Source organism: Sitophilus oryzae, unplaced genomic scaffold, assembly GCF_002938485.1.
Source record: "Sitophilus oryzae breed Bouriz unplaced genomic scaffold, Soryzae_2.0 scaffold_942_pilon_pilon, whole genome shotgun sequence".
NCBI classification, from domain to species: Eukaryota; Metazoa; Arthropoda; class Insecta; order Coleoptera; family Curculionidae; genus Sitophilus; species Sitophilus oryzae.
In genome coordinates this window covers 94,216-166,304 of record NW_022147575.1, presented here as the reverse complement: position 1 = coordinate 166,304, position 72,089 = coordinate 94,216, and the positions used below count along the sequence as shown (strand labels likewise).

At 33.6% G+C, this 72,089-nt stretch overlaps 2 protein-coding genes across 3 annotated transcripts; both read right to left on the bottom strand.

Moving 5' to 3' along the window:
- Positions 1-1,748: 1,748 nt before the first annotated feature.
- LOC115890997 (inositol 2-dehydrogenase-like) lies at positions 1,749-9,555 on the bottom strand. The gene is made up of 7 exons (XM_030911380.1): positions 9,370-9,555; positions 5,168-5,247; positions 3,823-3,991; positions 3,513-3,692; positions 3,208-3,335; positions 2,894-3,133; positions 1,749-2,104 (listed from the first exon to the last, which is right to left on the bottom strand). The coding sequence occupies exons 1-7, from the start codon at positions 9,450-9,452 to the stop codon at positions 1,821-1,823; spliced, it is 1,164 nt and encodes a 387-aa protein (XP_030767240.1). The 5' UTR covers positions 9,453-9,555; the 3' UTR covers positions 1,749-1,820.
- Positions 9,556-44,876: 35,321 nt separating this feature from the next.
- On the bottom strand, positions 44,877-48,416 carry LOC115891022. 2 transcript variants are annotated; one of them, XM_030911413.1, is made up of 9 exons: positions 47,570-48,416; positions 47,420-47,521; positions 46,991-47,323; positions 46,722-46,903; positions 46,500-46,664; positions 46,262-46,413; positions 45,975-46,182; positions 45,356-45,900; positions 44,877-45,293 (listed from the first exon to the last, which is right to left on the bottom strand). In XM_030911413.1, exons 1-9 carry the CDS (start codon positions 47,955-47,957, stop codon positions 45,188-45,190), a joined length of 2,181 nt encoding a protein of 726 aa, XP_030767273.1. In that variant the 5' UTR covers positions 47,958-48,416; the 3' UTR covers positions 44,877-45,187. The 2 variants fall into 2 exon arrangements, with proteins under 2 accessions (XP_030767273.1, XP_030767272.1); XM_030911412.1 differs by having other exon boundaries at positions 46,500-46,903; positions 47,570-48,415.
- Between the last annotated feature and the right edge of the window lie 23,673 nt (positions 48,417-72,089).

Here is a 72,089-nt window from a genome sequence, read left to right as displayed (position 1 = left end):
ATAGACTAATGAAGGAGTCTAACGTTATTTTTATATATTTATGAGAGGTAGGAACTTTATTTGTAGTACTATAATAAATTAAAAAATATCGATATAGATAATATCGATATTTTTTTTTAAGTGGACGTCCCTAATGAGAATTACCCAGGTGGTATTGCAAGCGATAATTTCGTAAACGACGCCTTGCATTTAGATCGAACTAATTTCAGCCGCACCACTGACATTTAGGTGCGATATCTATCATTTTTATACAGCGTGGAATGAAGATATAATTAACCATTACTATCAACATTTACAGCAAAAAATAATGTGTTTGATTGAAGCCTTGTAAATAAACAAGGATTGAAGTTTTTCTTTTTTAAATGTCTTTTGCAATAATTTTAATATATATACCGGGTGCGTCTCGAAAGTGGCTTACCTCTGTAACTTTTTTATTTTTTCAGATAAAAAAACGAAATTTGGTGATATGACATAAATTAGGATTGATTGGCGTATTCAATTGTTTTTTATCACATCCTGTTTTACCGGAAATTACTACAACTTTTAATTTTTAAATGGAGCCCTCGGTATATTATTACTTTATTCGATGGCAAATGACACTCTGAATAGAATGGCATATCACGTGTTAACGTTTGACATTTTCACTTAAAGAAAAATCGTATTTTAAATTTCAATCCATAGTGCCACGGGTATGTTAAAAACACTAATTTTCAACCAAGGAGTCTTAAAAATAGATTTGATCGTCTATTGTTTTTCGTGTCTTGTCCTGGCCGGATAAAAGATGCCCAAAACGTACCTTTAATCATATCTCAATTTTTTCAAATTGAACAAGGGTGGCTCATTAACATATTTGGAAAAGGCATTTTTTTAAGAATAATTTGATACCACACATTTGTTATTTCGAGTTAAATTGTCGGATAATAATTGACAGATGGCAACTTTCATTTTTAATTTAGAAAGAGCTGCTAACAACTCAAATAATTTAGCTACAAATTGCTTAAAAAATCATCAAAATCGGTCCCCTAGAACACAATATATAAAACTCTAAAATAAATGAAAATTTTAAGGTGCCCGTTTTTCGTAGCGGTGAGTGTATAGTCTTTAACAAAACAGAATTCCATATTTGAAGAATTAAATTAATTAAACCTAATTAAAAATGTTTTTAATCTATAGATAGAAGATCTAGCAAAACGCATACACACTCGACAGACAGATGTCAGAGTGTAGGAAAAAAAGAGATTATACGCGATCCTGGTCGATTGTTATTTCATCACAATTTACGGAATTTATCCATTTGAGAACGTGTGAAAGTGCAGTTTGTGAAATAATCGATACTGAAATCGATTCAATTATTTGTAGGCGATGTGGCAAGTCTTGAGATAGGATCATCTATTTACCCTTGTGTATCTGTGTTACGATATATGATGGACTAAAAAACTGCTTAAAGATATACACTTAAGCTTGATTTTCATGCGTCCGTTTCATATCGTTGATACGATGCGACGCGACGCTCCAACCTAATTATATCGATCTGCTATTTATCGGAGTCCCGTTTTCTATTGTTATGTAAGTTTTTTACTTTTAATTTGAATTTTCCAAGTCGTTTTTTAATCTTTCTAGTTGATGTGTCAACACTGGACATCGAACAAGCCGAGATCCAGGTAATTGCTTGGTATTTGCGGCTGATTATCGATAGTTGCCGGCGGCTCTCAAAATGTTAAAAAAAATTAAGTTAATTAATTCGGTTATTATCAATTTATTTTAAACACAGTCTTTATTCTATAAATTTATTTAGACATTCAATTTTTCTAAAAAAATTCTTATTCAATGGCTTCATCTGCTGTCCATCTCAGTTGTACGATTTTCCCTGTTCTGGCGGACTCCTCCACGGCAGTGGCTATCTTGGAAACGGCCATTGTAGTTTTTTCGGTAACCAAAATCGTTGCAGTGCCATCAAGAACGTCTACAAAATGCTGTAATTCCCTTTCGTAGGCCTCCTTATACCTGGATGGAAATGAATAGTCAATGGGACCTTTGCTGACAGCTTCTAACGTGTACAGTTCGACGTTGCCCAATGCAGCTCTGTTTTCCGCCTTAAGCATTCCTGCAATCGAGGATTTTAGTTGCAAAAAATCGATAATAAATTAGTGAAAATATAATTTACAATTTGAATTTGGGAAGAAATTTTGACATTTGATATATGTTGACAGGTATATACTATGTTTCTATATGCAAAATATAAAAGACAACCAATGACTAAAGAATCCAAGGACAAATAACACCCGAGAGCAAATTGTGACGATGTCACCGAACAGTGCCGTGGCACATATTTTTCTTAATCTAGCTGTTTGAAGAGATATTTATATTTTTTGATAAATGTTTTGACTACGCCTATGGTGTATACGGTGGTATCATACTAATTAATTACGAAAAAACGCATTAAAATGTTAACAAAAGGTACAAAACTAGTATCGACGTATAGCACATATCAAGTACATATAATATCAGAAAAATAATTATCGAATTCAATAAGAAAACTAAGAAAACGCTAAAAAGGTGGAGCGGACCGTTTATTTACCTATGAAACGTAACTCCTGCTGCTTATCTTTGCTGCTTTTACACTTGAAAGCTGAACAACTAATCACCATTGTAATAAAGTTTATACAAAGTTCACTACACACAAACTATTAAAAATCGCTAAAATTGTCGCTGGTGACCAGATGATGACTCATTGTTTGCCATCAAAAGAATGGCGTCTAAGGTCACAAATTCTACTGCAGCCCGTATTTGGGCGTTACATGTCCTTATATTCTTTAGTCATTGAAGACAACCCTTGTTATTAAGTATCTATTTCCTAAACTTTACTTTGGCTAAATTGTGTGCTTTTGATTACCTTTTTCACCAAAAACTTCCAATCGTTGTTCATTACCATAGCTACATTGTCGACAAAGATCTATTATCCCGTTTGTGCCACTGGGAAACGACAAAAGAACCGAAACATTGTCGTAGTCGCCAAGGGCCTTGATTTCAGGGACGGTGGCATGCGAAAAAGACACAACCTTGTCGGGTAGTTCCCCCAGTGAATATAGGACTAGATCGACGTCATGAACGAAGGCATCGTAGAAGACACCACCTGAAATTGAGGAGGTATCACATATATCGATATATTCTGGGAATCGATTTTTTTAATTATTAACATATACCTACTTGATATCTTCAAAAATTCTAATGAGGGCATGGGTGCATCCCGGTTGCATACTTTGACAGTTAGTACCTTGCCCACTTCACCAGCTCTAACTCTCTTCCTGATATTGGCATATGATGGGTCGAAACGTCTATAACGAATAATTTTATACTGGTATATGTAAAATGCTCTTTTGCATGTTTTGCATATTAAACGTATGTTTTAAGATAGAAGACTATTTTCATAAAATATTCTTAAGAGTCCATATATAGTGTAAGTCAGCTCAAGAGATCATACACATAAAGGCTCTAATTTGGTAATATCATACCTGTTAAAAGCACTGAACAGGGGTTGGTTAACTTGGCGAGCCAGGGCAAACAACTTAACGGTAACTCCTACATCGCTTGAGATTGGTTTTTCACAAAACACAGCTTTGTTATGCTTCAAGGCTTGATCTATGATCGCTTCGTGTGTATCAGTAGGCGTTGATACAACCACAAAGCGTACTCTTAAAATATTTAGGATGGTTATAGTAAAATAATGTTTTTCTTGAGGTCCCATAGAGGCAAAAATTACCAAATATACTGGCTTTTTAACTCTATGTACCTCCTTAACTTTAATTATAACAAATCTATTACTTAGGATCGCTGTACACTAAAGAACTTTGCTTCCCACTAATCAGTCTTACACTTTTAGGATCAAGGCAATAATATTTTTCAATTTTCTCAAGTCTGTCTTCTTCATCCTCGACGATATACAACAAATCCAGTCTTCTATTGTTAAGTATGTTTCTCAAATGAATTGTGCCTAAAAATTACTCCATTACTTTTAAGAATATCAATTTGCAATTTATGATTTTCGTCTATGATCAGAACTAGGGATGGGCGATAATGGATTTTACCTATCGATATGTTTTTATATTATATCGATATATAATTATCGATATATCAGTATAGTTATCGGTTTATCGATAATTATAGATATATCGATAATCATCCTTATTCCCTCAGTATTATCCAGTACTATTTTATATTTTGAAATATTCAATTAATTTTCAGGTTTCTAAAAAGATAGATAAAAATATACCCACAAAAATAATTAATGCTTAAGGAAAATCGATACGAATTCCGATATATCGATAACTATCGATAGTTTAATATATCACATAATAATAGATGATCTTAAAATTATCGATATATCGACCTATCGACCTATCGATAAATTGATACTTATCGATATATTGTTACCTATCATATCGATATATCGATAATTTTAAAGTCACCTATTATTATTCGATATATTCATAACTATTTATCGATATATCGGAAGAAAATCCCATCTCTAATCAGAACTGGTCTTTTTAAAGCCAACACTATCTTATTAAGGCCCTTCTTAACAAAGATATCGGCGGTTGTCAAAATGTAAGAATTTTTTTTGATTTTCAAAGTTAAACAACTCGGTGTTTCATTTTATTTTAAAAATTTAATTAACTTTTAAAATGGTAGACACCATGTATTAACACAAAAAAACTAGTGTTGATTATAAGGAACTGTATTGGAGAAAACGCAAATTTAAGAGGCTTTAAAAAGTAAGTACGATTTTAAAATAGAACCTTGGTATTTTGTAATGGATTCTTTGAAATTTTCCATTTAGAGCTTCAGACGGCGGGACCGCTTAGTGCTATTAAAAATTGAGGCAAATTGTTTTCAAAACAAAGTCAGAGAGGTCGACAGATTCATTCAAAAAGAATTAAAAAAACTTTCCTTTCCTGATTATTATTAAAGTTACTTGTAAATAAAAAAAAAACTATGTATAAATAAAACTAAGAGTAAAAACTGGAACTATAAGTCTATCGTAACTATGGCGAAGTGAACATGAAGTGACCATATATCACGGTGAGGTGAAATGCTTCACTATTATATGTTTTTTTTTGTTTTTAGCCTAAGGGTTGGTTATAAAAAAAATAAAAATAATAATACATACCTGCACGTCCAACGCCAAAAATAGCTACACCGTATTTGGTGTTTTGTTTGGGTGATTCTAATTTCAAGTCGTCCAAATGTCTTAAAATAAGGATTAAAAAAAGAATATAAAAAAGCCTTACAAATATATTATAGTCTAAGATCCAACTGCAGGATTATTACACTCTATTCGTTTTTTTTTAAATGGAACACCCTGTTATTACTTCTTTATTAGATAGAGAATTAAAAAATTATAATTTTTTTTATTTAAAGCATTTTAGAATTTTTAACGGTTCCATTTAAAAAAAGCAAGAAAAATTATTTTATATTTTAGAAAATTTGGCTTAGAATTTTGAATATCCTGTTTAGTGTAAGATTACGATATTTACATCAAAGTAAGTACGGACCAACTATATCTAGTAAATAGCTAGTATAGTTTTGATTCAATACATTTCTTGTATTTTTAATATTTTTTTTAAAACGCTGGAAACAATATTTGTTTTATTTATTTATTAATATTTCCGTAACTATCAAAACATATTTAATAATATATTAGGATTATGTAAAGTGATCAGAAAGGAAGCAAAAAATGCAACAATATAAAGGGTGATCCGATCCACTCCTACTTTTTAGGCCACCCTGTAGAAGTTAAAATATTTGCCTGAAATACATCCCGGTACATACTTTAGGTTTGCACTTATCCAAAATTCCCAATTTTTTTAATGTAGGAGCTACAGATGCCCGACGCATTATTGCCGGACTCGCTTTAAGTAGTAGGAAAAATGTTGAACCGTGGCAACCCTGTTGCAGACTTTTTGATTGGCAATGGCACCCTGTTAAAATTGTATTTCCCTATTGATGAATATACATAAAAATTTGATTTTGATTAAAAATATAATCAGCATAATATTCTTGCAGCCGGATCCTGTACTATTTTAATAGCTGTATACAGGGTGAGCTTAAATGAATGTAAATATTTTTAGTGTTAGTATATTTCGACCCTAGAAACACGATTTTTTTTTCGAGAAATTTTTTTTTGAAAATTTGGAATTTTTTGAATTCTTTTTAGTTTTTAGTTAAAAAACATAATTTGTTGATAATATGACAGCATAGGTAGTAGATTAAATTTACAAGAAAGAAAATCCAGAAAAGATTTAGTGCTTCTCAAAATTTTAGCAAAAAAAAATTTTTTTGGATATTTTCAAAGTAAAATAACTCGGTTATTTTAGATTTTTTTTTTGGAAAAACGGCAAAGTGAAAATATGTTCTAATATACAGGGTGGTCCGAATTGTATTCCGGAAGCTTCGGCAGCATATTCTGCAGATAAAAATAGGTAAAAAAGTTCGTATAAATGTAGGTCCTGAAATGTTAGTTTCGGAGATACAGGGTGTAGAAATTTTATTTTTATTTCGATTTTTCCAAATAATTTCTGAAGTAACATCAATATTTAGAATGAAAATTGGTGTCTGGAAGCTTTTTGACATGAGACATTGATTTTGATGTCAATATGACTCCTACTGGTAGAGGGCGCCACCTACATATGTTTTAACTGTGATTCTCTAGTCTCTGTGATTTTTTACGTAAAAAATATCTCTTTGTAAAAATCGCTACGAGCAACCGTTCTTAAGATATTTAGAATGGAAATAGTCAATACATGCCATTATTGACGAAAAATAAGCACGTTGAGTAGATAGTAGCTATTTCACTGAAATAATAAATTTGGGAAATTTTTATTTTTATAAATTAATCATATTTTTTTCTGCAAAAAAATGATGATAAAACAGTTTTTGCAAAATTAAAACACTAAATCACCACAATACATCAAAACACTTTTACTTTTACACTGGACGCGCGTTTCGCTAACCATGTTAGCATCATCAGCAGATGATTATAAACTGTTAGTTATTAGTTTATAATCATCTGCTGATGACTTTGAATAAGAAGACTAAGGAAGTAGCATATCAAAAATCTTAGGTACACCGCGATGGGCCTCAAATATGGTCGACTTAGATTCCGGTTTATCAGTGTCGTTCTAATTTTATTTAAAAAATGTAAAACTATGATGTAGGGTAGACATGGGGTAGACTCAATAATTTGTTGTTTTATTTTACGTTGTGAATAAATGTTGGTAGTTATTAAAATTGTTATAAAAATATATAATTCTAATAAAAATAGATAAGTTATAATAAATATTTATTACCACAAACATCCGATACGCTACTGAAGCAGGTAAGTCAAATTAACGTATCTAAATTCTTTGACATCTAATCTTTGACAAGTAATAAATAAAAGCTAAAATGCAAGAAAAATATATAATTTAGTTAATTTAAGTGAATTTCATAAATGATCGGTTTGCTACACGTATGTATATTATAGAGTCACTTACTAGCGAAAAGTTGTTCCATTATTTCACTCAATTTTTGCCGAGATCTACCGCACGCTACACAACCAACTATTTTAGTCTTTTTCGATAAATCGCGATAGTGTCAGTGTTAATTTAAGTGCTGCCACAATTTCCATCTAGATTTACTACCTTTATACAACTATCAGTAGTAGAATAAATAATAAATAACATAAAATAAGCTCCGTAAAGACTGACAAATCCACAAAATTTTAAATCAAATTCAAATGTGTCAAATGAATCGTCAAACAGAACTGTCAAGGATCCCCACCCTAGAGAGCTTTTATGGTGCTTTTTCCGCCCACCATGCATGAATACATGGATAGCATTATGCTCCTTCCTTAGTCTTCTTATTCAAAGGCTGATGATGCTAATATGGTTAGCGAAACGCGCGTCCAGTGTAAAAGTAAAAGTGTTTTGGTGTATTGTGGTGATTTAGTGTTTTTATTTTGCTGTGTAACACCAAAGGTTCCAACCCTCAACTGTAAAACAGTTTTTGTTAAACTTTTGGTAAAAAAACATTTCAAATTTATGATCTCAGTCTAATAACTATTTAGTCAACATGTTTAATTTATGTGATTGAAGACTATAGAATATTTTTTTTTAATATTTACTTATACAGGGTGGTCCGAACTGTATTCCGGAAACTTCGACAGCAAAAAAGTTCGTATAAATGTATGTTCTAAAATGCTTAGTTTTGGAGATACAGAGTGTAGAAGTTTCATTTTTATTTCGATTTTTTCCAAATAATTTCTGAAGTAACGTCAATATTTAGATGAAAATTGGTATCTGGGAGTTTTTTGACATTGTCAATATGACTCCTACTGGTAGAGGGCGCCACCTACACGTTTTTTAACTGTTTTGAAGCGTAATAACTTTTTGTCCGTACCTGTATAAAACTATCGAGGGAAAAAATATACATCTCTGTGATTTTTTACGTAAAAAATATCTCTTTGTAAAAATCGCTACGAGCAACCGTTCTCAAGATATTTAGAATGGAAATATTCAATACATGCCATTATTGACGAAAAATAAACACGTTGAGTAGATAGTTATTTCACTGAAATGATAAATTTGTGAATTTTTTTTTTAATTAATCTATTTTTTCTGCAAAAAAATGATGATAAAACAGTTTTTGTTGAACTTTTGGTACAAAAACATTTCAAATTTATGATCTCAGTCTAATAACTATTTAGTCAACATGTTTAACCAAGAGACCTTTTTTACGTAAAAAGCGTTGTAAATGTATATTTTTTTACTCACTAGTTTTATACAGGTACGGACGAAAAGTTATTACTCTTCAAACCAGTTAAAAATAAGTAAGTGGCGCCCTCTACTAGTAGGAGTCATACTGACATCAAAATCAAATTTGTCATGTCAAAAAACTCCCAGACACCAATTTTAATCCAAATATTGACGTTACTGCAGAAATTATTTGGAAAAAATCGAAATAAAAATGAAACTTCTACACCCTGTATCTCCAAAACTAAACATTTTTGGACATACATCTATACGAACATTTTTATTTATTTTTATCTGCAGAATATGCTGCCAAAGTTTCCGGAATACAGTTCCTGTATAAAAAGTGGAAAGTAACTCGTTTTAAACTTATTTAAGATTTAGTATAAAAACATTTATTTTTCTTGACTATCTAGTTACATGTGATACTAAATGTCAACTAATATCAGAAAATCTATACTGCGTCACATAATTTTGGACGAAACATCGTATGCAAGTTATAGTAAAGCAAAAATAAGTGTTTAATTTATTTATTGTTTATTTATGCCATAATTTTAATAATTATTAAACGGAGTGCTCTTACCTATAATAAACTTCGTCTTCTGTTGGTTGTAATGGTGAGGCAGTAACATATGGTGAAGGTAGTTGGTATTTGTTGGTTGCCATTGTATTATTTTGAAACTGACCATGATTTTAGACAAGCAAACTTTTATAAAGTTTTAAAGCCGTTTTTTTGCAAATGTTATCCTTATTTGTAATGATAACCTTTGCTCACTAAAAATTACGATTAAGACTAAGAATTACGACCTAGTCAATCTAGCCTACTAGATAGTCTGGGTCATTTTTTATCGAAATATTAAGGAGTGGTTTCATATGTCGCAAGTGTAAAGATGAGTAATGACTACGCTTGGAAACTGGCTTTAACTACTGAGTCCATTTTACTAGTCCGAAAATGTAGCAAAATAAGTGTTCGGCATTTAACGTTTTATGTAAAACTGGCTAGGTATTTTTATACAAATGAAGAAGGAAATTAAAGATAAAGGATTTTACTATATCCGTATTGTAGCACATTTTTAGACAACTTTTTTATTTTTAAGATTTTGATGGTCAAACATCAACAAAATATTTCTTGTGTTTGGACTAAATTTTCTCGAAAATAAAGAATAATAATACGCCAAAATTATAATGAAATAATAAGCGATAGCCTCTAAAAGAAAAATAAAAGGGGCTTTCTTAATACAATCTAATAAAAATAAATGTATTGCTCATGCATCTGTAGATGTTATTAATGTATGGCAATCGCTTCTTTGATTTTAAAGAACATAACATAAATAAATATAACATACGTAAAAATTAAAAATAATCATACAGAAAGTTTGGGGCTTTTTGGTTTTACCTTATTAAGTAATTGTTATCAGGTAGTAATTGAAGAGTAATTGTTAAATGCTAATAAATCTTGCGTTGCCGAACATATTGTTGATAAAGAACATTGTATAGATCTTAATAACTTAAAATTACTTAAACAAGTCTCAAATTACAAGCAATTAGATGCATATGAAAGCACCAGAATTAATAAATGTAAAGATAGTATGAACAGAGACAACGGTCCAATTCCTTCAAGGTCTTTGTTCGTACTACTCTAGTGGCCGAAATCTAACTGTTACGCTCGGTGGGTTCTGACTCGGTTGGCTAGATCTTGCCACGCCCACTCGGTGCCCACTGAGCGAGTATATAAACGCTCCAATTGTAGATTGTATTTTAGTTTATAATCATCTGCTGATGATGCTAACATGGTTAGCGAAACGCGCGTCCAGTGTAAAAGTAAAAGTGTTTTGGTGTATTGTGGTGATTTAGTAAGAAATTTCTTGCTACGGAGCTTACAGAATCCCACTGTTAGTTTCTTTTTTTAGAAAGATAATTAAATAAATTTTATATATTTAAGATAGTGGTTAATAAAACCTTTTGGATATTATTTTTTTAATAGCTTTTTAGTCTATGTTTCAAACGTTCAAACTTTCGATAGTTTGGTAATCATTTAGGATAGTATTTTTGGACATATTTTATAATAAAATAATGTTCGTCTAACCTGATTTTATACAAAGTTGTAAAAATATATCATAATTTAATATAACGAGATATGTATATTATTTTAAGAAAAAAAACTCAAAATTTAAGTGAGGATGCAGTCAATAATCACCAGTATCACCACATAGGCTAATAAAACTACTTTTTCAAATTTGTCAAGCTTTCGAGAATTTTATTCCCCTCATCAGGAGAGTTTGAATGAGTCAATTAGCAAAAAAAAATCCTCTGCACAAAAAGGCATTAAAAACTAGCATCGTATGACATTGGAATACAAGGACATTTCCTTTATAAAATATTAAAATACATATCCAAACGACATTACTTTTAAATTTATTAAACTAATTTCTGCATTGTTATTTCGAGCTCGATCAAACAGTGACTGAATTCAGAGGATGTTTTTCTCAGTCAAACTGTCCTGATGATGGGATTAAAATTTTCGAAAGCTTGACAAATTTGAAAAAGTAGTTTTATTAGCCTATGTGGTGATTATTGATTGCATCCTCACTTAAATTTTGAGTTTTTTTCTTAACTTAGTCAGTCACGACTAACCTGCTATTTTTTATATTATTTTATATTGTTTGAAGTTTAACATCATAGGCTACTATTTAAAATTAAGGAAACGGGCTACTTTAGCTAGAGGAACATTATCAAAGTTTGCAGAATTATATTTTTAATTCTGTAAACTTTGACATTTTTATCAACAAAAAAAAACAAATAAAAAATCGTTAATGGTAACGTGATAAAAAAATGGGAATCCGTTTGAAGAAAAAAATTGTTATGAAACTTTTTGATGAATTAATTTAAAGACAGTTATTATAGCCAATTACATATGAATATTTCAAAATTTTGTTTTTGAAATAAATAGCAATATTATAAGATCTCATTTGAAGATATACAGGGTTTGTACCAGCAGCGGCGTAGCGTGGCGTCAATACAAGGGGATGTAATAAGTTACTGCAAATGTCTTTAATTTTGAAGTTACAAAAATAAAATATACAAAAAATGTAACAGGTTAAAAAAATAATCAAACCAATTTATAAAAAAAGCAACTAAATTTAGGTAAACTGTGGTGCGGGGAAGAATACGACATCCAGTTTGCTCTATAGATCTAGGATGCGTTTAGGTAGTCGCTGTTTTTTCGAGTGCCCGGATTTCGAGTGCAAGCATTTTATTAAATAAATTAACCGGTAAACAGTTTAAGAACTTTTGTCGTTGAAGAATCAATATTTAGCAGGCGGAGGGTCACAGGGGTCTTTTGGTAGATTATTCGTTATAGTGTATTTTTAAGACCTGTTTTCATTTTCAGCCGATTCTACCAGGTGTTTCTCAAAGGGGCTCACTTTTTTATTTTTTCAGATAATTCAACGAAATTTGGTTTGTTAGTATATGACATAAATCGGGATTGATTGACGTATTCAATTACCTTCGGTCGCTTCCTGTTTCACCGGAAATGACTACAACTTTGTATTTTTAGATTGTATCTTAAGTACTTTTTTATTTTATTTGATAGAAAATGACATTCTGAATAGAATGACATACCATACGTCAATTTTAGACAATTCCAATTAAATAAAAATAGCATTTTAAATTTCAATCTAGAGTGCCAAGACTGAGTTAAAACTATTAATTTGTAATCAAAGCACTTTGGAAACATATATTTGATCGTGTAATTCTTTTTCGTATCCTTTCATGGCCGCTTAAAAGATGCCCAAATCGTATTTTTAATGATAACTCAAATTTTTCAAATGGTACGAGGCTGGCCCAGCATATTTGAAAAAAGCATTTTTTACCAATAATTTGGTACCACATACTTGGTATTTGGAGTAAAATTGTCGTTACGTTTATTTATGGCCATTTTTAAATTGAAAATGTCAAAAGTTGGCATATAATATATCATTCTATTTAGAATATAATTTTCTATCATATACGGTAAAAAAATACCGAGGGTACCATTTAAATCAAAAGTTGTTTTCATTTCCGGTGAAATAGGTAGTGACCGAAAATAAATGAAAACGTCCATCAATCCTGATTTATGTCCTACATACCAACTCTCGTTTTTTATCTAAAAAATTAAAAAAGTTATGGAAGTGAACCACTTTTCAGAAACACCCGGTATATTTATTTCTAAAAATGTAATGGTAAAATTTCATTTCCGGTGTCAAACTTCCTATTAAGTAGTAATTTTTAATTTCAGAATCCCATAATAATTCCGGTTTTTGATAAAAATAATCATAAAGGTCTTTATTAACAAAAATGAAATTATATGGACGAAGTCTAGCTACATAGCTATTCGCACTCAACCCACAATAAAATTATAAAATCTTTTCTTTGTGTAAACAAATTAGTTGTAAATGTTTTTCACGATCCCAGTCAATAACTGCATCTCCCATTGTCGAATACTTGGTGGAAAATAAAAATCACAGATAGACGCCCGAAATTAAATGAGACCCTTCCAAGTGTCCGGTACAATGTCCGCCGAAATGCACGCCGTTCGCTCCTTTTGATTTACCGACACCCGTCGGAAAAAGAAGGCGCGCGCTCTAGCCTGCTCTAGCATAGGCAGACGCACGCTCTGGCGTACAAGCTAACCGTTCGGCGCTCCGCGCTCCTTAATAAGCCTAGGCTATACTCTGTTTTTTTTTCTCAGGTAAGATTTCGACAGACGATGACAGAAGAAAAGCAGATGACGTCCCATACCAATCTATTTATTTTACTAAAAAAAGTTTCTAATAATTTTTAAGTTATCTATGGATGGGTTTAAATATAAATCCGTCATGCGTCGTGTCTTGTTGTTTTTAACCAGTTTTATTGGTTTATTTAAAAAATGACAGATCGTATTTCAATGTTATTGGTTTGACGGAACGATGAACGACAAACGGACGCCGATGCGTATGAACTCGCCTTTAGATTTTTGTCATTTTTGACGCTTGTCAAAGTCTTGCCAAATTATAGGTTATAATTTTGTGTCAACTTTTGTTAAATACCCTGCGTTTTTGAAGATGATGCATTTTGATTCGTATTATTACGTGTGTTTTGTGTCTTTTGAAATTAACTGTAGACCCAGAGCACAGTTTATGGTTAATACTCGCTGCCCAGGCAGAAAGTCTTATACACCAATGAAGTTGCCATCGATAAAGTTTGTATACCATTTCGTCGTAGATAAGTGCATCTCGTATATGGTAGAAGGATCAAAAAATAATGGATCACTGCAGAAAAATAATGTCAAAAGGTACTGGTTTAAAAAAATTAAGATTAAAGTTAATTAATCAACCTTTAAGGTATAAAATTTGGTAGGTGTTATTATTAATAAAATAGTTTCTTTTATTTACCTATGTTGTTTTATTTATTCCTGTGGAATATTACAAATTTGTATTTGTACATAAGTTATATTGATAAATATAATCATAAATGCGGGTAGTTTCATAAAGCTTGAAAGTAAATAATAGTTCTTTTTATATTTTTTGGTATGTAGTGTCTTGTTCTTGTTTGTTTTGTATTAACACATACCGTTTTTATTAAATAAAATAACTCGATTACATTTTTCAGTTTTATACAGTTTTTTCACAATATTTTGAAGTAATCACTTGTCATCTTGTCAATCAAATTTTAAATATATCCTGCTATGCGTTCCAGTTGTACCAACTTATTTCTTTGTAAAATAAAATAAACTACTTTGAAATTAAAATGACAGACACATCTATCACTGTCAAGGATCTTCTCGTTGGACAGACTATAGCTATACTTGTTGGCTTTATTATTTATAAATCTACATATCTCACAATTTTCACTTAGTATCTGTTTAATTATATATGTTCGCGAACATTTTGGTCGAGTAGCTTGGACGCGGCTTTAGATAAATATACAAGGCCAACAAAAAAGTTTTATTGAGTGCCTTACAATCGCATATCCAGTGATCACTTTTATTTATTTTTTAGATCTTAGTTTTAATATTCAAAATATGGTTTGGAGGTCCTTCTTCCATAGTTTTTAATTTTTCTAAATACACCATAGAACTGAAGTATAATCGCAATATTATTTCTATTTTATAGCCGCACTCAGAATCGGTTATCGCGACGATATTTTTTATTTCATACCGCGAACGAGATGTGTTTAAATTTAAAAACCCGCATCACCCACCGACTAAATCAGCGAACGGGAGACGTAATCGCGACCGGAAAGTTCGCTGACTCTGGCTCGCGTTCGGCCTAGTTCAAGATGTAACGAGGACAGTCGCATCATCGCGCTGTCGAGATATTTTTATTTTAAGCGTTTCTTCTTGCGGTGCCGTGTTTATCTTCAGGCGTTGGCGATCTGCATGACTATTTCGTGGAAGAGTTCTCTATCTTCTGCTGCATGAAACCAGTTCCGTATATTTCTGAGCCATGACAGTTTCTTTCGACCTACCCATCTTCTACCTTTGGACCTGTGCAAACGAGGAATATAATATTTGGTGCCACACATTATGTGTCCGAAGTAGCTAACCTTTCTGGCCTTGATGGTGGTTAACAGTTCCCGATCTTTGTTCAGCTGTCCAAGAACTTCCTCGTTGCTTGTATGTTCGGTCCAAGAAATCTTAAGGATTCTCTGTTAGCACCACATTTCAAAGGCTTCTATTTTGTTTATATTCTCGACTTTTAGCGTCTATGTCTCGCATCCGTAAAGAAGAGTGGACCATATGTAACAACGTAGTGTTCGTAATGACAGGTTTCTATTAGTGAGCGTGGTATTCCATTTTTGAATGTTCTACGTGCCATTTCAGTTCTTGCTTTTACTTCTTCCTCATATGTATTTTTACTATTTAGCCAGCTTCCAAAATATCTAAAATGTGGTACTTGTTCAATATTGTGTCCGGTGATTTTTATCGGGATTGGATTAATTTGTATTTTACCCACAAACATCCATTTCGTCTTCTTGATATTTATATTAATACCCCATTTGCAACTAGCTTCATGTACCCTATCTAGCAACGTTTGCAAGTCTTCCATGCTTTCTGCGACAATGGCGGTGTCGTCTGCGTACCTTTACGTTTTTTCTCGCCTCCAATTTTAACGCCTTCTATTCTGCTGGATAAAGCCTCGTTAAAAATGTTCTCCGAATACAAGTTGAATAATAACGGTGACAAAACACACTCCTGTCTTACTCCTCGTTTTATTGAGATGTCATTTGTAGTTCCTTCATCGACCCTAACAGCAGCAGTTTGATCGTAGTATAAGTTTACTAAAAGGCGCATGTCAGAGTTGTTTACGTTATACAATTTCAGATGCCGACAGAGCTCTGTATGTCTGACTCGATCAAATGCTTTTTCAAAGTCGATGAAGCACACATAGATGTTCTTGCGAAATTCGCAGCACTTTTGCTATAATAGCCTCATGCAAAACAGGGCTTCACGTGTGCCTAGTCCGCTACGAAATCCAAACTGTTCTTTTCCGAAGTTCTGTTCACATTTAGCATATATTCGGTTGAGAATTATTTTTAAAAGTATTTTTAACATGTGGCTCATCAGACTAATAAGCCTGAAGTCATCACATTTACTCGCTTTGGTATTCTTGGGTAAAGCAATAAATATCGATCTCTGCCAGTCGCCAGGTAATTTTCCACTTTGGTAAACCTGGTTAAAGAATGCTTCAAGACAGATACATATACTGTCGTTATCGAGAAGTTTTATTAGTTCCGCGGGTATTTTGTCTGGTTTGGGAGTCTTGTTTGTTTTTGCCTGTTGTATGGCTTTTTCCACTTCCGATTTGAGTATACTTGGACCACACTCTGCTTCATAATCTGCCAATAGTATATCTGAAGTTTCCCGAGTCTCGTCATCAAATAGTTGTTGTATTTGTAGTTGCCACTCATCACATTATTTGTCATTAATACTTGTCCACTAGCATTGTGCAGTACTGATACCAATTTTCTCTTCTGTATACCGCAGGGATTTCTTTCAGCTTTTTATGTAAGTTAAAATCATCGTGTAGGCTTTGTTTAGTTAGTTTGTATGTTTCTTTTGCTTCTTTAATCCTTTTGCGAAATACCCGATGCGTTCGTAAGTACTGGACATGATCGTTGTTCTTATATTTTCTTCGTTCTTCCATAATGTTTAATATTTCTTGCGTCATCCACTTCTTTCGTGATTCAGATATTTATTTCCACCCCGAATATTGCTTTTAATTCGAATATTGATAGGTTAAAGCGTCTAGAACGGGTTTTCAATCGCCCTTTTCCATTATCCACTACATCCGCATCACCAAGGCCAATCGATGTAGCTGACTATGGCTGGGAGCGCGTAGGCGATCTCCCGTCTCGCTCCCACCCGCGCTACCCTCCCTTAACCTACCCCAAAATCCCGGGCAGCAGCCGCCGAGGGTGAATGCACACAAAAGCGCGCCGGGGCCACCCCCCTTTGAGGGGGGAGGTATTAGAACGAGGGGGGTGACTCACTCATTCAGCATCTTTGCCAAAACAGTTTTGAGTGTGGAGTTTTTGTTTTGTTCGGCCGTGTTACAGAAGGGAGGCTGCTGCAACACAAAGAGATGTGCTTGGCTGGGGCGTATAAGGGAGGGTGAATTATCGATAGGTTATGAATAATAAGTGATATTTGAGATCTTATCGGTTTATTGTACGAATTTAATGTATATTTTTCCAGTCCTGTTACATATTTTGTAATATTGCTGGAACAGAAAAATGCTTGCTTCATTTAGAAATATGTAATAATTATTTTTATTCAAATATGGGATAATTGTTTTGAGTCGTGTATTACAAATATTCTAAAAGCATGCGTGACGTGAGCAAGTTCCAAGCCTAATTCCAACCACCAGTCTACAGTCTAGTACTATATTAGAGGCCATCTATATTTACTTGTTTTTTTGATAGATATTTTATTTTTCTTGACATTATGGCGAATGAATTTTATTTTCGGAACAATAAATAAATATTTTATTAGAAATAACAGGTAAACAGGGAAATGCTGAATTACCACTTATTATTAAAAAAAGGTTTATTAAAATGAAAATTATATATAAGGCGTCAAGTTGCAAAACCCTTCTTATTCCAAAAACGTTGTTTCTAGATAATATGCAAAAACTGTTTTAGCAAATCTTTGAAGCGTTATTTTACTAATGTCCCTTAAGTGCTGTTAAGAAGGTGAATTTTGTTGATGTAAATAATAACTGTTTATATATTTATAATTAATTTATTTTTGTTTCCTAAAATATTTTTATTAAAAGAAAATATATAAAAGTAGGCAACGATGTAACGGTCAAGAAGTCTATTTGGTATGAACTGTATACCGGGTGCGTCTCAAAAGTGACTCACCCCTATATAACTATTTTATTTTTTCAGATAAAAAAAAACAGATTGGGTATGCTAGTATGACATAAATTACGATTGATTGTCGTAATCAGTTGTTTTTAGTCTCTTCCTGTTTCACCGGAAATGACAACAACTATTGATTTTTAAATGGTATCCTAGGTATTTTTCTACTTAATTCAATAGAATCATTTTCTCATACGGTTTATTTGAAATTGTAACATGCCGTTCATAACGGCAATTTGACGCGAAATACCAAAAGTGTGTAGTACCAAATTATTCGTAAAAAAATGCTTTTTCCAAATATGTATGCTAATGAGCCACCCTCGTTCCATTTAAAAAAATTGAGATATGATTAAAAATACGATTTGGGCATCTTTTAACTGGCTAGGACAAGACACGAAAAACACTAGATGATCAAATCTATTTTTCCAAGGCTCCATGATTAAAAATTATTATTAACGTAAATACGATTTTTTTTGAATTGACATTGTCAAAAGTTGACAGGTTGAAAAAAATACCGAGGGTGCTATTTAAAAATCAAAAGTTGTAGTCATTTCCGGTGAAACAGGAAGTGACCAAAAACAATTGAATACGTCAACCAATCCTAATTTATGTCATATACTAATATACCAAATCTCGTTTTTGTTTCTGAAAAAAATAAAAAAGTTAGAGGGTGAGCTGTGACGTACCCGGTATAAGTTATTTATTTTTTATTTAATAGATGCAACGAATCCTGTATAAAACATAATTATTATTAGTGGAAAAAGAATAAATTATTTTTCCCCAAGAATCAGGGCCTATTTTTCATATGGTCGGGCCCTAAGGCCCAAGCAAAAATTCGGGCCCTCTTTTCCAATAAAATTCAAAAATTCTCTTGTTAGTTAAGGTTAAAAAATAAAACAATTATTTTTATTTTTATTTTTTTAATAATTTTAAAAAATAAATAAACATTATTATATTCAACAAAATAAATAACGAAAAAAAAAAACAAAAATTATATCAATCTAAAGCTTATTTTATTTAATTCTATTTTCCTTATCAGAGGTAACTGTTTTTTTTTCTCTAAATTTACATAATTTACATTTGAAATTATGAACATTCTACAACCTTCAGCGGGCTCCCCAGATCGCCGGGCCCAAGGCCCGGGCCTTATGGTGAAATAGGCCCTGCCAAGAATATACAAAATTAAATGCATAAAATACAAGAAAAAAAACTAAATGAATGGCAAACAATCTCTCGAGTCTTGCGTTCTGCGATCTGTCTTGCGAATGTCTGAGCGTCGGTTACGTCGGGACGCCAGCCGACGCGGACGTCTGGTCCGGGTTTTGTCGCATATTTGCGCGCCTGTGCCCCTCTAGAACCCCACTGCGGAATTGCAAGAAGCTCTGAAACTTTCTACAGTGTCAAAAGGTTCGAACGAGATGATCAATCAGACAGCGATGTTTGCGTTGTACAGGTAGTTTTGCATTGTACAGGTAAGACGGAACAGGTTATAAAATCACGTTTATTACAGTATTGTCGCTTGTAAATATAACAAACAAATTGGCTATTTATAACAGGCTATTTGTAAACGAAGAAATCCTTTTACAGGGTCTAGTTCGAAGTTTTTTTTTCTCTTAGACTACTTTCAAAATTTTATTGGTTTCGGTGGACATCCTGTGCTACATTTCCACCATACTTAATTACCAAAACTCCTCAAGAATGTGAGGTTTATTCTTTAGTTCAGAAATTATTTGGAAAATCTAAATAAAAATTATACTTTTCTTTTTTTTTTGAAGTGAAACTTCTTTTCGCGCGGTGGGAGTAAAAATTCAAGGCCGTGACACACGGCCTTAAATGACGGCCGCGTGACGCATGCGAGACAGCCGTGACGCGCTAGCTAGCGAGAGGAAATGTGGTAGCGGCAGTGTTGCCATAGCTACTCCGTTCGGTGTAGATCTACCCCTTTGTAAAACAATTTAACCTCGTTATCTCGTAATAATCTACACCAGTGAAAAATAAGCTTGTGGCAATACTGGGTAACGATCTGTGCCAACACGGCTAAGAAAATCACTATACTACTACTTGTACCTACTTGTGCTACTTGAAACTGTACCAATTTTGATTTCATTCATATTTTCATCGATAGAATATAGAAATAATATACATGTACTGATTTCTTTCGAAAATCGACAACTATGAAACTATGATCCCTTCCCCGACACAAACGGTACATTGTGAGACAGGAAATTGTAGAGAGAAACAAGGCCTATAACATAGGATACAGCATTTTAATGAACAGTGCTTTCCATAAAATAAATAAAATGAAAAATATACAAAATAATATACATGTACTGATTTCTTTCGAAAATCGACAACTATGCACCCTTTCCGGAGACAAACGGTACATTGTGAGACAGGAAATTGTATAGAGAAACAAGCCCTATAACATAGGATACAACATTTTAATGAACAGTGCTTTCCACAAAATCAATAAAATGAAAAATATACGAAATAATATACATATACTGATTTTTATTCGAAAATGGACAACTATGAAACTATGATCCCTTCCCCGACACAAACGGTACATTGTGAGACAGGAAATTGTAGAGAGAAACAAGCTCTATAGCATAGGATAGAACATTTTAATAAACAGTGCTTTCCATAAAATCAATAAAATGAAAAATATACGAAATAATATACATGTACTGATTTCTTTCGAAAATCGACAACTATGAAACTATGATCCCTTCCCCAACACAAACGGTACATTGTGAGACAGGAAATTGTAGAGAGAAACAAAGCCTATAACATAGGATACAACATTTTAATGAACAGTGCTTTCCATAAAATCAATAAAATGAAAAATATACGAAATAATATACATGTACTGATTTCTTTCGAAAATCGACAACATACCACCATACTTAATTCCCAAAACTCCTCAAGAATGTGAGGTTTATTCTTTAGTTCAGAAATTAATTGGAAAATCTAAATAAAAATTATACTTTTCTTTTTTTTTGAAGTGAAACTTCTTTTCGCGCGGTGGGAGTAAAAATTCAAGGCCGTGACACACCGCGACCGCGTGACGCATGCGAGACAGCCGTGACGGTCAATTATTATGTGACGGCTATGAAGCGTTATTAGTAAAATAACGCTTCATAGCGAGAGGAAAATGTAGAGAAAGCAAGCAGTGTTAGCATAGGCTAGAACCGTTCGGTGAAGATCTACCCCTTTGTAAAATAAAATTAACCTCGTTATCTCGTAATAATCTACACCAGTGAAAAAATAAGCTTGTGGCAACACTGGTAACGATCTGTGCTTCCCCTACGGCTAAGAAAATCACTATACTACTAATTGTAGAGAAGCAACTTATGCTACTTGAACACTGTAATAAATTTTGATTTCATGCATATTAATTCATCGATAGAATATAGAAATAATATACATGTACTGATTTCTTTCGAAAATCGACAACTATGAAACTATAATCCCTCCCCCCGACACAAACGGTACATTGTGAAGACAGGAAATTGTAGAGAGAAACAAGGCCTATAACATAGGATGCAGCATTTTAATGAACAGTGCTTTCCATAAAATAAATAAAATGAAAAATATACGAAATAATATACATGTACTGATTTCTTTCGAAAATCGACAACTATGCACCCAAACAAGCCTTGTATAGAGAAACAAGCCCTATAACATAAGATACAACATTTTAATGAACAGTGCTTTCCACAAAATCAATAAAATGAAAAATATACGAAATAATATACATATACTGATTTTTTTCGAAAATGGACAACTATGAAACTATGATCCCTTCCCCGACACAAACGGTACATTGTGAGACAGGAAATTGTAGAGAGAAACAAGCCCTATAGCATAGGATAGAATATTTTAATAAACAGTGCTTTCCGTAAAATCAATAAAATGAAAAATATACGAAATAATATACATGTACTGGATTTCTTTCGAAAATCGACAACTGTGAAACTATGATCCCTTCCCCGACACAAACGGTACATTGTGAGACAGGAAATTGTAGAGAGAAACAAGCCCTATAGCATAGGATAGAATATTTTAATAAACAGTGCTTTCCGTAAAATCAATAAAATGAAAAATATACGAAATAATATACATGTACTGATTTCTTTCGAAAATCGACAACTATGAAACTATGATCCCTTCCCCGACACAAACGGTACATTGTGAGACAGGAAATTGTAGAGAGAAACAAGCCCTATAGCATAGGATAGAACATTTTAATAAACAGTGCTTAACATCAATAAAATGAAAAATATACATGTACTGATTTCTTTCGAAAATCGACAACTATGAAACTATGAACCCTTCCCGGACACAAACGGTACATTGTAAAACAGGACATTGTAGAGAGAAACAAGCCCTATAACACACGATACAACATTTTAATGAATAGAGCTTTCCATAAAAAAAATATACGAAATAATATACATGTACTAATTTCTTTCGAAAATCGACAACTATGAAATTATGATCCCTTCCGCGATACAAACGGTACATTGTGAGACAGGAAATTGTAGAGAGAAACAAGCCCTATAGCATAGGATAGAACATTTTAATAAACAGTGCTTTGCATAACATCAATAAAATGAAAAATATACGAAATAATATACATGTACTGATTTCTTTCGAAAATCGACAACTATGAAACTATGAACCCTTCCCGGACACAAACGGTACATTGTAAAACAGGACATTGTAGAGCGAAACAAGACCTATAACACACGATACAACATTTATATATATACGAAATAATAACAAAAAATATACGAAATAATATACATGTACTAATTTCTTTCGAAAATCGACAACTATGAAACTATGATCCCTTTCCCGACACATAAGGTACGTTGTGAGACTGTGAGACAGGAAATTGTAGAGAGAAACAAGCCCTATAACATAGGATACAACATTTTAATGAACAGTGCTTTCCATGTTTGTAGCTTCTGAATAACGGTCTATGCAAAGCAACAAATGCCTAAAGCAACTAGCTCATTTGCCAGCTCAGAATTAGAATTTAGAGTTAGTAACTTGCATTTTCATTGGATGACACTGTCATATTTATTTCAAACCAATAATCAACGAGAATATTCGTTTAATTTATTAAAATTACTCTAAATCACTATAAATAATGAATTGTTTGTAATTGAGCTGTGATTTCTGTATTATTAATCCGGTAAATGATGGAGATAAACAATTGTGATTGATTAAAATTTTATTTTAAGATGAAACTTTTGTTAACAACATTCTGAGAATTAGAATAATGAATTGAATAATGACAAGACAAGTGACATCTGTCTAAAAAAAAGCGATTTAGAGTGTCAATTTGGTTACGTAAAATTTATAGATACAATTTTGATTATGCAAAAGAAATACCGGTTGCCTAATGATTAACAATAATTTAAAAAGAAATCCCCAACATGAATAATGAACAAGATTTTTAAACAAAAACAGACCACAGACTGCACAAAACAGATTGTTGGTTAGTAGAAGTTAGTAGTAGTCAGAGATAAAGACGTAGTAGTATTTTGGTTTAATGGCCACAGCTATCCGGCCGGGTAATAGAATTATCGTTTTTTAATAAAAATTAAAAAAAAACATCATAAAATCATAAAGCTAAAACCGTAAATTTTTTGAAGTTTATAAAAAGCATTCATAAAAAATATATATCCTTCAATTTAATAGCTGTTAGTAAGAAGTTTTACTTCAAATATGCGCACTATATATTATTTTTTCAAATCTCTTCGAAATATTATTAAGGTTGGCCTACCCCAACATTTTCATTTATATGATTTAGTGTCATAGGTACCAGTTCATTAAATCTATTAAATAATCTGTTACTTTCTCAATGGTATTCCAGTGCTCTCATGTAAAATGAATTTGAACTCGCTGTTGAAAGGAAGATTGTCGACTCTGTATTCGAAGCGAGTACCTACTCCTGCCTTCGGTGAGCAGGTTCTTGCAAGGTCGACCTTCGCCTAAGAAGAAAACAATGATGGACATCAACCCCGGTACGGGGCGACGTACTAAAGAATGTACAAAGAAAGAACTAAAAAGTACTCAAGCCAATGTTACTTAATGAGTACTTACGGACTGGGGATGTGTGTCTTCTAGCATTATAAAGGCTGTATTTTAGAAGATGTATAGGCTATCTAAAAATGACCAAATCAACTACAAAGAGTTTATGAAATTTATATACAAAATTATTCGGATATCATTTAAAATATGGCGCTTTCATAATTCATTAACAATAAATGAATCTAAAACAGAATTTATAAGATTCAACATGAAACAACAAACAATAAAGACTGAAATTTAGTTATAATGGAGCAAAAAATAAACGAAATATATCTGAAAAGTATATGGGAATATTACAGTTGGGGGTTAGAACCTTTAGTGTTACACAGCAAAATAAAACACTAAATAAAATAAATCACATATATTATATACAGGGTGAGTCTTAAATAAGTGCAAATATTCAGGGGTGGTATATTTCGACCCCAGGAACATGTCTATGAGGTTTTAGATGTTGAAAATCGTGCATTTTCTTTTAAATTTCCATGTATATTTTTCAAAAACTTTTTAAAACTGCCTGTTCACCGGAAATTTTCCCACGGTATAATTTCTTCATCTCTGATATTACCAAATCTTTACTCTATGGTTACGGCAATAAAAGGGATGCAAATACAGAAAAAATCCGGTGGCTCTCAAAATTTTTTCAAAAAAAATCAATTTTTTTTAATTTTCAAACTTCAATAATTCGGTTATTTTGGACTTATCTGAAAAATAGCAAAGAGAAAATATGGTTCTTTTATCGAGATCTACCAGCCCTGAAAATATTTGCATTTATTTAAGACTCACCCTGTATATGTACAGGGTGCTACAAATTCGAGGTACGAGCATTGGTATCTCAGAAACCCTAATAGATACGAAGATGGTTAAATTGGGGCAAAGTTGCGCCTTGGTATGTTCACCAAGATGCCAGCAAAAAAGTGTTAAAAATTTCAAGGATTGCTGAGTTTTTTGGAAAAAACGGATTTTTTTGAAAATCAATTTTATTTTTTCCTGACGTTACTATTTAGAAAATCAAAAAACTAATTGCACATTTTTATAGCAAGTTTATCAGGCCTATCTGATAGTATTTTAGATTTTCAAATTAGCTGTTAATTTGTGAGAGACAGAGGCCAACTTAATTTTTTAAATACGGACCTGCATTTTTTATTTCAGATTTTGAAAGAACTCGGCTTCCTGAGTACAATGATATGCCTCACTTAATATTTTTTTTGTTTCGGAAATTTGACCACAATTTATTTAAACTAATTTCAAGTCCGGCTCTGTTTTTTCTAAATATTTAATCTATTCATTGTTACAATATTGAACAGTTTTAAAACTGAACAATGATGTGAGATAAATCATTGAATGAGGAAAATCAAATACAATAAAATAATATAAAATAAATAATATAAATATAATATAAACAATAAAATCATTTCATGGGAAGATGGATTGGGAATGGTTGAGCAGTATAATGGCCAGCAAGGTTTCTGAACCTGTGTGACTGTTAACGTCATTTGTAAAAGTGCAATCAATATACCCAGTAGCGGATACAGGGGGGGGGGCATGGGGCCCGGCCCCCCCCCTTAAATCTGTAAATTGTGTTAAATATTAGGCTTTTTTGTTAAAAATTGTGCCCTAAAAAGCATATTCTACATTACTTTTTATTTTGGGCCCCCCCCCTAAAATAAATTCCTGTATCCGCCCTGAATATACCTCAACATTTACAACAAACAGTACAAAATGCATTCGGAAGTATAAGAAGATCTGTTGAAAGGGTTATACATAAAATTGAACGAAAAATAAATGTGTGCAATAGAGAGGGTGGTATTAAATAAACCCTTTCGAACATATAGAGCATTAGAAATTTGTCTGTAGAAGTTGATATATTTATAATAACTAAGATTAATATTATGCATATTATTAGATAGTACATTGAGATTTCAAATTAACAAAAAAAATAAAAATAATATATTTAAAATTGCTGTCCTGGATATTATTTATTTAAATCTTTCAATTGGCTCGATTTTCCTTATTGTTGTGATGAATATAATCAGGTTAAATAATTTAAAAATTCAGAGTCGGGCTTGAAATTATTTTAAATAATAATTAAACAGTTTTGTTGTTGTTAAAGTATCTAAAACAAAAAAAATATAAAGTGTGGCATATCGTTGTACTCAGGAGACTGAATTCTTTCAAAACTTCAAATAAAAAATGCAGGTCCGTATTTAGAAAAATTAAGTTCGCCTATGTATCTCACAAATTATCAGATAATTTGAAAATCTAGAAATGCTGTCAGATAGCCCTGACAAAGTGGCTATGAGAATGTTCAATTAGTTTTTTGATTTTCGAAAAAGTGACGACAGGAAAAAATAAAATTGTTTTCAAAAAAATCCGTTTTTCTCAAAAAACTCAGCAATCCTTGAAATTTTTGAAACTTTTTTGATAGCATGTTGGCAAACATCCAAAGGTGCAACTTTGCCCCAATTTAGCCATGTTCGTATCTATTACGGTTTCCGAGATACCAGTGCTCGTACCTCGAATTTGGAGCACCCTGTATAGATATATAATATAGTACTATACGCTGTTTCGGGTTGTAAAAAATAAGCGAAAAAAATACCGAACTAGGCATCGTGTTGTGTTATGACAATTTTAAATATTAATAAAATTGCCGAAAAAATGTTAACGCTTAAAGGAGAGCGTAAGCAACATGGGAAGTAACATTTTTTTACGCTCTCCTTTACGCGTTTTAGAGCGTTGTTGGGTGCAATAACATTCAATAACTCAACTTTCCCGGATATTCAACTCTCCCGAAACAACATTTTATAGCTTGATAGTTTCTCACACCGACCGATTTGATCAAATACAAAAATGGATTCAAGCAATTCGACGAAACAAAGTGCTCGTTATATAATAAAAACATTAAATAGACATATAGCATACTATGAGAGGATAAAATATAATTTGCAATATTAATTGCATACTTTCTTTAATCAGCTAGTGATTTTATGAACATCTAAAATTCGCTACCGTAGCTGAATTCATTTAAAAAGTTTTTTAGCTGGAATAATAAATTATAATACAAATTAGACCTTCTGAAGATATCAAAATAGAATTTTCACAAATTATAACTTCCTAACACTTATAGTTCGTATACTCGCTATTTAAACCCGTGTATTTGTATATATGTTGTTTACAATATTCTCCGATGGTGGCAGCACCGGCGGAGAATAAATACTTGCATACATTTATAAGACACCAAGCACCCTGTATAGAAACGGAGTGAAATCAACAGTTCAGAAATAAAAAGCCGTCGAATATTTGAAGCATTTGATGCGTCTGCACAGAATCCTGACGTTCTGACGATACCGATGACGGCCGCACTCATTTTTTTGGACGCTCCTGACACAGAAAAGTCGCCGCCTCACCGAGGGCGCGTCTATTTTATTTTGGGCAGGCCTTGAACTTGCCTGCTGTCTGTTTTGAGGTCGTCTACGCGTCGCTCGTCCATTGTTTTCGAAACGAATTTAAAGAAAAGTTTGTTTTTGTGGTATTTCTCGTCGAAAACAAACTGAATAAAAATGAAATAAATATTCTGATACAACACAGGATGGGTGTCAAGTTGTAGTTGTGTTTCCCCATTTTTCTCACAGAATCTGCATTCGCCGTTGTTTCTTAGCTTCAATCTACTGAGGTGTTCATTTAGGAGACAGTGTACCTACTCCTAAAACTTTCCGAAGATAGTTCTTAATTAAATCGAGGAAAATCTTTGATTTTTCGAGTCGAAAGTCTGGAGAGATTCAATAGTATGTAGATATTTTCTAGACACGCCCAGTATAATTCCAGACTGAGATCCATTATCTCGTCGACGGGGGTAATAAATTTCGAATCGTCTGGTCTAGCGGAAGGTCAAAGGTCATGAGGCGTCGCGACGGCATTTTCGATGCCGTTTGCTCGAGCTGATGCCACTTGCTCCTTAGCAAGCCATTAGTAAAGCCAAAATAACGTCTTCTTTGTTGAAAGGCATTGCCACAAGTGGATGAAAACGTATACTCTTGCGATACGCTTCGTGGACCGAGTATAGTACCGTTGATTGAAAGAATGGGGAAGATACGCAACTTAATGGGCGAATTCCTGACAAGGCTGATTTGATTTCCCCTTATGTTTCAAGTGATGTACGGTGAAGCCGCCACTCGTTCTACGGCCAACGCATAAAACACTCATTTTCTCTAACACGGCTAGAGAAAATGAGTGTTTTATGCGTATATAGGCATATCGAAGACAGTGTGGAACTGGAAAGCGACAGTGTTGCTATATCAAAATGTGTAGTATCTGTAATATGTTTGAGGAAAATATCTTTGGATGAAAAAATCTGCGTTTATGTATTGAAAATTTACTCGTGTTAGACATAAAATAAACAACAGAAATAAAAATTCTTTTATAGGTACTGAATTTTTCGTATGATCGAAAACAGTCGTTTAGTTTTAGTTGTCTTTGAAATGACGATTATTGACATTTACCATACTATTTTACATATAAAATAACAGCTATTTTTCTTTCCAAGTCAACTCTGTAACTGTTCTTTGTTTAATCATATAATAATAAATTGTTTTATGATAGAAAATCCGTATTATTAGCGTACTGTACCCAACATTCGTAAATCTACGGATAAATCCGTAGTTCTGGCAATACTGCCTCCGGCAACCATCCACTCTGCGACTGAAAGCAGAACTACGGTACAAAGATCCGCTGCGCTGTAAATGATCAGCGCACAGTGGCACAGAGCTAAACTAAATCTCGGACATCCTGATGGTAACGCCAGCTACATCTCGGACATATTTTGTGCCACGAAAGCTCCACGACGTATTTTGAAGCGTCCACGAAGCTACGTTTCCGTGAACAGTGGGCTTAAGCTTAATTTTCATGCGTTATTCGTTAATACGATGGTCCGACACGACGCGGGGGTTTTAATGGTTATATAGCGTCTTCACGCCACTTTTCATCCGTAATTTTTTTACTCCAGCCAGTCAACGGAGAAAAATCGTACGATAACGGACGTTTTGACACTTTTTTGACAAATTTAATCTAACCATCTATGATCTAACCTTAATAAAAATATAGGTACCTAATAGTACAAGAGCTAGCACCGGAAGTCACGGGAATTTTAAGAAAGTTGTGCTTTAATATATATTTTGCTGTGCTCTCCTGACCAAAGTGCGGACCGTCTGGCTGCCGGTAGACTACTGCGGTTCACACCTGTACAGGGTATCCCATTTTCGTGTGTTTGATGGGATTTCTCGTTTATGAGTAGATACACAACAATGCGATTTTCACATCACTTTGCTAGTTTTTTATGAAACTAAATATGCTACAAATAGGTTTGTCCTAGCCTCCTTAGCTCCTGAAATACAGGGCGAATTTGTAATAAGCAGTAGTGAACACAACGTCTACCGGCAGCCAGACGCAGACGGTCCGCACTCTGTTCAGGAGAGCATAGCAAAAGATATATTGAAGAACCGGCTTTCTTAAAATTCTCTCTCGAAAACGTTGCTATATAGCTCTTAGACTATAAGTAAAACAGCGAAATCGTTATGGAAATGAAAATGATGAATGGAGGCATGAAAATGCAATAAATTTAAAAACTGCGTAATTTTCATACCAATCGAAGTCTTTAAATTCAACCAATAAAATTAATATCGTATCATCGTATCGTCGGATAACGGATGCAAGAAAATCAAGCTTTAATCATTTTATAGAACAACCTAGGTTTTAGACATAATGCCTTAATTTTACACTTTGCTGGTAACATCTACATATTTTATTAACAAATTTTTGATTTTGCGGTAATAAAGAATGCGTATAAAGCTGGAATCCGCCCGGCAAGAAAAAATAAAAAGACAGTAGGTAGGCGATGGCGAGAGGAACGGCGGAGCGTAGAGGTCATCGGCGCCGACCCTGAGCGAGTACAAGAACCCGGCTGCGGCGGCGGCGACGACGGCCACTTGGACCGCTTCCAAGTGCCGGAAATACTTGGCCTGGCGTCGGATTTCGACGGTGGGACCAGGTGCCGGCCGGACGGGCGGAGGCGGACCTGGATTCGAACCGATGCCATCGGAAGGAAATTGTTGAAAATGCGTTGGGGTAGGTTGGGAACGGGACGCAGATTTACAATGCCTCTTATGTGACACCGATTGCTCGTTTCTACCAGTTAGGAATTGCACTGCAGCAAAATGCAAAAGGACTGTTCGATCGCGTCAAATCGTCGCCGTCGTAGTCGCGGTGGATGCTTACGATATTCAAGTATACTACTGAAATGAAGATAATATATCTAAGCTAAATATGTATAATCTATTATATCTGTAGTAAAATGAGTAACCTAACTGTGAAAAATAAAGTTCCAACCCTTGAGTCAACATTTTTCATAAACGCCTATTTGTGCGGTTTTAAATTTTGATGTAAAATCCGCAAAACCGCATAGAAGAAATGTATCAACCCAACTTTTATCTTTTTTTAATTCATTTGATTTTCCATTATGCTGTCTTACATGTTAAAATCCAGACCATACAGTTTCGATGACCAGATCGGTATTTTAAAAAGTTAAAAAATACATTTTTACATTGTTTATAAAAATAAACATAGGCTTTGATGTATTTAGAGGTCATTGGGTTTGATACATTTTTAAAAAGTTCATAACAAGGCTAATAAAATAAAAATATAATATACAAGATATCCCATTTAAAAAAACATAAGTTTGGGCCATATTTCAAGAACGACAACTCGCAGCAAAAATCTACTTACACCACTAAATTCTACGAGAAAAACTCTATGGGATTCAGTTTTCGATAAGTTATAAGATATTTCTTTTTATATAAGTCTTTTTTATATTACCAGTCTGTCTTGCCGCTTACCTGTCCTCACGTATGGAGCTGAAACGCTTATTTTGACAAAAAAGAACACACATAGAATAATGGTCATGCAACGAAAAATGGAAAGGTCCATGTTGGGAGTTACACTTAGAGATAAAATACTCAATCATACCATATGAAATCGAACAGGAACAAGAGATGCGGTGATATCTGTCTTACATTTTAAAAGAAATTGGGTAGGATATGTGGCTAGGATAACAGATAACCGGTGGACAAAGAGACTTGTGGAATGGAGACCAAAACACGAGGCCTATAGAAGCAGAGGACGACCTTCTAGTCGATGGACAGATGATATTAAGAAAGTGGCTGGAAACTGGATTCAAATACCACAAAACAGAAATAAATGGCTAGAGTTAAGGGAGGCTTTTGTTCCTAACATGATGATAATTCTAAGATATTTTCAATTTTACCCTGTATTTGAGAAACTAAGGGGGCTAGAAAAAATCTATGTGTAGAATCTTTAGTTTCATAAAAAAGTAGCATAGTAATGGGAAAACAGCATGTTTGAAGCGACAACAAACACACAAAAATTGGACGCACTGTACACTTTGCTAAAGTCAATAAATAAGAACCAAGTTTCAATATTTTTGTATATTGCCTTATGGTGTTTAAACCCAAATATTCTAAAAGAATTTTTTTAAAGAAATACGTTACAAAGCAAAAAAAAAAAATTTTTGTTCTTTCTGTGGAACAAAAAGGAATAAAATTATTTTTATTATAGTTCCCGGTAATAACGCGTCTGTCGCTGCAGCCAACCCTCATATAATTTTGTTTATGCGGTCGGTAACGTATTTTTTCGGCGTCTACCTCCTCTACTGCCCTGCCTACCCCTCGGCGCACAGCAAGCACCCTCTATTAGGGATGAAGCCTACCGCCTAGTATCGATTCTTCTACTTGGGCGTTGTATGGAAATAATATTTTTGTTGTTGTTAAAGTATCACATTTTCCGATCACTATTAACACGGGCAACGGCCCAGCTACGTCGAAACACCGGTTCCCATTAGAACACCGAAGTTAAGCGACGTAAGACGATACCTACTAGTGGATGGACGGTTGACCGGTTCGAAACTCTGTATCGTGCTGTTGTCCAAAAAAAGGCAAAAAGTGTAAAATCTATTGACACACACTGCTCATTCACGCCGGTTCGAGGCCGGATGAGATCGGATATTTCGTGAGTAAGAGTCGATTTAGACACTTGCCAAGTCGGTAGGCCATTGACCATAATATGGCCGAAGACCGCGGTTCGGATTCCGCGTAAGCAAAGTAGGCTCCGTCCAGATTAACCCTGGCAGCAAAAAGGAGACGTTAACTGAAATATTTACTTTACTTTTTTACTATTATCACCCTTTCCATTGCATTGAACTAAATAAATTTTGTGCTTCTTTAACATTTTAAAAGAGCAAAAAATATGACGTTAATTAAAATTCTACCGATAACAAACTATCAAAGGATGTATAAAAGACATTATATTACCACAGAATCGCCTTTTGATTTTAAAAAAATCAAAAGAAGAAGTAGTTCTTTGATTTATTTTACGATGACTTGTAGATATATGGATTTTTTATGAAAGAGCCAATTGCGGTAAATTCATTTTTTTCACTTCCAACGACAGGTTTCTACCTAGTTTTTTTTTATAAACCAGACTCTGCGAAATAGGACAAGTAGTTTTTCAAAGGAATACTTATCAGGAAGATTCCTATTTGGATGTCTTTAAGCATAAGCCTTTGAGGCCAAGAAGCAATTTTGGTCATAAAATAAAATCACTAGTAACATATCCATTCCTTTCGCCAGCAGATACTGCTGTTATATTAAACGATTGTAGGTACATTTAAGTAAACTGTTATAAATTATAAATAAAATTGTCCATAAACTAATGTCGATTTTGAAAATAGTTACTAACTCTTACCAGAAAATTGCCATGGCGATCCATCTTGATTGCCATTTTATTTAAAAATCGTTTTTTGTTCAAAATCTGAGCTAGATAGGTATACAAAACCCTAATATAGTTCGAAAGAGCATTTGAATGGGGTGTATTTGAGCAACAGGGTGTATTTGAACTAACGAAGTTTTTATATAAAATAAATCTTTAAAATAAATCAGCAATTTTTGGTACTCCTCTATAAATTTAAGGAAGCAATAAAATTTTTCAGTAAAGTTTATTTCTCTACCTTTAAACTCAGCGTAAGAATTGAAAAGTAATGTACAGGGTGTTAATAATATATTCCATTGTAGCATGCATATTTAAGTATCCATAAATATCTTAAAAACCAAAATTTTTAAACATATTTAACCATTACAATAAATGTCTTTTTTTTGAGCCCAAGAATCCAAAAATGAAATAAAATACCGGGTGTTCCATAAGAAAAAATATTACTTTAGTATGGATCTTAGTTCTGAAACACCTTGTATATTTCAAACTAATTTTAAATTGTGCACATTGCCTCCCCCACATATACCCCTAAAATATTTTGTTTCTACATTTTTCCGTTATCGTATAATCAACCGAGGGGAATGAGGTGCGCCACCCTGTACACGTTTTAGTGAACTTTCCTGTTTTCAGCTTGTGCTTTTTACAAACTCATTACAGATACTGTTATGATTGGTTTAAATTGGTACCGAAGGCACTGCATATCGAAAAAATAGTATCGGTTAAATACTCTTTGTGTTGCCCATCCCTACCCTTTAGGGTGATAAAGTAATGCCCCAAAATGCCTCCCGCTGCCGCTTTACGGTTTAACGTCGATTTTGTGCAGCTGGCAAAATAAACATGGACGCGTTTCTAGTTCTTTGTTTATGTTCTTTCGATCGTATAAAACGGGATAATTTCATAACATTAATACGACAAAAACCCCAAATAAAAATAAAATAAAAATGACTACAAAATCCTATATGGCTATTTCGCCACTGCCAATGCAAGAAAATCTACAAAATAAAATAGTTATTTTTTGTAAACACTGCTGTTAATCCAAACGGAAACTACTTGTCAGCAGTTACAGATACCATACATATTTGCCTAACGAACAAAAAAATGCTTAACGTTTACAGCGCTTTCAGATGGAGCGGACCGTCCGCGACGGAGGGTCCGTAACCTGGAGTAAGTACCATGAGTTTATATGAACAATTTCACATGCGCGCGTATGCTCCGTCCGACGGAGTTTGTTCGACGGCTATCTTGAAAAAACACGACGGACGGTTCGTCGTGTCCGCTCCATCTGAAAGCGCTGTTAGGAAAATTTATCTCTTTCCGTCGTCGGAAGCAAAAAAAATACAAAGAATAAAGAAAAAAACTATTCAAAATATTTAAATTCAACTATTCGAGAACACTTTAGTTTTTTAAAACAGATACGTCTAGAAAAGCCGTTGACGTTCTATTAAAATTACATTATATCCAAGTTAAATTTCAAAATTAACAATTATTACTACCTGATAACTATTACTTAATAAGGTAAAACCAAAAAGCCCAAACTTTCTGTATGATTATTTTTAATTTTTACGTATGTTATGTTTATTTATGTTATATTCGTTAAAATCAAAAAAACGATTGCCATACATTACTAACATCTACAGATGCACGAGCAATACATTTATTTTTATTAGATTATATTAAAAAAAGCTCTTTTATTTTTCTTTTAGAGGCTATCGCGTCTTTCATTATAATTTTGGCGTTATTAAAATTTATTCTGTGCCCTGTGTCCCACGAATGCTGACAAATCTTAGGGCTCGAACTCACTGACGACCAGGTCGCAACGACCTGGCCGTCGCGTCGGCTGGCCGGATGTATTGCGTTTTTAGCTGCGGCCAGATGAACGACCAGTTTCAACAGAGTTGTCAAATCTAACGATTTTTTACGTTTTACCAATTAGACAATATTGTTTCAGAAATGTTAAAATATCCGAGTTAACTAAAAAGCGAAGTTGCTATTCACAACAAACAAAAAGCATTGTGTACGCGCGACCGACAAAAAGGGAGATATTTTGTTTCTTTTTTCTACTGATATGGCGCCCTTATCGACTAGAAGTAAACATATTAGGGCCATCGTAAAAAAAGATCGTCAGACACTGGCTCTAAATATAAGCAGGTAGAAAGTTTAGCTTCCAGTTATTTCAATGTTTACAATATAACGAAGAATCTACAACAGTAATTACTTCTCTGTTTATGAATGTTTACGTTACTTTCTTAATTTTTTTTTTCAAAATAATGTACCTAGTAGAGATATAGTCTAATGAACCCTGTTTGAAAAACGTTAAATTAAATATCATATTTAAAATACAGTTGTCCTCCTTGTACATGACTACAGTACAACTAAAAAAACTAATTTAATAAAAAAAACAAGTGGTTGTAGAAAAACTTTAAATACCTATTTTTTTTTTTTATTTTTTAAACATCGAAACTCAAAGGTATAATAACAGGTATCATAATAATAATAAATAATAACATAACCATAAATAGAGTAGGTATGTGATATAAAAATGTTTTGAGTTTTTACTAGAATCGACCCTTGATAAAAAAAGGGATTAGTTTACCTTTGATCCAGTCTGTATACTATTTCTTTGGATTTTCTGCACGTGTGCGAAAACTACACTAAAACACTATATCTTATAGAAAATAAAACATTGTGCCTTGAATTTGAGGGATTTCATCTGAAAAATTATTAATTTTGAAGAAAACCGGCAACAAGCGGCAGAAAATAATAATATTTCCGTGCAGTCTTCTGGTCGCAACGACCAACGGACGGCCAGGACGTTAGTGTGCGCTATATCATTTGATTCAATGGTTTTAGAGGTATAGTCTATAAAGTGAATAACTTTGAATTTTGACCGTTATTTTTTACCAACATGGCAAATATAAAAGCCCTCTATCCAAAAAGTTACTGATATTCTTTAAAATGAGTGCCTGAACGAATCAGATAGGTTACTCTTTTTACTTTCGTGAAATAGAAAAGGAAAATAATAAAACAAGTGACAGGTCTTCCACTTCTTGCAAAAATCAACGCGAAATGTCATAATTGACAAAAGTAAAATGTCATCAGCCTTTGACATTTCTAAATATCAGACCAATGCCGTCTCTAATACAACAGCATTGGAGCGAGATTTATGACGTCACGCTAGTTAGATACCACGGATTAATAAATATGTTGTAGAATACACGGAAAACATAATTATTCCTCGTATTTTTGGTTTGTATTTTAAAAATGATATAGTTTACATGAACTATACATAATATACAGTTAATAAATACAATATATATACCTATTTATAGTAATAAATACTTTGGCAAATAAACTATGAACCATACAAATGCATCCAATGTTTTACAATATACAAATAATGAATAGGTACATAAGATAATGGGTAAAATGTAAAATATATTTTAAATTTTGGGGTTTGAAAATCGATTTAATTTAACAAAAAACATTCAATATCTACTAATAGTGGTGTATTATTATTTGCATTCACAAAATTTATATGTATATTTTGCAAGCATCAATGTGCGAAAAATTATATTTGCAAATAATACAATATCATAGAAAAAAAGGCATCAGCGATGGCTATGAAATGAAGATCGCTGTCATTTTATATGTAAAATTATTCTAAAATTTTTGATTTTTTGGGATTTAGGTTCGGGAAAAACGCTGATTAAGTTTGCATTTGGTTTTTCATTATTTTTTTTTGGTTTAAAAAAAACGTTACAGCTAACGTTTATAGCCTTCATCAGTGCTGTGTCATATGAAAAAAATGTCGAATGTAAATGTGTCGAATATAATCCAAAAAATTACATATACGAGGAATGTTTTCCATGTATTCTACAACATAATTAATCCGTAGTATCTAACTAGCGTGACGTCAGAAATCTCGCTCCGAGGCTGTTCTATTAGAGACGGCATTGCATCAGCATGGCCCGCAAGTTGCTAACCTAATAAGATTAACACTAGAAAAGCCCGCGGGAACTGTCAAATTCAAAGTAATTCGTTTCACAGACTATAGGTGCGGCCTGGCCGGTGCGACCTGGTCGTCAGTGTGTTTGAGCCCTTAGATTTGGTGAAAATCTCCCTTTCTTAAATAATCTTTATGTTTTTTAATTCATTTTAAGGGTCATTAACATTTTAAGGGTCTAGATGTTTCACCAATGTAAAATTTAGATAAATGATGAATCCGCCACATAGGTATAGACATTTGTTACTAACATGAAGTTCCATACGTTATTTTTATATAGTGTAAAAATGATTTTTAAATGCTGTAGTGTTTTTAATTTAAAATTTAAGTTAAAATTTGAAGAAAAATATTTTATTGGAAATAGATTTGTGTGTCTGTTTGTCGTTCTATGCTTTTTAGCGTTAATTTTTGATAAGTTTTATGTCAGTTTTTAGTAAAGGACGTCTAGTGATTGACCTTGTCAAAATTATTATCGATTGTCATTCCCCAGCCGTTTTTTACGTCTTTTTTTATAAATTATATATGGCTGGAGTCGTTAAAAGCACTTCTAGAGTTATAATTTAAAACTATTTGCAAAATATACAAAGAGAAATAAAAAATTATTAAAGTTGTATTTTGTTAAATGCAACACTCTGTATTACATTTTCAGGTCCTGCAATTAAAATAAAGGTAGATTTGTTGAAGGTTTCCGCATTTTAATCTTACCGTTTTTGCCAAAACACAGACCATATGAAGGGCCAGAGGAGAAACTTGATAAGCGTCAATTTCTTAATTTTAGGATTTTACATTATTATAGTATGTCTAACTGGTCTAATTATTATTTAATTAATTAATATGTGTCTTAATAAATTAAATATTAAGTTTATTAATTAATTAAATTACTATCTAATTAAATATATTATTGTTAATTAATTAAATTGCCAATTAATTAAATTATTAATTAAATATAAATTAATTAACTAATTAAATTATTAATTAAATAATTAAAATGTCTTAATTAATTAAATATTAACTTAATTAATTAATAAAGTGTCAATTTTACGAGCTCAAGAGCCATGTAGTTTCGGTAGTTCCGATTTGACTCACCTTATCTAGTTTTTTCTATTCAGTGTGATCTAGGAATATATTACCTCCATGTGTCACACTGAATATGACACTGACATAAACAAAATAACGTCAGATGTCGTGTGAAAATTTCGGTTAATGTGAACCTCGATTTTCAAAGATGAAAAAAAACGATAAACATTGTTAGCTGGTCTATGGGAAACAGTTAACGCCACCCTATTCCTACCAACATCCCTAATTTTTTTTGTTCCCTTCTGTTCCCATCTGTAAGTGGCCACATGTCGTTTCCCAGACCTTCTCAAATGGTCATTAACATCGACTCTCGCCCACACGTTCTACTGATCTTTACTTGTTCTAATTTAGTTAATTGAAAAAGTTCAGTATACGTATACAGTATGTGTCCTTATTGGCTTTACAGAGGAAAAGCTTTTTTATTATTGATATTTTGAGAAAAATGCATTCTTCATAAAAAATTTTGCTTGTTTTAAAATGGTTAATCTCTTTTATACTTCTTCAAATTTCTATTCCGTTTCAGAGAAAATCAAAAACTCAAAACGCGTTTCTATGGTAATATAATTTCTTTTTCATTCTTTGACAGATTATTATTGACAGAATTTTAATTAACATCATATTTTTTGCTGTTTTAAAATGTTAAAGAGGAACAAAATATATTTAGTTCAATGCTACGCAAAGGGGGATAGTTATCGGAAAATGTAAGACTTTAACAACATCAAAAAATATGACATTAATCAAAATTAATTAAAACGATCTATCAAAGAATGAACTCGAGATCATATTACCATAGAAACGCCTTTTAATTCTAAGTGAAATATTTAACTATTATACCGGGTGTTGCATTGTCGGACGGGACATAAGAAATCCCATGTAAATTTTAATGGGGTCAATTATTGGCTTCCCTAATTATTTTAGAGAATAATTCTATTTAGGTTTATTGAAGAGCACTAAAACCCACATTCAAAAGAATAACTTTAGATATTTTTGATTAGCCCGTTTACGAGTTATCGCCGATTTCTTTTTAAATATTTCTCCTTTCTTATGGCCCTGTATTTACTTATGAGCCCCAGTCAAGATAAAAGATAACTATCAAATGAAGTTGTCCTTTCAGAAATTTACCTTTGATTTACCTATTTAGTGCTTTATTATTATTGAAAACTCATTCCTACATCGGAAATCTTAAAGATCTATTTATAAATACAAATTAATATGAATTAAAGTAAAATATAGTAATCAATTACAAGGTTAATTATAGTATTATTACAATATTCAATAACTTATTAATTTAGGTACTATTAAATTGTTAGAACTTTAGGATTTAAGAAGATGTTCAAATATTCCTCCATCGACTGCTAGACAATAACTCAGGCGATCATAAAATTATCTTCTTACATTCGCTAGTTGGTAAACTGAAATTCTATTGCATTCGGCAGAAATAGCATTTTTTAACTCGTCTTGATTTGGGTATTTGGGTATCCTTGTATGTCCTGTTTTTTAAATGGCCCGCCCCAGAGAAAGAAATCATTTGGCGAAATATCAGGAGACCTTGCTGGCCAATTTACTGTATGATTTAGGCCAATATTTCCTTTAAAACTATTGTCTAAATATTCCCGAACAGCCAGGGTACTATGTGCCGGGCAGCCATCCATTTGGTACCGAACTTCCTGATTTTTCCTAGCGGCATCATGTAAAGCAGGTAAAATATGATTTTCGAGTAGTTCCAAATAATATTCTGCATTTAAATTTCGCATAAGAAATAATGACCCGACAATATTGTGTCCGAATATCTCTGCCCAAACATTTACTTTCTGTGGATATTGCGTCTTTGTTTCGACAAACCTGTGTTGGTTTTCTTTGTTCCAATATCGATAATTTTGTAACATTATTTAAGGTAAACGTGCATTCGTCAGTGAAACATATGTTTTTTAAAAATTCCCTATCCGTATTTGCTCTTTCCATCATACCAAAACAAAACGCCTGCCGCCGTATTTCGTCCCCATCTCGTAGCTCTTGGTGCTTTTCATATTTGAAGGAATAGTATTTATGTCGTTTCAAAATTCGAAACGCTGTAGTGTGATCTATTTCTATTTCATCCTCAAGTTTCCTTGTGCTGATCTTTCCATCGTTCTCTTCCACGCACAATAAAACTTCCATGTCGGTATCATTTCTTGCATCTTCTCTTTGTTCCTGCCTTGCTTCACATCTGCAGTTATTTATTAGGGTACCTCAATTAGGGTGATCTCAAATCTCTGGTTATTCCTAGCGATTGTAGATTTTTCAGGTATCGGTCTATTCGGATACAGAGCAGCAAACATGTCCGACACCTTTTTACACCAACTATTTTCTTGATAATACCATTTAATCATCAATACTTGTTCTTCGGTAGTGTAATTCATGGCTAATATTTTCGATGTATGTATGAGTTTTTAATAATAATAATAAAGCACTAAATAGATAAATTTCTGAAATGACAACTTCATTTGACAGTTATCTTTTACCTTGACTGGTGCTCATAAGTAAATACAGGGCCATAAGAAAGGAGAAATATTTAAAAAGAAATCAGAGATAACTCGTAAACGGGCTAATCAAAAATATCTAAAGTTATTCTTTTGAATGTGGGTTTTAGTGCTCTTCAATAAACTTAAATAGAATTATTCTCTAAAATAATTAGGGAAGTCAATAATTGACCCCATTAAAATTTACATGGGATTTTCTATGTCCCGCTCGACGATGCAACACCCGGTATACATTTTCATGATTTTTCTTATTTTCTCTAAAACGGTATGGGTATTTGGGACCATTTTAGAACAAGCAAAAATTTTTATGAAGAATATATTTTTCTCAAAATGTCAATAATAAAAAAATATTTCCTCTCTCTCTTGTAGTAAGGACAATCCGGGGACATTCTGTAGAAAACAGTTGTGTTTGTACAGAGTTAGAGCGATAAAAACACAATAGTTTCTTGACATTCATTATTATTTGCAATCGCAAAATTCATGGTGGGTTCATGTCAAAGTTTCCCGAATACAGTTCGGATCACCCTGTATAATCGCATTCACATTCGTATTCGCTTAAGAACTGATTAAGCGTTTTATCACTAATCCCCTTTTGAACGTTCGTCAAAATCCTACCGAATTGTCAATTAAAATGTTTGTCCCATTTATTTCGATACAAACATTAATTGGCACTTTGTCAGTTGATAATCTTATTACAGATTATTCCAGCTAGACCTGGATTCTGGATTTAAATCGGAACAGTCATGCGTCAGTGCATTCGTTCTACTAACCAAAATCAAATTTTTAAAACGTTCGTATCCAATCTGCGTAATATGTATGTCAATCTCTTTCAATTAGGTAGTCTGTAGGTAGGTCACAGACTTATATTTTTTTATAGATCCATAATTGGGAAATTCTATATTTAGCATTTAGTAGATTTACGAAGCTCTTTTGTATGTATCAGTAAACGAATCTTGAATCATTCAAAAAATAATAATCAACCTTTAATTCAACTACAAAAAGTAGGTATTCAAAATTGAGATCGGGGAAGATTGGCGCTTTTCAATAGGGTCAAGAACGACGTTTCTTTGCCCAAAGCATTAACTATCTTTTCATAAGCTTTAAAAAATTACTTTAGAGAATAGAAGAATCTATCTGTCCAAAGTATTTCATTCTTGACCTAAAATGAATATGCAAAGAAGTTCTTGCTACAAGAACAATAGTCTTTTTGATTCATGCAAAAATTCTTGATTGAAAAGGGACATTTCTTGATTAAAGAGACACTTTTCTTAAACCAATAGCGAATACTATTGACTCAACTAAAATTTATCAAGAGAACCAGTTTTCTCGAGTTAAGAGAGTTTTTCTTCAGGCAAAATATTTTCTTTTACGCTAAAATAAATTCTCTTGCCACTAATTTTTTTTCAAGAACGATGACGACTTTAGTTCAAGTATATCTTTTTTATCAGTGCAGCAACACTTGCTGTTTTTAAGGTACAGCAAGTTTATATAAATAAATAAATGCCTTTATTGTCAAAAAATTTTTCAATTTGTAGACAAAGATAAACTAACAAACAAAGTAAAAAAAACAAGGTACACAAACAAACAAACAAAACATAATACAAACATTATACAAATAATATTGTCAGTCTTATTGTTAAAATAAACATTTATAAATGTTTATAATGTCAAAGAACAAAAAATAAAAATAATATTCAAAAATATTTAGCTAGTTTATAGTAAAATATCAATGACCTCTAAATAAATTCATTTCGATGTCATTAGTAAATATAGCAATAGCAAACATTAGACCAGTGTTTACAAGATCAAATTTGATTTTCAAAATATAATTCATTTACGGCGTAGAAAGCCTTGTCTAGTAAATAAGAGTTCAATGCTTTGCGAAATGAAAAAATGATGTTATGGATTTGATTTCAAATGGCAGGTGATTGTGCATTTTTTTCGAGTTGTATAATATTGAACTTTTAACTAACTCTGAGCGTGGGGTAGGTAGATAAAGATCTTGCTCCGCGTTCCTGAGTGGATAAGTGTGAGATGGCCTTTCTTGAGAAGCTGATACATGTTTACGTATTAGGCAAACGGATTCAAATATAAATAAGGAAGGAAGAGTCAATATTTTTAATTTTTTAAAAAAGTCCCGGCAATGAGTTGTGCTGTTTAGTCCCAGTGAATATCGAACAGCTCTCTTCTGGAGTCTGAAAATGCGGTCAAATTGAGTCGCACAACAAGCCACTGACAAGTTAAGCTCCTTAGAAAGGCCATCTTAAGTCTGATTGGTGACGTCACACATAACAACACAATAAAAGCAGAATGGCTGAAACAAGTTCCCGCTTTTTCTGCTATAATCCTGACTCATCCTGCTTCAAACCCTATACCAACCACTCTTGCCGTTTTTGAAATACGGCAAATTTCGTTTTGATTACTGGAAGTCGGGAATTGGGGAATTGGAGCTTTCCAATCATGTAACCTGTAAAAGATCAAATATAAAATGCTTCTAATGGTTCCTTTCACAACGAGACGACTGCGAGTAAATTACGTGAGAATACCCATGGGCTCATTGGTTCGTGGGTACGTTAAGGCGCTATCGGATGTCACACTAAAAACTCTAAAGTTACTCCTGAGAACACCGAACCTGCCTTATTTTGTTCAACTGTTCGGTATAATTATTTATGGCTTGGAAGCTCATAGATATTTTAGGCAAATAAAGCAAAAAAATAGCAGCCTAAGGCTGAAACTTATCAAGTTAAAAAGAAATCATTCCTAATCTTAATGTGCGACTGATTACCAGGAATCGATTCGTTCTATTTTAAAAACGACTAGAGTGGCTGGTACGGGGTTTGAAGCAGGATAAGGCAGGATTATAGCAGCCAAAGCAGCAACTTGTTTCAGCCATCCTGCTTTTATTGTGTTGCTATGTCTGACGTCACCAATCAGACTTAAACTTGCTGTATCTTAAAAACTTCGGTCATTACTCGTCTTGTGTTAATTTTATTTTATTGTGTTATTTATTTTGTGTGTTTTCAAAATTTGATTTTAAATTATACCAATCCTATGGAATATGATTGTATGAGTCTATGTTTTTATATCTCACCAATGGAGTCGTTGATCTGGCGAAGGCCTTCCGCTTAATTGTCCATCTGGCGTCGATCTATTAATAAAATTAACAGGCTGTCGCGTGATGATGTCACGACACGCACCAGTGAATAGATAAAAGCTTACTGGATGTGTCGTTAAAAAACAATTCCAACTATTCCACACATATACTTGAAATTTAAATTGGGTAACTTGGTTAGATTTATGCATATACCGGGTGGTGCATCTTCGTTGGAAACATAATAATAGGAAATCGCATGCGCATTTTGAACTGTCCAATTATTGAGACGACACTAAAACTCACGAAAACCTCGGAAGCATTCGGATCTAACACGGAGAGTTCGGTTTGGTTCGGCGAGAAGCGCTTTGCGGGAATTTTGAACATTATGAATAATTGAGAATCCAACTAACAATAATTTTATTATCCTAAATTGCTAACAGTAGTTAACTGCTTTGGTTGTTCATCTTGTTTTTATAGTTTTTAGACTACTTTTAGAAATATAGCTATATTTCAAAACTTATCTGCATTCATATATTTTTAAAAATATACAAATATTAAAGTTCCGAAATATAATTTGCTATTATTTGCTCATTTTAGAGAAGAAAGGTGGTTAATGTATTTGGCTGGTATTTGGTAACAATACCTATATTGCTTACATCAAGTGATTTGCGATTTACCTACATCAAGTGATTTTAGTCAAAATTGCACTGATTATTGGTGTAAATTAAAAATTGTTTCATTTGCAGATTGCATAATCACTATCTTATTTGATGCGTAAGTGAGAACCATAGCTTTACTAGGAGAGAGCTCATTATTCTCGAATTCTGCTGTAGTTATTATCATTATGTTCTAAATATGAATGAAGATCGGTTAAAAAATTTTACAGTACAGGGCAGTGAAATAATATGTTTCGAATCAAGTTGGAATCTTTATTAAAATATCAGTTCTTATATTGAACATATTTTCATGGAAAAATAAACAATTTTGGAAAAATTGTTAGCTTAATTACAGTAACATATATTACTATACAATAAAACAAATTTATAGTTCTAATTTTATTAGAATGTCCGCAGTTTCGATTACAGCCCATAAGAAGAAACTGCAAGAAACTTATGGGTGTTCTATATCAAGAAAATACAACAATACAATACAATAATTATAACAATAAACAACACCACATTGTAAGTACAAAATAAATATAAAACCCTTAACCAATAGTTTATACATATTTAGTTAAATAAGACCAAAACCATATTAATATACAGAAGTACAAAATAAATATAAAAACCCTTAACCAATAGTCAATACATATTTACTTAAATAAGACCAAGAACCAGAACCAACCCACAGAAATATAAAATAAATAAAGCCCTAAACCAATACTCTACTTCCTTCGCTTTGTTGGAAAGAACTCTTGTTTATCCATTTTCCTTTTATGCCCTGCTAATCTATTTTCTTGATCCATTATTAAACTATATTTCCCCACAACCCTTTTAAAAAAATACTGCTTAAATCTTAGAACATACATAAACATTGAAAACAATCCCATTACCTTTTGAAAGCCTCGCCATTTAAGGATAATATAAAGTTTTTAAAAGTATTAGCAATTTCTGTCCGCTGTGTCAAATTGTAGTCCTCTGTATCATCTATCATAGGTAAATCATTGTTGTTAGATCTCTTCTCTCTAATAAAATCTTCAATTTCTTCTTTATGTTCTTCTTTAATGTCTGATGACTTATTCTTTGAAAGTAATTGAGCAACATCTCCTAAAACAGATTCGCTTCCCGGCCTATGCTCATGCAAACATACCAAATGTATATGTTTACAAATGGTAGTTTTTATAGCATATTCTGGGCAATCACATATATAGCGATGAATGCACACCTTACATATTTTACAATATAAAGTTTTACATTCTGTTTCGCATAATTCTTTATATAGTATTTTATAAAAACTGTTACCTGTGGAAGATTTAACTCTAAATTCTCCAAATCCTACCTCCAGTACCTCTACATGGTTAGCTTTCATTATTTCCGCTAACTTATGTGCTTTCGTCACAATTCTATCTTGGTATGTATTTGAGTGTGGTCTTTCAAACTATAAAAAAAATCCATAGAAAATTTTTAAACATTTTAACACAAGGGAAATATGCGAATTTAAAATAAACAAACCATTAGAATCCTTTGCCACATTTTTCCATCCACCAAATTTTCAATTTCTTCCAATAGTCTGTCAATAGTAATATTTGATTTTCTCTTCAACTGATTAGTTTTGAGTAGGTTGTTCAAACTTTCCAGTGCCATATTTGTATTAATTCCTGCATTTATTCTGTGACAATGTGCCCACATTGTAATCCTTTCTTCACTTTGGTAATAATATCTAAAATCAAGTTTTCATCCATATTAGATATTTAAAATAAATTAAGCTATGTTAAACTAGATGCAATAAAAATATGTACTTCGTGAGGTAGTTCAAAAACACATGTTCATCAGCATTTTGCAGTTTTTGAAAATATTTCTGAGTCAACTGTGCAAACTTCTCCACTTTGGTCTCATTAAGTATTTTCTTTAAATCTGTCTTCATTGTTTTTTTGATTTCTTCGTTTCGAATCTGAAATGAAAAAAAAAATACTTTTATGTTTTATACAGAAAATTAAAAAATAATAATAAATTATTGTTGGCTATTTAGTTCCTTACTTTCGATCTTCCTTGAATAACCCAATTTTTAATGATATGCCAGCTACACAGAAGTCTTCTGGGTGTTGTTCCCATTGTTTTTACCCATGCGTTGTAGTATTTTGAATCATCATCTGTCATAAAATACTGTGGTTCTATTACTCTGTTAACTTTGTCCCTCAGCGCCTGCAAAAAAACCTCTTGAACTACCTGATCTAATCTATTACTTAGAAAGAAAGCCACTGGAAAACCCATATTTCTATCATCTTTCACTAGCATGATAGTTAAATCCATCCCCTTTTGATTTGTGCAGTGTGTCCCATCCATACAGATTATTCTGCAGCAATCCATTAATTTACGTTCCATAATTTCATTCATAAATCCTAAACAAAAATCTTCTACACGTAATACTGGATGACTTTCACCTTAGATAAAAAAAATATGATCATATTAAGTACTCATTAACCCAAACTGTTAAATGTATTATTATTATTTATATGAAGCTATGCTACCTTGTTGCTTGAAGAAGAAACAATAATTTTTGCCATTAGCATTCCACTCTTCCACTTTTAATGCTACAGCTATCATGCTATTTTCGTGTTTTTTCTTCATTATATTATGTTTCTTCATTAGATATGACACGTCTTTCCTATTCAGTATATTTATCCTTTGAATGTTCTCAGTCTCAGATGTTATTTTTCTAGCATCAGAAATAATTCTCTCTACAGTTACACCACTAGATAACTTTGAAACTATTTCGTTTTTTTCCTTCTCTGACAAGTGCTGACTTCTGATCTCTTCTTCATGACCTACGTGTGATTTCCAGAATTTTACAGTAGTCTCTTCTACAATACATTTTGTAGTAATATAAATATTAACTTCAACTCACTCATAATAGTTTTAAGGTAATAGAATAATAATTTTTAAATTCACTTATTTACCTGTCTGCCAGATTTTAATATTCAAACGAGATGGGCAAATTCCATATATTTTTATTGAACCGCCAGCCTTCTCTGTCCTTTTAGAACATTTGCTGATGTGTCCTGAAAAAAAAAATTGTGATTTTGTACCTTTACTTCCATTTTATCTACCTTCTGAATTACTGCGATTACAATTGTAAGATTTTTCCACATATTCATTAATTTTTTTGGATCTGGCGGATACATAATTTGTCTTAATCTTCTGTTCTTCAAACCACTCTTCATAACTTTCCCTTGTAGCAAAGTTATGCGTTTCTATTTCCAATTTTATTCCATGGTTTACCTCCAAATGTTCTTCCAATATCTTGTAACTTCCACAAACTATCTCGTTTTCAGTACACAGTGGGCAAATAATATGTGATTTCCTAGCATTTGTATTTAATATTTGGTTATGAAAATTTTTCATATGTCTATTCCTTGCTGAAACACATGAAAATTCCAAATCACAAAGTGGGCACTTTTTGTTTTTGGTCTGGGACTGTGAAGTATGAGCTTCCATGTTCGATTATTCACACTGATATCACTTAACGTAGTAAACAATTAACAAGGAGTAATAATTAGCAATTTTTAAAAACAGTTAACAAATGAACTAAATATAAACTGTGTTTTTCACAAAAACAAGTAAAATAACACAAATAAAAACTAATCTATTCTGTAAGCCTATAAAAGGCGGCAAACAGGTAATAATTATTTATCAAAGTTCTGTGAATCGCTGGATTCCAAAACGCATTCACAGCAATGGAATAAATATGTAGCCTTATAATAAAACTGGTGTGCTAATAAAATATGCTTTTTATCGAGTCTACGGCTAAAAGACGAGGACAAAGGAAAACGACTCACACAGTTCTCACAAATAGTCAAGAGACTGCCTTTTAGCGGTAAAATTCAGAAATTCAGTTAAATTTGGCCGCGGTTGCGCAGTTCAGCCAGACAAGGAAAAAGAGACGCTCTTTCTTTGTCTCGAGTATCGTGAGTTTTAGTGTCGTCATACGTCTCAATTATTGGCTCCCCGTAAGGTCATTTTGGTCTTTGATTATCAATGAATTATTAGGTTTTCTCTATGGATACAACTGACTACCGCAAGCTGTTGCTAAGATATTCCATTAATTTTAATTGTATTTTTTAGACTTTGTGAATAATCGTGAAATTATAAGTATAAAGCATAGAATGTTTAGCCATTCTCTCAATCACTTGACAACCAGACGAAAGAGATTGGTGACGTCATTACGGCATTTCGTAAATTACTGCATTTTCCCTAGATCATAATATTATATACCAGTGCCTTCTATTAAAAGATCAGCCCGCGGGCGAGATTTATGACGTCACGCTAGTTAGATATAACGGATTAATAAATATGTTGTAGAATACATGGAAAACATAATTATTCCTCAGATTTTTGGTTTGTATTTTAAAAATGATATAGTTTACATGAAATATACATAATATACAGTTAATAACTACAACATATATATCTATTTACAGTAATAAATACTTTGGCAAATAAACTATGAACCATACAAATGCAGCAAATATTTTACAATGTACAAAAAATGTATAGGTACATAAGATAATGGGTAAAATGTAAATATATTTTAAATTTTGGGGTTTGAAAATCGATCTAATTTAACAAAAAACATTCAATATCTACTAATAGTGATGTATTATTATTTGCACGCACAAAATTTATATGTATATTGTGCAAGTATCAATGTTCGAAAAATTATATTTACAAATAATACAATATTATCTAAAAAAAGGCGTCAGCGATGGGTATGAAATGAAGATCGCTGGCATTTTATAAGTAAAATTATTCTAAAATTTTGATTTTCTTGGGATTTTAGGTTCAGGAAAAACTCTGATTTAAGTTTTCATTTGGGTTTTCATTATTTTTATTTGGTTTAAAAAAACGTTTCGGCTAACTATAGCCTTCATCAGTGTTGTGTCATATGAGAAAAATAGTGTCGAGTATAATCCAAAAAATTACATATACAATATAATTCACACCTCATAATGTTTACTGCATATAATAAACTAATATAAACTTCAAAGATGACCACATATTTTTTAAAATTATTATTCTTAACACTAAAATTATCTACATTGACTATGGAGTACGCAGTAAACATTTTGTGTGTGGTGTGAATATTTTATATGTAATTTTTTGGATTATATTCGACACTATTTTTTTCAATTGACACAACACTGATGAAGGCTATAATGTTAGCCGAAAAGTTTTTTTTAAACCAAATAATAATAATGAAAACCAAATGAAAACTTAATCAGCGTTTTTCCCGAACCTAAATCCCAAGAAAATCAAAAAATTTAGAATATTTAGAAACAAGGTTCAAGAATATCAAATTTTCCAAGATTGTAAAATTCTAGTTAATTATTTTATGTGTACAGTTATTTAGGGAATGTCATCGATGTTCATTTCCAAGCCAACTAGACGCCGATTTTTTTCGATGATACGGTATAATTCTTACGTAAAATGTAAATAACATTAGACCAATGAAAACAAAGAAATATGAATTTCTTAGTATTTTTAGTAACACCTTTATTCTTAAAACTTTGTATTATGCAAATATACCAATTTTATTGTTATTTTATTCATATTGTATTGAGCCATCACTTAAATATTTGATATTAATTTGGTATTATAAATAATCAACACCTTTCATTAAAAAATTACTGAACAAATATATGTTATGCTTGACATACATTATATATTATCAAACAAAAACACATTCTTCTTTTAAACTGTATCTGTCTTGTCTTTACAAAAATCTTTTTAAAATGAACTCAAAGTAATAATCTTTTTCATGATCTTTAATACACATATTCTTTATTTTTCCCTAGATCATAATTACTACTTACGTGTTTGAATCTATCGAAGCTGAACCAACAACACTTGAGTGGAGATTCCACAATATGAATAAAATAAACATAGTTGTCTAGTTTTCATTAATACCATCATGGGAGAATATTATTTTTAAATTTATTAAAGATATTTTCAATAGAATTCTCTTGATTTATAATTCGTACCCACTTTTCTTGCTCTTCCGACACTTTAGGCTGCCTAATATAACTATCCTTTCCACCAGGAACACAACAAAGATGAAGCATAGCACCAAAAACACACTCCACTTAAGCTTTATTGATGAATTGTTAGAGTCTTAAAAAACACACACAAAAATCACGATAAGTAAAAAATGTATGGGCACTTTTAGGTTAAATCACTTACACAACGTGTAATTTTTCAATTTTTCTATTTTTTTATGCGAAACCGAGAGTTACCATATATCTGGTAGTAGTTTATGTCACTTAAATACCAAAATAATTAGTTTTTTGCACTACAATAATAAATAATACCAAAAATCATAGAGTTAAAACCAAAAATCAACCGACAAAATATGAAACGGAATCTAACCCAATATCTAAGTATGTACAGCTGATGAAGTAAACAAAAGTCCGCCCCCAGGCTGATCTTTTAAAGAACGGCAGTGTATATACTTACGTGGATAAGTAAATCACTATGGAAACTGTCGCCAACATATCAACGACTTCCATTTATCTTCTTTTTTTGTTGCACACGCGGTCGCGGTACTTCTGGGCAATTCCATGTACGACGTTAATTTTCTTATATATTGTTAGATTACTTCTTATTCTTATATTTAAATAAACAATATTTCCGGAAAAAGCCGAACCGCTCCAAAATTTTCAAAAGTTTTGGGTCGCGACCGTTGCAAGAATAGCGCCAAATAGTGTTTACATTGTCCTTATGGGCACTTTTCAATCTAAACTTGTATATGATCTAGGGCATATTCTTTTTAGTAATTGTCATTGTCATTTGATTTGGGGTTATAATTTTATTAACAAACATCGATCAATGTCAAAATTAAAAATCGATTGTGGCTGCCAAACAAAAGTCAATTTTTTTATTGCAAGAGGTCGTTGCTAAGCTTATAAATTATTTTTCTAGAGAAAGAGACGCTGGTAGGATACTTTTGGCCCATGGACGCCGTACATGAAAAAAGTGCAATGCAAAGATGTAATATTCCTATGTAAAATACAAATTGATAGCTTTTTTAAATCATATAGCGAGTTGCTGATGTTTTAGAAATAGAAATTTCAACAGTCCAAAGGATTGGAACTAAAGCGATCGTAACTGATGAAGAGTTCAAGAAAAAGTTAATAAATACCGAAAAAAAACGGAACTCACTCGATCGATATAAGTACGTACTTAAAATTTTCTGAACAATTTGAATTGATCTCACACATACCCTAAAACTCATATTTGTTAAATAAAATAATGATGACGTAACGTTGAGCGATGGATAAACATTCTTTATAATGGAAAAACCACTAATTTTGAGGTTTTGAATGAAGCTTTACCCTTTTTTTTGAGGTGCAAATACCAACAAAAGAGTCAATGTTCTAGATGCGGTGTATCGTTGTGATAATAAACATGGAAAAAGGCTGAAAAGGGTCATTTTTCTGCGATAATACGTATACGTTGGAAAACAAAAGAAAGAAACAAAAAAAGAGTGTGCGTCCGGAGCGAACATTGCGAGCGAAACAATTACCGCTCGCAACCATAAAAATTAAAAAATATAGAAAAGTGACTCTAGAATAAAAGAAGTAATACATTTTAGTAAGTTACTTTCGAAAAAAAATTCAAAATGGGCCTATTATATGATTTATAATTAAAAAAAAATTGGCTTCCTACGATGTTCTTTCGCCATTTATTTAGTTACACTGTGGTTATACTCGGTTAAAACAGGCATGCTAAATATGTTACGTGTTTATTTATCCTCAACAATTTGTGGGGAAAATTGAGGAAACACCTCATCACTGAGTGCACCGAGACGACAACCATTCGTGCTAAAAACTTTGGTACGACTGATATCGGAGATGGAGAACTAACCTCCGTAAAACCGTCTCAAATACTGGTTTTTGTCAAATCCCTGGGACTGTATGAGGAGTTATAACTCAAGAAAGGGGGACACACAATAGATATGTAAGGTCGCGGTGATTAACCTCCTCACCAAACATTCTACATTCTACAAATATGGTTTGATCGGTTTGCATCTCTAAATGTAAAGGAGGGTCCACATTTAGTAACATGTTATATAACATTGCTATTTAACAAGCTACATGTAACATGTTAAAAACCCGGGAGCCGTCCACATTATAGTTTTCGTAGTCATGAATCGTTTTGGCGAGAAAGAGGTTCAGCTCGCAGCAGCGGCGTGCGTAATTATTTTTGAACTAAGGGAAAGAAAGTCGAGAAAAAAAGCGGTTTTGAGTTCGCCATAGCCTACCAGCAAGATCTAGATACAGTTGAACTCAATTAGCTTATCTTTTCAAAACTTGCCTCGGCTGTTTCTCGTGGTGTGTTTCTGTCTTTTAAAAACATTAATAATTTACAGTACGTCTCGTCTGCTGGATCTGCGTCTATGAAAGGAATGCAGACAAAAAACATTTAAATAAACAGCAATATATTCTATACGTCGATTTGACGAGTGCGTCACCGCAAGTCGCTCCGCCCACTCATTTTATTAGCTACTTGCAAATTTGTGGAATTTTTATTGATGGGACGCGTCGTCTATTTTTTACGAAAAACATCGAGAGAATATCGTTTCCCCTCTCACGGATACCCCGTAGCTACAGAACGGACAGACGTACTGTAAAAGCAAAAGCAAACCATTTTGAATTATCCACTTCATCTAAACCATGCAGTTCCTGATTTGCATTTCTTTTGTTCCCGCTGGAACTGGCCTATTAGATTACGCATTATTTCTCAACTTTTTCTGTTTTCAAATCCATACTATGAAATGAAAATCGCTGTCATTTTATATGGAAAATTATATGGGGAATGTCATCGATCGTCATGTCCAAGCCAACTGGAGGGGAGGCCGACGGGACGCAGTTTTTTTTTCGATCATATGGTATTATTGACCAGTAAATAAACAAACCAATATCAACTCACCACACTAAGATTCTGTCGCGCACGTCCCTGAAACCTATGAGTGGCTAAACTAGAAATTTAGCAAGTGTGGACGCGTTGTTTCATGTTACAATAGCAATGTTGCACAACATCTTTTGATCTTTACCGACTACAAATGGATAACATCTAGCAAGTTATATAGCATCGAAATTTGCTAAATATAACTAAAAAATATGTAACATGTTATATAACTTTGCTATATAGCAGTGTTATATAGCAAGTGTGGACCGTCCTTAAGACACCACAAATGATCATATGGAGTCATTTTGTAAACATTCTGCCCCTGCATTTAGTAATAACACTATTTTTTATCTAATGCTTTGGAGGTTTATGGTCGCGGGCCGGAGGCAGAGCAATCTCTTCTTTCCAAGGCCGACTAGAGACGAGAATGACCGAGAAGCGACCGTGACCTGCGCAACGACACTAACGATATGAACCGATAGATGATGCTCCCCTTGGTTGATACACAATAGCTCCCCATACACCAGAAAATTTGGCAAAGCAGGAAAAAAGGCCAAGCTTTTGACGGACCAATCCTGTCACAGGCCAAATCCACAGAAGTGATATGTCAGATTAGATTGGTCTAAAAAAACGAACGAAGGATTAAGTCGGTGGATTTGTAATTTGTAACGCTCTTTTTTTCTAAGCGGCAGTTTTTATGCTGATAAACATTTATCTATACAGGGTGGGTTTTAAATAAGTGCAAATATTTTTAGGGGTGGTATATTTCGAAAAAAAAATCTTGAAAATCGTGCATTTTCTTTTAAAATTTCCTGTATATTTTAGAAAACTTTTAGAACTGCCTGTTGAAACAGAACTGAAACGGCTGAAACTGAACTGCCTGAAATTTGAATACCTGGGTTATTTCGGACTTTTTGAAATAAAAAAAAATGAAAAACGGTAAAGAGAAAATATTATGTTTCTTTTATTTTTCTGCCAGCTCTGAAACTATTTGCACTTATTTTTGACCCACCCTGTATAAAAGCTGCTATAAAACCTTGAATTTTGTCCCAAACGAGAATATTAAAGGTTGATTCTTACTATACCTTCCGTTTCCATTCCATATCCGTTCCGTATTTTTTATTGTATTCACGCTATACGTATGCTTCCGTTCCGTATCAGTTCCATACTTTTTATTGTAGAATTTATATCATTACGAAAGTAATAGATTTAATTAAGAGGTGAAAGAATAAATAAATATCACCAAATATTCACAGAGCTGGTACAAAAAGAACTTGACAACGCTGTTTCCGATAAGCTTCAGTCCGTCCGCGCCAAAAAAATGTATGGAAGGAAAGGATATGGAACGGAAGGGAAACGGAACGGATAGTGTGCATTTTCCTATTCATATACATGATATAATATTTTATGTAAACGGAAGGGACCGGAAGGTAGCTGATACGGAAGGTAAAGTGAGAATCAACCTTTAATCGGACAAGGATCTAATTGACAAGTGAAGACCAAAATATAAGTGTCTTGGTGTGTGACAGGCCAGGTCCGCGGACCAGATCCGCAGGCCAAACCTTTTGACGTATGGGGGGATAATGAGAGGTAAAAGAGAGAAGGAGAGGTCTAAATTATTAATAAATAGCCAAATCTAGTTTACCAATGCTCTAAACAACTATGATAAAGAAAAAAGAACTCAGTGTTTTTTCAATTCAGATCACAAAATCTAATATCAGAATATACCTCCTCACACGGCAAAATAAAGAATTCATGCCTAAATTATACCCGAACGAATTCAGTCGTAAATGAATTATGACATAATTCCTCCCTTAAGATGACGAAACACCCCCAAAAAATTCAAATCATCTCTTTTTCTCGTTCTTGACACCCCAAGCTCGTCATAACGGTCTCCTGGTTTTTTTAAAAGCGCGGGGTTGAAAAAGGGCGACTTTCCCTCGCGTATGGCCGCCCTTTTTGCCATTTAATTGGCGAGGGAGGGCAATACAACCTCGAAACTTTCGTTTCCGGAGGGGGAAATGCCTTGAAAAGGGAAATAATTTGATATTTTTTCGATCCCTCCTAACTGTCGGTTTTATTTCCAATTTTCTTTTTTTGTATTGTGAGGTTTTCTAGGAATTTGAACCTGTATAATGGTCAGTTGAGTGGTTTCTTACGTTCTTTTTTTATTTAGGTGTCCATATCGTTTACAAACTCTCTTTTTGGGTTTCCCAACTGGCAAAAGAGTACAACAGGGAGACGCGATATCCCCAAAAGTTGAAGAAAATCTAACTGGACTGGACCAAAAAAGGATTAAAAATATTATGGAGAATATCTTAACCACCTAAGATTCGCTGATCGCATAGCTCTAATTGCCAATAGACCTGAAGAACTACAAGCACTAAATAGAGCCAGCAATAAACTGGGTCTTAAAATGAATTTAGCAAAAACTAAAGTAATGTATAACGAACTAGTGGACACAGAAGAGATTCTAATAAAGAACATAACACTTGAAATAGTAGAAGAAAATATATATTTGGTACAACTAGTACACAGCTCGGAATCTCTACTACCAAAAATCAACAGAAAAATTAAGTTAGCTTGAGTACTTATAGAAGAGACTCAATCATATTCAAATCTAGAATGCCACTTTATCTAAAGAAGAAAACATTCGACCAATGTGTACTAACAGTGATGTCCGATGCATGCGAAACTTGGACACTTAAAACGGACACCATAAGGAAGCTGCAGGTCGCACAACGCTCAATGGAACGAAATATGCTGGGAATAACCAAGAGAGACCGTAAAAGAAAAGAGTGGATACGACAAAAGACCCAGATAATAGATGTCATCCACAGAATCAAATCCCCCAAGTGACAATGGGCAGGACACCTGGCAAGAAGGACGGACAACAGATGGACCATAAAATTACAGCATGGTACTCACGAGGAATTAAGAGACCGAACCTGAGCTGGGATCATGATATAAGAAAATTAGCAGGCATAACTTGGGTCCGCATAACCAACAATAGACAACAGTGATGGGCCTAACTACAAAGAGAGTATCTATAGGTACCGGGTGTTGCATCGTCGAGCGGGACATAGGAAATACCATGTAAATTTTAATGGGGTCAATTATTGGCTTCCCTAATTATTTTAGAGAATAATTCTATTTAGGTTTATTGAATAGCACTAAAACCCACATTCAAAAGAATAACTTTAGATATTTTTGATTAGCCCGTTTACGAGTTATCGCCGATTTCTTTTAAATATTTCTCCTTTCTTATGGCCCTGTATTTACTTATGAGCACCAGTCAAGGTAAAAGATAACTGTCAAATGAAGTTGTCATTTCAGAAATTTATCTATTTAGTGCTTTATTATTATTATTAAAAACTCATACCTACATCGAAAATATTAGCCATGAATTACACTACCGAAGAAAAAGTATTGAGGATTAAATGGTATTATCAAGGAAATAGTTATGAAAAGGTGTCGGACATGCTTGCTGCTCGGTATCCGAATAGACCGATACCTGGAAAATCTACAATCGCAAGGAATATCTAGAGATTTGAGACCAAAGGTACGCTAATAAATAACTGCAGATGTGAAGCAAGGCAGGAACAAAGAGAAGCTGCAAGAAATGATACCGACTTGGAATTTTTATTGTGCGTGGAAGAGAACGATGGAAAGATCAGCACAAGGAAACTTGAGGATGAAATAGAATAGAATTGAAATAGAGTTTCGAATTTTGAAACGACATAAATACTATTCCTTCAAATATGAAAAGCACTAAGAGTCACGAGATGGGGACGAAATACGGCGGCAGGCGTTTTGTTTTGATATGATGGAAAGAGCAAACACGGATAGGGAATTTTTAAAAAACATATGTTTCACTGACGAATGCACGTTTACCTTAAATAATGAACCCAATGTTCAAAATTATCGATATTAGAAAAAAGAAAACCAACACAGGTTTGTCGAAACAAAGACGCAATATCCACAGAAAGTAAATGTTTGGGCAGGGATATTCGGACACAATATTATCGGGCCATTATTTCTTACGCGAAATTTAAATGCAGAATATTATTTGGAACTACTCGAAAATCATATGCCGCTAGGAAAAATCAGGAAGTTCGGTACCAAATGGATGGCTGCCCGGCACATAGTACCCTGGCTGTTCGGGAATATTTAGACAATAGTTTTAAAGGAAACGTTATTGGCCTAAATCATACAGTAAATTGGCCAGCAAGGTCTCCTGATATTTCGCCAAATTCTTTCTGGGGCCATTTAAAAAACAGGATATACAAGGATAAAAAATACCCAAATCTAGACGAGTTAAAAAATGCTATTTCTGCCGAATGCAATAGAATTTCAGTTTACCAACTAGCGAATGTAAGAAGAGAATTTTATGATCTCCTGGGTTATTGTCTAGCAGTCGATGGAGGAATATTTGAACATCTGCTTAAATCCTAAAGTTCTAGCAATTTAATAGTACCTAAATTAATAAGTTATTGAATATTGTAGTAATACTATAAGTAACCTTATAAATACATCTTTAAGATTTCCGATGTAGGAATGAGTTTTCAATAATAATAAAGCACTAAATAGGTAAATTTCTGAAATGACAACTTCATTTGACAGTTATCTTTTACCTTGACTGGTGCTCATAAGTAAATACAGGGCCATAAGAAAGGAGAAATATTTAAAAAGAAATCGGCGATAACTCGTAAACGAGCTAATCAAAAATATCTAAAGTTATTCTTTTGAATGTGGGTTTTAGTGCTCTTCAATAAACCTAAATAGAATTATTCTCTAAAATAATTAGGGAAGCCAATAATTGACCCCATTAAAATTTACATGGGATTTCCTATGTCCCGCTCGACGATGCAACACACGGTATATATGAGGGAGGCTACACCATAATTGGAAATGGTTGAATAAGCTACTATGATACTGGAAAAGGACCTCAAATAATAGTATGTCATTTATCATTTTTAAAGTTATTAATAGTAATGTGAATCTGCATGTGTCTCCTGCATGTCTATTCCAGAATCTCAATACATTTAACAGAATATCGATAATTTTAAATATCGATACTTTTCTACATCCCTAACATATATGCTAAATCGAATCATTTATTTTGTTTTTTCATTCTAAGGTTTTTTCTTAGTGACAGAACAAACGTTAGAAGAAAAAAAAAGAAGTCGATATGGAAATCGATTGTTTTACCGCAAGATCTCGATACGAAACCTGAAGAGACCTTCGAACCGAAGTACCGAACCGCGTCGGCCTAGTTTGGCATTGTATGTAACACTTTCGCGCCTTATAAAAACGATAATAGCCCTATTAACGAGCAGATTGATATTAGAAACATATATCACAATTTAACGTCACTACGAAAGAAAAAAAACTCAGTACTTGTTTTATTTTTTATTCTTATTTTTAGGATTTCCGAAAAATATTTGTTCTGGATTGTTTGAATAGGCAGTACTTTATGAGCATCTAGACTGCCGCTGTTGTGAGTTATGACTTCCAAACAGCATTCCACGTGCTAATTTTAAACCGAAATTGTTTAATAAGCCGCGCACACTTAATCGACTTTTTGAATAAACATTTTTCGATAACGTGTGTATTGTGTGTATCTACAGTATGTCCCCAGATTACCTTTACAAAAGGAAAAACTTTTATTTATTAACTTTTTAAGAAAAATGTTATCTTCACTCTGTAAAGATAAATTATAAATATTTTAATATTTTAATCTATAAATATTTTATTGATTTTCAATATTCAATGTTTTACCCCATGTCATTGTTAAGTTTGAAAGCTTATCAATATTGTAAAGATGAATAGAATAAATATTTAAAAAAACAGAGCCGGACTTGAAATTAGTTTAAATAAATTGTGTTCAAATGTCCGAAACAAAAAAAATATTAAGTGTGGCATATCATTGTACTCAGGAAAACGAGTTCTTTCAAAATCTGAAATAAAAAATGCAGATCCGTATTTAAAAATTAAGTTGGCCTCGTATCTCACAAATTATCAGCTAATTTGAAAATTTAAAAATACTATCAGATGGCCGTAGTAAAGTGGCTATGAGAATGTGCAATTAGTTTTTTGATTTTCTTAAAAGTAACGACAGGAGAAAATAAAATTCATTTTCAAAAAAATCCCTTTTTTCCAAAAAACTCAGCAATCCTTGAAATTTTTAAAACTTTCTTGATTGCATCTTGGTGAACATCCCAAAGCGCAACTTTGCCTCAATAGGCCCCTTGCGGGTATTATTTTTATTGTCTTAAAATGATCATATAGACCCAAAAACACCTCTGCAAAATATTTTTAAAATATCTGGTGTATTAATGCCGTAATAAATTATATTATTAAATATTATTACTAATAGTAATGAACAACGTAAAATGTATAGACTTTGGTAAAATAGCAGTAAAATGATTTAGCGAATAAAGTCTGAAGTCTACTCAGTTCTCAGTTGCTCGGACCAAATTGGGCTGTTCAGGTTATTTTTATTTATTTGAACCTTTTTTTCGTGATTTTGAGTTTCTAGTTGCACGCGTGAGTTTTGATAAGTGGTTCATTGCTTTTTTGTTGCTGAAATTTCCGAATATTTCAATAGAACGGCAGACTTTATTCGCTTGTGGTAAACTGCCTTACCGAAATCGTACCTCGTGACGTCACAACCAATGGTGTAACGTTTTCGTGTGACGTCAAATTTAAAGGTTCCGGGTGAAGTTTATAATCGAAATTATGAAATAATTTGCAATTGTTTTTGGATAACATCATGGGGGTGCTACGTGTTGTATTTATAAAGGTCTTTAAGTAGTTTTCAGGTGAAAATTAAAATATGTGCAAGTAGCCTATTTAACCATGTTCGTATCTATTACGGTTACCGAGATACCAATGCTCGTACCTCGAATTTGTAGCACCCTGTAGGTATAGTCAGAGATAAGAGTATCCAGAGCATAGCCACCTACATTCTGACTATGCTCTGGATACTCTGGATATTAAATCGTCAATAGAAAGGTTAGAATTCAAATAATGAAAAATATTTGAAATTTTGCCAAAAAAATACTCAAATAAAATAAATGATTCCGAATTGAGTGACTCTAGATTTTTTTTTCGTTGTCAATTAAGCGTAATTTGTATACGATCTCGCTATCATGCAAAGTGATCCGGGAAAAATTCGCAAAAAACGATGGTTCTAAACAAAACATTTCCTAGAATCGCGTGGCCAAATGATTTCGCGTTGTTGGAGCGTCGCAGACGCGGTCAGTGTGCGGTTGTTGACTCAGATCGTGACTTCCCGTTGACTCGAGAGAGGCCCGAGGTCAGCCAGGGCTCCGGTAACGATCAAACACCGCAACCAGTCGTTGTTATTACCACACTTTGACTACGTACAGGCTAGTTTTTTTTTAATTCAAATTGCATGCTTTTGGACAAAGAGATAAGTAAATATGGAAACGCCCCAACACATAACTAACATCGGTTTCTAGTTTCTAGTCAATTGCCACGTTACTCTATGATGGTAGGGTTAATCCGGACATGTCCGGAATTTTACTGCATCCGGTGGTGTCCGGGCGGATTTTTCATAAGCGTCCGGATTTTAATGTCCCATTAAGAAATGTCGCAATAATGCAAAATAATATATTAGTTTTAATAAATTTAGTTATACTTAAAAATCGTCGATAAATTCAGCAGTGCAAATTCATTGTTTTACTTCGTAGAATGTAGAATGAGTAAGAGGAGCGAGTTAATCACTGCGACCTTAAAGATTTATTGTGCCCCCCTTCCTTGAGTCATCACACAATCTATAACCCATCATACCCCTGTTGTAGAGGGGACAGGGTATTTCCCATCCTCCTCGGACAACAGTTCCTCCTCCGAAGGTATACACCCTTCCACTGGGATGCTGGCCCCCGGCTGAAGAACCCGTGAGGTGGAGGCTGGAGGATCTGTCTCCATTTTCTTCACCTCTTTAACTTGGTCTCTCCTTAGACCTGATACCGGTATTGTCCCGTATCCATAATAGAGGATATTCTTTCTCTTTCTCTATTGCCTCCTTGGATTTCAGGTCAATTCCTGTTGTGAGGACCTGACCATGACCCTCCTCCCTCGAGTTGATGACTCGCCAACTCGACGTCTTTACATTGAAGTTCTGACCTTGGATAAGGCTCAGCAGGTAGGTGGTGTCTTTCCCCTTGCTCCTCGGCAGAAAGACCGTTATGGCCACCCCTTTAGGGATGTTTTTTCCCTTCATTGCAACCAGTTCCGGCCCTTGCCAATTTTTAAGCTTAGGTGCGATTTTCACCAACCAATTCGCCGATTCTTGAAATACGCAATCTATGAAGATCATGCCCACCCGAAAGTGTATCCCCGTATCGCAGCTGATCCACATTTTGTAGATCCTTGTGTTGCGAGCCGATCGCCACTACTTCGTCCAGTATAGCTTCCTCTAGAGACTTCGTAAGTTTTAAGTTTTGAAAGTTATAAATGTATTTTTTTTCAAACATCACAAAAGTATTAATTTTTGCGACGTGATTGACAACATAAAAACATAATTTTTACGCCTAGCCATAAAAATATAAAAATAAAGCACTTTTACGCCTAAGCACAAAAGTACGAAAATATATTATTTTCGTAAAACTGACATAAAATGTCAAATTCAACGAGCGTAACCATAGTTTCTCGATATACAGGGTGTCCCAGCAATAAGTGCAAGTATTTCAAGGGGTGGTAGATCTCGATAAAAGAAACATATTTTCTCTTTATCGTTTTTCAAATAAGTCCAAAATAACGGAGTTATTTTAATTTGAAAATTAAAAAAAAATATATTTTTTGTTAAAATTTTGAGACCCGCTGGATCTTTTCTGGATTTTCTGTCTTGTAAATTTAATCTACTACCTATGTTGCCATATTATCAAGAAATTATGTTTTTTATCTAAAAACTAATAAAATGTCCAAAATTTTTTTTAAAAAATTCCCAATTTTCAATTTTTTTTTTAAATTAACTAAATGGTTCCTACTAAAATGACAGCGATCTGCTGTCATTTTATATGTAAAAATATATGGGGAATGTCATCGATGTTTATTTCCAAGCCAACTGGACACCGTTTTTTTTTCGTATCGAGAAATTATGGTTTGGTTTGGTTGTGAATTTGACACTTTATGTCAGTTTCATAATATATTTTTGTACTTTTGCTTAGGCGTAAAAGTGCTTTACTTTTATGCCTAGGCGTTAAAATGACTTCTTATCTTGCAATCACGTCGCAAAAATTAATACTTACGTTAAAAAAACATTAATTTATAAGTTTTATAATATGTCTAATTAAATTTGGGCGAAAGGAATATTGCTTGTTGCTGAAGATAATTTCTCAGGGAAAAGAGGTACGTAAATAAAAAGGAATTTTTAGGTCTAAAAAAGTAAAAAGGATAATTTGTTCCAAAAAAGGATTGTCCTTTTCAAAAAAGGACGGGTGGCAACCCTAGTCCATATATACTTAAAATCTGGTAAATGTAAATAGACTGTATTGTTACAAATACAAAAACTGTTGGTAATCGCTGCAATGACGCAATCATTTCGCCAATCGAAATGAAAATGGCGTTTTGACGTAAGGAACGTGGTAAACCGTCTTTTTCGAGCGCTCATTGTCGTCAGATGTTACAGCGAAGCGCATTGGTTTAGTGAAAGGACGACTCGTCTTGCTGGTTACGTAAGAAAAAAAATCGTAAGAGATTCGCGATACGAAAGCCTCCCACGACGGTGGTACGAAAGTAGGTCACGATGGGTACTTACCGATCCATGCTAAACGCCAATGTGTAAAGTATGGCAGTACAGAACAGAACCCCAGCTGCGATGATCGTATTTCCACAGCTTAGTCATTAAACAGCCAGTCGATTTAGGATCATTTAGATGTAGGGTTAAACTGGACTAATAAAGGATTAAAAATAGATGCAGAATAACTTAATCATCTAAGATCACCACCAACTCCACACAAGGCCATTCAACCTTTTCCAATATGGCGGAGATAAAAGTGCTTTATTTGGCGCGTATTTTAAACCCTGTTTTATTTCCAAATAGACATTTTTCACACAAATGTCGGGTTAGATTACGTAATATTTCACTAATTTTTTAATATACAGGGAGTCTAAAGTTCTCAACATAAGTATGGAATTTTTTGTATTATTACTTTTATGAAAACATCAGTTAGTTACTTTTTATAAAAAGGTCTGCTTTCTCAGAAAATAGGTAGTGTTAAAATATTCAAACTTGAGGTAGCATATATAGGGTGCTGAAAATCATCGGATAAAGAAATAACCAGAAATATATGACAGAAAATAGCAATATAAACTAAATATTCAATTGCAAATACTAACCTTCCATAGTTTATAATTTACTGAACGTTTGATAAATATATACTATTATGGACAGTATACGAAGTTACTTGTCTTAGTAAAAGCCTTGGTAAATGCTCTTGGAATTATAAACTACACTGGCTTGGATCAAAAAATATTGAATATTTTTTCTATGTTTTGCAGCATTACACAAATGGGAATAAATATAAACTATATTAGGTGAGGATAACTAAAAAATATAATATGTGTTTCAAGATTTTATATAGAAAAAAAAAACTAAATACCTTTTTGGGGGTTCGTAAGTAAAACTTACGCTTAGCTTAGTTTTCTTTAAGGCAACGGCCTAGCTACGTTGAAACACCGGTTCCCATTAGAACACCGAATTTTCTGAACACTAAGAACTAAACAAACGTGTTGCAGAAGCACAACAAACTAGAGATAATTAATTATTTCTGGTATGCAATCGGAACGAGAAACCACTACCGGCTTTTCAGGTTAAAGGTAAACAATTTAATAATGCGCTGCCTTCGCCGCCATATTTGCCTTGCCCATATCATGTTGATTGGCCTTAGGTTGAGGTGGTGCTGCTAAGATTCGCTGATGAGTTATACCGTGCTGGCAACTGTTACTTTTGGATCGGCATTTACATGTGTGGAAGTAAATCGCATAGGGATCTTATTAAGTCGAAGTGAGAGAAATGCGACGGTGTGCTGTTGCGGCGTTGCCGGTACGCCTTTCCCTATCAAGTAAAGTAAAATCACGATCGCAAACTTAATTATAAGGATATCGTTAGGGTGTCATTCTTTTTATAACGAGAAAACGTCAGTAATCGCGATAATTTAAAAACTCAACTTTCTAACACATCACTGGCCATAACTCAAGAACCACTTTAGATATTGAAGCTTTAATTTTATTTTCAAGATCGGGTTTTTACAATATGTTTACATAAGAAAAATTCGATATGGTTGTTTTTTCAATTCAAAAATTGTAAACAATCCATCCATTTACTTTTAGAGCATAGCAATTTTCAGCAATCGTGTAATTTTTTTATTGATAAAGATTTTGACATACTGTCTACAAAGAAAATACAGCAAAAATATTAACAAAGTTCTTGAGAAAACTACAATCTATTATTTCTAATAGATTTCGAGATATCGATTTTTGAATTCAGCGTTCTAATAGCGCGACCACTATCGAACACCCACTCAATTCCACTTATTTTTACCAAAAACGCAAGTGTTTCTAGCTTGCACTTAAAAAAATTCAAGTTATAGGGAAAATTACAACGACTCGTTAATAAATAAACAAATTAAGTATCACGAGACGTAATTAAATCGTGAAACTGAATGCATGACGTACACCTTTCCTTAGAACTTTAAGTACTGACAGAGGTATTGATTGGGTCGACCGGTCAACTGAGAAGGGTCTAGCCCTAGCAGTCAACTTTTAAGCTTGACCAATCAGGTTGGTTAGCGTGGTTATTTGAAGTGTGTTAATTCATTTGTGTTTGTCAAAAACTCTAACGTGATTGGTCGAGTTTAATAGTTGCCTGCTAGGGCTAGACACAAGTGGTCAACTGCGACAAATCTGTTGTATCCCCTTCCACTTCTCTTAGCGATGGGCACAGTTTCTCGGTTTATTTCATACGTTTGGCAACGTGTTTACTCTCCTCTCTTTGTTCAGTACATTATAAACGCATTGCACTCTTCTTACATACGGAAATCCCGACCCAAGACTAACCTTTGCCAGCACTTAGTATATGTCCAAATTGTCAATAGTCCTGAAGAATTACAAGCACAAATTAGCTATAAAGTAGGCCTCAAAATGAATATCGAAAAAACCAAAGCAATGTACAACGGAATAGTAGACAGAAAAAACATTCTAATAAATAGCATAATACTGGAAACTGGAAATAGTGGAAGAATATCTGTATACATCATACCAAATAAACTTTTAGTCACGTGATTAAGCTTGACCGGCACAGCGTTGCCCACTTTTAGATATTTTCTTTTAATCAAAATATTTTAGGAAACAAAAATAAATTAATTTTAAATATATATACAATTGTGTAGGCTTTCACGGCCGGTATTATGACTAATAACGGTTTTGCGCATAGACTTAAAATAAAATATAGACTACACTATTTACATCTCAATGCGGTCAAACAATCTTTTTTATACACATGTTTACTTCTGGGTACAGTCGACCGAGCCTTCCTCATCCAGCCTATGTTGTCACGTCTTTAATATTATCAATATTTTTTTTTTCTTGTTATACACATATATTGAGATATTAATACTACAGTTTAAGTCTTGAAGACGCTGACCTCCCAGGTGTTTCTTCAAGTGCAGGAATAAATGGTAGTCACTGGGCGCCAGATCAGAGCTGTATGGAGGATGATCTAGAGTTTCCCATTTAAAGATTTGATGAGATCTTTGGTCCGATTAGCCACATGTGGACGGGCATTGTCATGCAGCAAAACAATACCCTTACTCAACTTGCCACGTCTTTTGTTTTGGATTGCATGGCGCAGATTGTTCAATGTCTCACAATAAGATGCTGCATTGATTGTCTCATTACGAGGCAGAAACTCCACTAGCAATACTCCTTTTTTTGTCCCAAAAAACTGTGCACATGACTTTCCGGGCAGAAATTGTTTGCTTAAACTTCACTGTTTTGGGTGATGATGAATGTCGCCATTCCATGGATTGTCGTTTCGATTCTGGTCTGACGTAGGCCACCCATGTTTCGTCACCAGTAACAATTTTTGTCTAAAAAATCTTCACCTTCATTGTGGTACTGTTCAAGGAAAGTCAATGCACTGCTAAGCGTTGGGTTTTGTGCAAATCCGTCAACATTTTCGGAACCCAACGTGAACACAATTTCGGTAATTCAAGTTCTCGGTCACAATGCGATACAAAACACTACGAGAACATTGAGGAAAGTAGTCGCACAATGATGAAATTGTAAAGCGTTTGTTTTCTTTCACCTTTTCGTCCACTTTCTGCGCCAAATCTTCATTAACGATCGAAGGACGCCCACTCCGTTCTTCATCATGCGCATTTGTGCGGCCATCTTTAAATACTCTCACCCATTTCCTTACCATTTCATCACTCATAATGTTTTGTCCGTAAACTTCACAGATATCTCACGATGAATATCGATCGGTTTTACACCTTTAGAACTAAGAAATCGTATGACAGCCCGTACTTCACAATCGGCGGGGCTCACGATTGTCGGAGGCATCTTAAACACTCAATAAACAACGTATACAATGAAGAATCAGACTGTACTGGCGTCTGTGCATAGACAAGAGATGTAGGTAACCAGCGCGCATGCGCGGAACAAAACGGTACTTACTTAAAAAACATGCCTCGTATTTTAAGTCTATGGTTTTGCGCGCTGTTAGGCCGTGGTCAAGAGTGGTTGGCTCCATAGCTTTCGACTGCATCTGCGGCAGTCTTCATCAGTGGCGTAGAGGTCGAGGGCGAAGTGACCGACTCGACGACTGGACTGGTACTGGTACCTCGACCTCTACGCCACTGATGAAGACTGCCGCAGATGCAGTCGAAAGCTATGGAGCCAACCACTCTTGACCACGGCCTAACAGCCCGCAAAACCGTTATTAGTCAATATATACAGTTATAAGTTACATCAACAAAACTCGCCTCCTTAACAGCGCCTAAGGAACATAAAGGGCCATTACTACCGCTTTCCCGTTCAAAATATTCTAATAAATTTGCGATAAGTTTCCTACAGCTATTAAGCTACCTTGTACACTTCGGGTAAAAGAGGTTCTAAAAAGAACAATGTTCGACTGCAAGGTCTGCTACTAAAAAAGTATCACAACAAAATTCATTTAAACCAAAAACTCCTAATACAAAACTAAAATGTCTAAACGAATAACAATGTCAAGAAATAAATAAATAAATAAATGTGGCAACTTGACATTTTTTACAGCAGAGCTACCACCTGAATCCCCAGCAGGACATTTAAACTCCGGTTAGTCATTCCGTTGCCGAATATGTCCATTGTTGGCAACAATGAATTAAAAAATCGCGCCCTCAATTACGTAATTAAAAGTATAATGAGTATCCATTATACAGGGTGTTTCTTAATGACATGCTAATATTTAAGGAAGTGATTCTTGAAGCTATTCTAAGAAAAAAACTTCATATGAATATATATCCTATAAACATCTTAACTTGTCAGATACAGGGTGGTAAAATTTTCTAATGTTTTTTTTTTCAAAATATCTCTGATTTCGGTATATTTGGTACACGTCTTCCATGTATCAAAATTATTATTTTGACACATGGAATATACAAAAAAAATTGTTTTATTTCTTAATTTCCTTTCAACCGATGCAGAAATGATTTCCAAACAACACCACATCATGTTTTCAGCGATATGACCCTGAAAACTTTCAACTTAAAACCCGTATGGACGGCACTGGTTGAAATAAATAAAATTCTTTGTACACCAAAAAAGGTATTTTGATACATAGAAGACGTGTATCAAGTTTCATAAAGGTATCTATAAAAAAATCAGTTATTATGAAAAAGACTTTTTTTTAGAAAATTTTACCACCCTGTACTTCAGAAATTATGAAATTAAGATGTTTTGACATACATTCATATGACGTTTTTCTAATAGGTTCAAGAATCACCCCCTCAGATATTACCATATCATTAAGGAAGATCCTGTATATATTTTATAATCATAATATTACTTTAAGTAAAACTGTAAATAAAGAAACGGTTTGTTTACATCTTGCTTTTTTGGTAAAAATAAAAATTAATGTATATGATTATTCTCTCTTTAATCATACGAATTTATATATAAACGAATTTTATATACGAATTTTAAGAATTACCAATATAAAAAATTCTGTTTCAATTTTCATCAATTCTATAGACTGAACCGAACATTTTTGAATCTAAGATCAAAGTCCGCCCCTTCTTAGTTCTTCCATCCTTGCCAGCAAAAAAAATCCGCTGTCTTACCCTCATACTTTCAGACTACCCTCAAGGGGGAGACGGCGTGTTCCGTCCTTCGGAGACAATGAAGTAGGAGAGAGTGGGGATTGGAGCCCGCAGTGGAGAGGGAAGCGAAATTAAATTCTGCGTTTCCTGAGAGCCTTTTGCAAATAAATTGACGATATCCCTCCGAAGAAAATCCGATTACTGCCGGAGAAAGAAGAACAATTTCCTCCTGGATGTAGATAAGAGTCTTATTTGAGCGTTTGGTTTAGAGGAAAAACATACAATTTCAAGGAATTCTATAGAAATGATGACGGGGCTTTTGAAATAAGGCGCAAATGTCGAATTAAATAGTATTATCATTATCATAAACACAGGATTGAAGGATTTTGATTTTGATATTATACATTTTTTATAGTTAAAATAGATTCACTACAGAATGGTTAGAATGCCTAAGGTGGATGGACCAGGGAAGGCCACTGTAACGAATAAACAACTTTTTTGGTTCATTTACTAAATAAATTAAAGAAACAAATTATTAATTAACACTTTGTTTTATTGTGTAACACTGTAACATATACATTCTTTTTGCCGGAAACACTGCGACCTGTGAGGCCTATTGTGTTTGTCCCCTTTCCATGTCTGCACTCATTCTCCTATCCCTGTGCCCTGCACTAACTTTTGCAGGTCCATGATAGGATGGGAGCATAGTTCCTCCTGTGTCGCTTGTGATCCAGAGCCTCGCAGTGACATATTATGTGCTCCGCTGTTTCAGGATCTTTATCGCAGAGGCTGCAGCAAAGACTTCCTTGATACAGGTTGAGGTTGTTCAGGTAACTCTTGACAACCATGTGTCCTGTCAAGAGGCCTGTTGTAATCCGCACTTTATTCCTGCTAAGCATTAACAGTTCTTTTGCGGTTTTAGAGCTAGGTCCTTGGATAAAAACCTTGCTGTGCCTGTGCCCCTGTCTGTTTCTCCAGTGGACATTCTGCTTTTTCCTGATCCTGAAAAAAAAACATATACATTACTTTTTTTATTCAATTCAAATTATTCAACCGTTGACGTTCTGAAACAACAACAACGGTTTTTGTAGACGTATCTGTTTTAGAAAACTAAAGTGTTCTCGAATAGTTGAATTTCAATATTTTAAATAGTTTTTTTTTTTATTCTTTGTATTTTTTTTTGCTTCTGACGACGGAAAGAGATAAACTTAACGAAACGTTAAGCATTTTTTTGTTTGTTAGGCAAATTTGTATAACTGTAAACCTAACTTCTGACAAGTAGTTTCCGTTTGGGTTTAACGCAGAAGTGTTTACAAAAATAACTATTTGTAGATTTTCTTGCAGTGGCGAAATACCAATATAGGATTTTTTGGAGAAACATTTTTTAAGTCTCAAAGTGCTTTATTACAGTTGAGGGTTGGAACCTTTGGTGTTACACAGCAAAATAAAAACACTAAAATCACCACAATACACCAAAACACTTTTACTTTTACACTGGACGTGCGTTTCGCTAACCATGTTAGCATCATCAGCAGATGATTATAAACTGAGTTTATAATCATCTGCTGATGATGCTACTTTCAACTGAGTTTATAATCATCTGCTGATGATGCTAACATGGTTAGCGAAACGCGCGTCCAGTGTAAAAGTAAAAGTGTTTTGGGGTATTGTGGTGATTTAGTGTTTTTATTTTGCTCAAAGTGCTTCCAAGATCAAAGCAGGAACAGGATACTTAGCTTCCCATAAGTGGAAACCCATAAGAGTATCGGGTTTTTCAGTCACAGAAAAGCTCATGAAAGAAAACGCCTTGAAGGTAACAAACAACAGCAAATGTAGATTCTGTGGGGAAAATGGCGAAACAACAGAACATTTTATCAGTGAGGGACAACCCCTTGTGCCATAAACTCTGGTACGTTTGATATATATCCTCCAAATCCTTTCCTCCTTCGGGTACAGCTGCCACATTCACACTTCTTTTCGCCAATAAACATCCTTCGATTCACCTCCTCATCAACAATATCATAACAAAATAAAGTAAAATGTTAGAAAGACTTCATATCACCGTATATATCCTCCAAATCCTCACCTAGAACCTCACCTTCACCCCTAAATCATCCCCCCTTCTTCGGATCAAGCCCCCGGGAGGAGACCTGGACCCGCCGCCTCCACGACGACCGTCGGGGGCATCCGCTAGGGTCCAGGGGGGCGGCGGTGAGGCCCAGGGACGCCTCGCGTCGCCGCCGCCGCCGCCGCTCAGTCACATTCAGACCGCGAACTGCGTCGGACGTCCGCCGCCAATCAGCAGCCAGCCTGCTCGCGCCAAAGGCTCCCAGTTTCAAATGGTCCCGCCAATACGACGACGGCTACTTTCACTTATCCTCGGTTGTTATGTACCGCAGCACCGGCACATAATAGTTACGTAAAATCCTAATTGTCTTAGGCCAGGTAAATACCTACCCCGCTTTCAAACTCGTCGTGATTTGGTGCTAAATAATAGTGATTGGTATCGTTAGTGCATGGTGTGACAAAGGAGGAATCAGGAAGGAATCTGACTAGCTGGGACCCGAAACAAAGGGTCCTGCAGGACCTACCCTAGGTACTGACTGATCTTTAGATGTATAGATACGAAATGTTCTTTGTTTTGATGTAAACGACGCATCGGGCGTAGTAGGGATGGGTGAAACATCGATCGATGTTGATGGAGTTGAAAAAACCGGGCTTGTGTTTCTGGACACCTGTTATTCTTTAAATCGACTTGACTGATTAAAAATAAATATACCCGGTGTCTTTGTATTCATAATCAAATCAAATACTTTTTGTTGTTTTTTATTCTTAGATTTATTGTTATTTTATAAACTAGAATTTACTTAACTACAAATGCAAAAAAATCAATTAAAAAAATAACAACGTTAATATTTAAAATGAATTGTTTGGAATTTGTTTCTATTTATCTAGATAAGTACAGGATCTTATTTAAAAATTATACAGTTTTAAGAACTATGAATAAGCGTTTAAATTAAACGAAACTTCTTTTATCATTAATCACATAATTGATTATTTATTTATTTTAGTTGATTTGATAGTTCATTTTTTCATTTTTTTTTCTACAAACAAAAAATTAATTTTGTTTGCATTGATAAATCAAGCAAACAGGTGTTTGAGTTTGGCAAGCACCCTTTTTGACAATTAATTTTTGAAATATTTATTTTAATTTATTGGGATTTTCTGGCTGTCATTATGATCATCATTTTCAGCTTATTCAGCCATTTCCAATTATGGTGTAGCCTCCCTCAAATATTTAGATACTCTCTTTGTATTGGGCTGAATGTTG

Coding starts and splice junctions, on each gene's coding strand:
- LOC115890997 (XM_030911380.1), bottom strand. CDS start 9,452: ATGGCAACCAACAAATACCAACTACCTTCACCATATGTTACTGCCTCA. Junction 3,992..5,167: donor TTTTGGCGTTGGACGTGCAG/GTATGTATTATT, acceptor AGTAATTTTTAG/GCACAATTCATTTGAGAAAC. Junction 2,105..2,893: donor GGAAGTTTTTGGTGAAAAAG/GTAATCAAAAGC, acceptor CCTCGATTGCAG/GAATGCTTAAGGCGGAAAAC.
- LOC115891022 (XM_030911412.1), bottom strand. CDS start 47,957: ATGGAAGCTCATACTTCACAGTCCCAGACCAAAAACAAAAAGTGCCCA. Junction 46,414..46,499: donor TTATTCAAGGAAGATCGAAA/GTAAGGAACTAA, acceptor TTTTCATTTCAG/ATTCGAAACGAAGAAATCAA. Junction 45,901..45,974: donor TGTGGCAAAGGATTCTAATG/GTTTGTTTATTT, acceptor TTTTTTTTATAG/TTTGAAAGACCACACTCAAA.